At 48.6% G+C, this 58,114-nt stretch overlaps 2 long non-coding RNA genes across 2 annotated transcripts; one reads left to right on the top strand and one right to left on the bottom strand.

Annotated features, from left to right (window-relative positions):
* Window positions 1-1,027: 1,027 nt before the first annotated feature.
* Window positions 1,028-14,684, bottom strand: LOC123376930. Its single transcript, XR_006581996.1, has 3 exons — window positions 14,663-14,684; window positions 8,974-9,129; window positions 1,028-1,132 (listed from the first exon to the last, which is right to left on the bottom strand). It is a non-coding gene; the product is annotated as an uncharacterized LOC123376930 (long non-coding RNA).
* Window positions 10,110-34,813, top strand: LOC123376931. Its single transcript, XR_006581997.1, has 3 exons — window positions 10,110-10,230; window positions 33,779-33,856; window positions 34,745-34,813. It is a non-coding gene; the product is annotated as an uncharacterized LOC123376931 (long non-coding RNA).
* Window positions 34,814-58,114: the final 23,301 nt, after the last annotated feature.

Raw genomic sequence — 58,114 nt, 5'->3', positions numbered from 1 at the left:
TCCAGAAGATTGTCTTGTTTGCTCCACTCAGTTCTCACCTAAATATCCATTACCCTTTCAATTTGTACCAATAGTTTATAATTTTTCTTCATTTAATATATCTAGTGTAAATTGTTCTTCCCCCTATGTGCAGTGGGCTGCTTTTACTGTTTGTTAATAATTGTTCTTCACAATTTAATTCTTATGTGTTTCCAGTTCTTAATGCTTCAGGTCGAAGTGATCATAGCTTTCCTTTAATTGAGAGTATTAAAGTTCCAGCATCTCATTGTTGGGTTTTTGTTGGTAATAGTTTAACCCCAGCCCCTACTTGGGTTGGTACTTATTCTAATTGTTCTATGTGGAGTTTCTCTTATGCTAATACCTCCCTAACTTAACCCACTCTTTTTGGACTCGTTTGCAAACAGCAGCTTCCTTCCTCGCCTCCTCTATTGTTAGTTTTAACCCTGTTGGTTATATGATGTTACGTGATCAAGTGCTGTTTCAATCCCTTGCTATTGAAATGCTTGCTAATACTACAGGCAAGGGCCTCTTCTTAACCACCCTGGGAAGTTTGCCTTTGTGATAGATGGTCTGTTACCTCCCAATCACAAAAACATCAAGGTTACTCTCAGTCCCAAAGGACCGGGCACTTACCCCAGGACAATAGCCCCTTAGATCTCACACCAAAGACAATGCTTGTAGCCAAACCTACAATAAACTAACAAGAACTAGAAAAAGGAAATAAGTGTTATTTACAAGATTAAAGCAGGCAATCACACACACACACACACACACAGGGGCGAATGAATTACAGTCTTAAGTTTCAAAGGTAATAGAAGCTCCTATAATACACAAGATCTATATGTCCCTTAGGACTAGCACAGACTAAGTAGCTGGGGATCCCTTGCTTATGCCTAGAAATCTTGCCCCCCCCCCCCAGAGTCCAAGCTGAAAAGAGATACAGTTCCTCCTTGTTAGAGCTTTTTATTTCTTCCCCCTTCTGCTTTGAGTTGCGCATTTAGCTGATGGGAGGAATTTACTAGCAGGTCTCCTCTTCATGGCAGTCTCTGTTGATTGCTTCCCCCTACACACACACACAAAGTCATTTGTCCTCTGATGTTCCATAATAGTTTCTCTGGTGTCAATGGGCTATCTGTGTTGGGAAAGACAAAAAACCCCACCTCCTGTTGGAAATTAGCATTTCACACTAGCTCATGTCTCTTTGCTGTGTGGTGATTTACACAGATACAGCGGTTTACACTGCACACACACAAATATTACCTATAACATGGGATACCGATGTGATAAGTGAGATTAATGCATGCAGTAACTTGCAAGCAATCAATGCAGTCTAAACAGGAGGCACAATTTTATAATTCAAATGCCTATTTGAACAATACTAATACTCAGGTGAGCCAGACTAATTCCAGCTAAGTGTTTGCCACTTTCATTTGAGACATGGGGTCCTTGGCACGAGCTGGCCCCTATGTCAGAACTGGACCAGCTGGACCATGGATCTGATCCAGTCTGGCAATTCTTATGAGCTGCAGAAAGACCCACTGACGGGGTCAGATTCAGGCTGGGGTGGAGGGGGCTCAGTGATGAGGTCAGGCCTCTGCTGGAGGGGGAGGATGGATACCCAGTACAGTCATGTTTTATCTGCTAGTGAAAACTTCATCGTCTGGGTGCAGCAGATACCACTGTGCTCAGTGCCTTACAGCTATGTAATAATAACTCTTTATTCCCTGTGGTACCACCAGTGAGGCCAGACTCTTCCCATCCACGTGCTTTCAGTACGGAGCAGTGATAGAACACCCATCTAAGGCCCTGTGTATGAGATGGTGTCTCTGCTGTGGGTAATCCAGGGCAGAAGACATGGATTCACTATCCTTATCTTGCCAATGGCATTTCCACCAGCTGGGCACAGACAATGTGTAGGCAGAGGAGAGCTCTCCTGGTGCAAATCTCATAGCTGGTACTGATACCTCCTCAGGAGACACACACAGAGTCATCTTTCCTGGACTAGATAAACATAGCACTCCTAGCATCTCCCTCCCTCTCCATGTTGCTTTTTCTATATGTTCTCAAAGTTCTCCCTAAGACATGGGGACCAGATTCCCCACCCCACCTTCTACAACATCTGCTTTAAAATGTGCCCAGTAGCCCAGTGCAAACCTCTGCCTTATAAAACACAGTGCCTTGCACCTTGTGTCATCACTCATCTCTGTGCAAAGTAGATGTTAATTGCTGCCATTGTGTGGTGGGAGCAGTTTGCACCTAAGGTGCACAGGTGCCGATAACTCCATAAGGTGCCAGGCAGGTGAGAGTCAGACAGTCATGTCGTCAGCGCTCCAGATGGACCCTGGCACATCCAGTCAGTGACACATCACTTGCCAAATACCCTCTGTCAGTCTTCTACCAGAGTCCTTTATGTGAGTCTGAGTGATAGGGTACTTTCAGTTCCCAGCGGGCTGGAAAATGCCTTTTTTTGCTGGGAAGCTTAGCATATGCTTGTGTGAAGATGCTGATGCCCGTAGTCATCTGGTCCCAGCCCCACGGCAGGATGGAAAAGCTTGCTCAGCTCCCTTGCTATGTGAACTAGCAACTCTGCTGCCTTCACCACTATAGGCCCTGGGTTTGCAACTCAGTTCTGAACTGGCCTGGCCTCACCAGCAAAACAAAACCTGCCTAGCTCAGCAATAAGACACTTTTGCTGCTAGAGCACCCTTCACTGGTGGTATTGCTAATGCTCGATGCTTCCCAGGTAGCTGTAGTCTTCTCCCATGTTACCTGGGTGGGTCATTCCCTCTATTTCATAATTATTCATACTGAATCTCATCTCACTACTTGCTGGTTTATTCTGTCCAGATTACTTTGCCATTGGATCCGGTGCTCCTGTGTTTGTAACCCATCTGATTTGGCTGGTGTTGGCAAATCTGATCATGGTTGAATCTCCACCTTCCTCAACTCACTAATGAAAGCCCCTCCAGTTCCCTGCTTGACACTACGCCCCACCTGAGAACCTGCCCATTAATGATTACAAGCTAGTGTCTCTGCACCACTGGTTTCTAATGAAGTGAGTTTCTGTGCCTCAGTGTTGAGTGAATTGGCACTGGAGCTGGCTGCCCTGTCTCCTCAGCCCACGAAGGACTCACTGTTAACACTCAGAGTCATTTTCCAGGAGCAGTTTTATTCTCCAAACACGAAACCTCTAACACAAACCAGTTCCTCAGCCCACCCAGGGGCTTTCCCCCTTTGTCTCTCTGTTGGGACAACCAGATAGCAAGTGTGAAAAATCAGGATGGGAGTGGTGGGGGAGAATAAGTGCCAACAAAGTCCCATATATCGAGACTGACCCTATAAAATTGGGACATCTGGTCATCCTACTCTGTCCTTCCTTCCTGCTTCTGCGCCTACTGAAGGAGCCTGTCTCCCTCTTTCAATTCCTCCGTCTTCTGCCAGGCCACCTACCTGGGAGTGACCCTCCTCCAGGGCTTCCCAGTGGAGCCAGCTACGCTTCTGCAGTTTCCCTTGCTAACTGCACTCTCTCACCCTTTATAGGCACCCTGTGACCCCTTCCTTCCCAGCTGGGTCTAACATCTGTACAGGGCCATCTGATCCTTAGCCAGGTTCAGCTGGGAAGATGGCTGATTTGTCACCGGCGAGGCTGGGTCTGACCCTTCTCCAAGGGCCATCCTGCCTGTGACAGTCACTAATCAGTCTCTGATTGTCTTGCAGGGCTAAAGCTGTTTGTCCCCCCACTTTGTAAAACATCTGGGACCTTACACCATGATGAACTGGCAGGAGCAGGGGCTGTGCTCTGGGTAGATGTAAGCAGTTGGTGTTTTATAACCCCAGACCATTGGCATGGCACAGAAGAAGGAAAAGGCGCACAGCTTACTGAGAGCATCAGCCCTACTTACTGAGAAGTCTTGCTCTGTGTGTTATGCTAAGAGGCCCCCTCCCCATAGGTCCCCAACATCTTTCAACTGCAACTTTTCACTCATGACCTTTTCACTCATGTGAGCGTATTGGCTGGATTGGGGTATTGCTAGCAGTCTCCAGAGGGCCCATCTACTGCTCCAATCGGCTGCTCCTAGTGGTAGGAGGCTGCCAGCGCAGCTTTTGAATAGATCAGGCCACCGCCCCGGGAACTTTGGTTGGAACTGACCTGGCACGGCAAAACCTGGGACAGTGCCAGCCAAAATGGGACAGCTGGCAAACGTGCTCCTGAGGGACGGAGGGTTAAGATGCTGGTGAAGAGTCCTGCCCATGCAGGTTTCAGGCTGGATGACTCACACCGTCCCTTGATGTAGGATACTTTAGAACACGCATTAGCTACATTTCATCTACTTGGCTTGATTTCTCACTTTTGAAGGTGAACTTCCTGCTGAGTTTTCATGAGTCTTTTATGTACTGAATTTTGATTCAGTCATAGAATCATAGAATTGAGTATCAGGGTTGGAAGGGACCTCAGGAGGTCATCTAGTCCAACCCCCTGCTCAAAGCAGGACCAACCCCAACTAAATCATCCCAGCCAGGACTTTGTCAAGCCTGACCTTAAAAACCTCAAATGACTGGCTTCCCAGATCCCAGCACCGAAAGGCAGGACCCATCCCCACCTCATCCCCCCACGAGAAGAGGGTTTCATGACACTGATGGCCCATGGCAGGGGGTCAGAAACTAGCCTCTGAGGGAGCCATCCAGATACTCATATTAGCCTTGGCTGAACAAACTAATCTTGATTCAGTCCTGCAAAACAGGAGTGGTTCCTGGAAGAAGGACTGCTCATCCCAGGTGCCACAAAGACAAACTGAGGATTCATGCCTCTGGTGGATAAAATATATCAGCCTCCAGGAAAGACAAATTCAACTTACAAGAGATGGTTTTTGTCACATAACTCAGTAAGAAACTTGACGGGGATGCTGGGAATTATTGGCTAAATGCTGCTGCTCAGATATGCATCCCCGGTTGTCACTGGCTACTGGAGGACACACATACGCGTGTCTGAGGGCAGGATTTAGCTCTGTTTGTCTCAAATAAGATCTCAGCCCTAGTCAGGGGATTTTCCAGAGACAACAGATGCAGGCTGATACTCTGAAGCACACCTGGACTTCCACACGTTTTTACATGTTACAGGATCTACTGTAACTCTCCAGCTTTTCGTGGCTGGAACAAACACTTATTTTCAAATTCAGCCTCTATTTCAAAGAGCCCTTTGGTTCCATTTATGTTCCATTATGCTCCCGGTTTTCTTTCTTGATGTCCATCCCTTGTCATTTACGCAGAGCTTGGTTCACTGAAATTTACCAACTGTTAAAAATATTTGATGTGGCTCTGTAAAAATCACACACATTTAAGGCCATTTAGCACCTGAATTATGTTTTAAAATGTGGCCCAATTCGTAAGCATCATAAAAAATCTGAAATAAGTCATCTTGGAAATAACAGCAGGGAAATTACAATGCTGGCTTCCAGCTGAGGGGCCGTGCCCTGCGTACTAGTTCGGCAGCTCCGTGACTAATGCAAGTACAGAGCTGCAGGGCCTTCCAGGGACTGTATTTTAGTCATCGAGTTGGCCATAACTGGGGGCTGTTTCAAGACTGATATTTACTTAGCTCACCTCTTGTCACGAGAGTGTGTGGTTGTTTCAAGAGCCTGTGTATGTGACATTTGTAATGACCGGTTTCGATACAGACCCATCACACTGAAACCAAAGACAGTGATGGGAACCAGGCAATGGTGCAGCCATAGGGAAGCTGTATAGGATGATGGGGACTCTATGGATGCGGGGGTAGGGGGGAATAGGTGAGAGAGGAGATGTGTAGGTTGTGAGCCTGAGTAATAGAGAGGATGGTGATGGTTGAGATTGGACCCTTCACTCCTCAGTAGATCAGGATGCAGCTACCCTGGCTGAACCAGGACCTGTCAGCCGGTGACAGTGCTATGGTAGACAGAGCTCAGGCATTTTACCTGAGATGGGTTTGTCTGAGCTGGGTTAGACATACCCGCAAAAACATGAGTCTTCCCTGCGTTAGTACTCACACCCGTGATTGCCACCAATAGAGCTGCAGAGGCTGGACTGAGAGGTTAGGGGCAGACAAGCCATTGCTGTCTGAACTCTGCTGTCAGTTTTAGCACCGTAAGCTCCTGGGGACCAGGACCTGTCTCTATCATCCAGCAGCAAACACAGCAAGAAAAATACCCTTTCCAACAAGCTCCAGTTGCCTAGACAGGGCAATAGCCCAGCCCCAGCTCGGTCTGTTGTATTAGCGTTCTCTGCCGGCTCCGGTGCGAGATGACTCTACAACTGAGTTCTATAGACTTCAGTGTAACTCAAGAACTTCACTGCATTTCATTACTCTGCATTATACCACCATATCCACACTCGATAATTCTTGCCCTCCTAGGTGTCTGCAGATACTTGTTGTGTCTCCCTTAGTCATTATTTAGCAAAAACAAGATGTACCCAAACCCTGACTTTCAGGTCAGACCCTCCAACCCCCTATATATTTGTTTCTCTCTTCTGAGCTCCCTCTGTTTTGCCAATATCTTCCGGGTAGGGAGATCTCTAGAATTAAACACAACGTGCCAGATTCTCACAGGCATAACGGGAGTGGAAAGTCACTAGCTCTCCCCAGCGTGGGGAAGACATCTGTGAACACAGAGCCACCATAGCTGGCTCCTATGCCACCCTCCGCATCCCCCTAGCATAGGTGCACATCTACAGGAGGCTCTAATCTACATCGGAGCCAGGACTGGTATAGAAATGGTTCCAAATTCAGCAAAGGCAGCCGGCTCCCCTTGCAATCCCCCTTCATCTGTTTCACACGTGTAAGCTAACGTAATGCCATTGATTTCAAAAGAGCGGCACATGTTTACACTTGCAGGGAATCTGGCCCATGTCCCACGTGCATTTGCCCCACAGCTATGGGGAGAGGAAAGATTATTACCTCGGTCCCATGAAGCAACACCTCCATGCATGCAGCCTCAAACTGACCTGGCCTTTTTGGAAGCCATGATCTATGCAGACTCGGATCTAATTTGCTATCCACTGGAAGGGGAGGGATGCAGGAGGAAAGGAAGATGAGATGGGGTGATTGGAAGGTCATGCAAATCATCTGCAGGGGAATTCTCCACACAGATCCCTAGATCCTGATTGCAGACAAGGCCCTCAGCCTTGAATGCATCCCTGAGGCCAGCCTAGATAGTGTCACCAAGCTAGCATTGGCATAGGCTGCTCTGGCAGGCTGCCATGTGCAGCACAATGCAAGAGTTTGCACGAACTACGTGTCGTAAAATTAAACGACACGACGAGCAACATAAAGATCCGCAGCAGAGGAAAAGCTGCAGGCAGCCGCTGGGAGGAAATCCAGCCCATTTATCTGTGTTTCCATTCCCAATCTGTCTCCAATGTAGAAGTGGTTTCCCAGCTCACTGACCTGCTGATTCTTTCCAGAGCTTTTCCATCCCAAGGACTCAGGCTGTTCGGCGCTTTGCCCTCCTGCTTTCCTAAACTCCTAACAGATTTCTCGCCGCGTCTTCAAAGGGAACAAACCAGCAGTGATGGCCACAGCATGAGTTTTTTTGCAAAAAGCTGTACAGTTATAGCAACCTGCTGCAGCCAACGAAAACAGGGATCGGAGGTGTGTTTTAAAGCCGCCCATCCTTACCCCAGAGCTAGCAGGTTTGGGGAGTGGGTGCCATTGGAGGAAGGTGCTAATAAAGACCAACCGAACAGGCTTCAATTAGGCTTCTGGCAGGGAATCAGCTAGCCAAGTTCTGTTGTGCTGCCAGGTCATCAATGGATCCATCAAGCAGTGCCTGCAAGGCGCCAAATCTATCAGCTTCCCCATACGGATGCCATCTACAGAGAGCCATTTCCTGCCTAATCGGTATCAGCCCCGCTCCTCCCTCCCCGACAGTGTTCTTTACAGCCGGCTGTAACTGTGTACACGGTGTTTTACAGTAGGTAAATGACACCCCCCCCCCCCGCCACACGCACGCACGATACGATACCCAAAGACTTTGCAATGCAGGGAGGTTGTACTGCCTGGGCTCTACCAAGTGTGTGCAGCGTCTCAGGGCCCGAGTTTGCAGGCCAGCCACAGGGCAGGGCTGGCCCCTGTTTTTTGGCCCCTTGGAGCTCAATGCCAATTTGTATTCCAGTTTTCACTGAGGTTTTGAAGATGCCACACTGGGAGCCCTGCAGCCCTCAGCTGCTGCCCCACAAGAGAGAGGTGGTTAGTAACACATGGAGTATGCTTGGTATTCCCCAGGGGAGAGCCTGCGCTTGCAGGATGAAGGGGCTGCACCACACAGAGCGAAGGGCAGAGGGAGCTGTATCTCGTTCTCCACGCAGGGCGATGGGAGGGGGGCTGTCCCTCGCTCCCCATGCAGGGCAATGGGGGGGGTGTACCTCATTCCCCACGCAGGGCGAAGGGGCTGTATCTTGTTCTCCACACAGAGCGAAGGGCAGGGGGGCTGTACCTCATTCCCCACGCAGGGCAATGGGAGGGGGGGGCGTACCTTGTACTCCACACAGAGCGAAGGGCAGGGGGGCTGTACCTCATTCCCCACGCAGGGCAAAGGGCGGGGGGGGCTGTACCTTGTTCTCCACACAGAGCGAAGGGCAGGTGGATGCTGTATCTCGTTCCCCACACGGGAGAAGGGAAGGGGGGCTGTACCTCGCTCCCCACGCAGGGCAATGGGAGGGGGGGCCATATCTTGTTCTCCACACAGAGCCAAGGGCAGGTGGATGCAGTATCTCGTTCCCCACGCAGGGCAATGGGGGGGGGCTGTACCTCATTCCCCACATAGGGCAAAGGGCGGGGGGGGGGCTGTACCTTGTTCCCCATGCAGGGTAAAGGTTAGAGCGTGCTATATTTTTCCCCACACAGGGAAATGAGAGGGGGTGCTGTACCTAGTTCCCCACGCAGGATGAATGGGGGGGGGCTGTACCTGGGTCCCCACACAGGATGGGGAGGGGTTGTACCTGATTCCCCAGGGAGGGCGAAGGGTGGGGTGCACTGTTCCTCATTCCCATGCAGGGCTTGAGCACGCAGGGCATTCAATAGAGTCAGTGGAAGTTTTCTGTGCATGACAGACAGGGATTGTTTTGGCTTTCATGTGGTCTCTGATGAAAGGGAGCCTGAAACAGAAGCAGATTTAAAAAAAAAAAAGGAAATTTTGCAGCGTGAGGCTTCAGCTCCCCTTCCCTATAAACAGTGTTGACAGCAGGAGATGGCAGTGATGGGCACCAATATAAGAGCCTAGACAGACAGGTAATTTGAGGTAAAGTGTTTCTCTGGTGATGTTCAGGTAAAAGTCGCCGCGTTTTGTTACAAACCAAAGCCCAGCCTCCTTCCAGAATAGTAAAATGGGCAGTGGGCTCATTCTTAAAAATCCCTGGACCGCTCTGGCTCCGTGCTATCTGAACACAAGAGGATTTTCTCTCTCTCATTAAACCCAGCTGATTTGCAGCTTGGCTGCATACCCAGGAGGGTCTATTTGGTCAGATTCACCCCAGGCCGGCTGTTCCTCCCTTTCTGAGCAGGGAGAGCCGTTTAGCATTCTCTGCACCTCCAGCAAAACATTTCACTTCTTCATTTGATGAGCTGTCACATATTCTTAAAGTTAAACCTCTTCACAAACATTTGCTATTCTGGGAAATAATTTCTCCTGTTTAAAGATTCATTGATCCTGGGTGTTTGAGAGAAAACAGCTTCCCCACCCAACCCCCCTTCCTCTGGTACGAAATCACTGTGGGGTAAGATCACTTCTGATAACAATAAACACTAGCTCGGCCCCCGGACCAGCAGTACAATTTCCTGAGCCATGGGCAAAGGGGGTATAAATCCTAAAGCATCCAATAAAGAGTGTAAATGTTTTAACATGGGAGTGTGGATATAAATTGTGCAGAGCTTTATACCTGTAGCAGAAATACAACCCTGCTGTTCAAATGGTGTAAAACATACACCATACTGGAAGTGATTCATTAGAGTAAAGTGGCATTAATCATACAGCATTGGGTAGAGCAGGTTTTTAATCCTATACCCTCAGGTAAAGACCTACCAGCCTGGGCTGTGATCTTATCAAACCAATTCTCCTCTCTTCTAATTTCCACATCAGTGGGTCTGCTGACCAGGAGAAAAGGGAGCAATGGAGAAGGATAAGGAAAGAGAAACTGAGTGACTTCTCTGCCTCAATCTTCACTACAAGGGACAGTGAGGGGGCATCTGCTTTTTTCCAGGTAATAAAGATGAGATGCTGTAAGAAACTGTGTCAAAAGAGGAAATGCTCCTGGAGCAAACTTGTAAATTAAAGAATGAGTGTGACAGCCCAGATGGTTATACCCAAGACCTTTGAAGGGTCTTATGTTTGAAAGCCCAGATTCTTGGGTATTTAAGCACATAACTCCCATTGATGTAGGTGCCTAAATACCTTTGAGGAACCGGGCCAAAGGGCTGTTAATAAAAATATGCAAATCATACATCATTTGAATCAGCTACTCGTTAAAATAAGTAAATCAGCTACTCTTCTAGGGGATGGAGGGTGAGAATTTTAAAAGGATGTTAGAGGTGACCCTGGAGATTACAGACAAGTAAGCCTTACTTCATACTAGAGAATTGGGCTGAAATGATAATTTAAAAATAGAATTTTAAAATACATAGATTAATGAGATATGGTTCCAAAGAGGATGGATCTAGACTGTTCTCAGTGGTACCAGATGACGGAACAAGGAGTAATGGTCTCAAGTTGCAGTGGGGGAGGTTTAGGTTGGATATTAGGAAAAACTTTTTCACTAGGAGGGTGGTGAAACACTGGAATGGGTTACCTAGGGAGGTGGTGGAATCTCCTTCCTTAGAGGTTTTTAAGGTCAGGCTTGACAAAGCCCTGGCTGGGATGATTTAGTTGGGGATTGGTCCTGCTTTGAGCAGGCAGTTGGACTAGATGACCTCCTAGGTCCCTTCCAACCCTGATATTCTATGATTCTATGATAAGGGAAAGCCAGCCTGGCATCCTTAAAGGAAAATCATGCTTCTCTAATCTACTATGATTCTTTAAACCAGAGCCTTTGGCAAGATTCCTCACAAGAGGTTACTAAAGAAATTAAATAGCCTTGGGGTGAAAAGCAAAGTATCATCATGGATTAGAAATCAACTAAGAGACAGAAAACAAAGAATAGCAATAAATGGTCGTTTTCCAGCATGGCCCAAGGTTAACAATGGGCTGCCCCAAGGTTCTGTATTAGGCCCAATGGTTAAATATTTCTATTAATGATCTAGAAAAAGGGGTGCGTGGTAAGATAACCAAATCTGAAAAGGCCCCACAATTATTTTTGTTAATCAAGGTTAGACAAGTTTGTGAGGAACTTCAGAGGGACCTAACAGAAGTAGGTGAACGGGCAGCAACATGGCAGATGAAATTCGATGTGGACAAATGCATGTTACAAAGAACAATTTGACCAAAATGCAAACAAAATGTTAGGATGCATAAGGAATGTGATAGGTATAACACTGGAACTATTTGTAATGTCAGTATATAAATCAAGGATACACCCTCCCCTTTGGAACAGTGTGTTCATTTCTGGTCACCTTATCTCAAACAGATGCTCAGATAATGCTTCTAAGATACATGTGAGAGGTACATGTTATCTCTAGCTTGCTTCTTGCTTTCCTATATAAACCTGCCCCTGGAAATTTCCACTACTTGCATCCGAAGAAGTGGGTATTCACCCACAAAAGCTCATGCTGCAAAACGTCTGTTAGTCTATAAGGTGCCACAGGATTCTTTGCTGCTTCTACAGAACCAGACTAACATGGCTACCCCTCTGATATGTGAGAGGAGGTTATTCCTATTGCATTACTGCACAGAGGCCCCAAAATCGGGGCTGCGTAGTGCTTGGTGTTGTACAAACACCAGCAAGAGACGTTCCCTGCCCCGAAGGGCTGACAGTATAAATAGACTAAGAAATATTATCATCATCATCTTCTTTCTTCTGCTGGGGAACCAAGCCACCGAAAGAGTAAGCATCTGCCCAAGGTCACACCAGAAATCTGTGGCCAACCAGGTATTGAACCTAAATCTGCTGCCTCCCAGTCTGTCCCTTAACCCCCAGGTCATCCTTTCCTCTAAGGATGGGTAAGGCTGCTATGGGGGCGGGGGGCTAACTGACTGTCTGAATAGTTTTTGTTTAAAAAGTGATCTCATTGGGGCAGAGCCTGTGCCTTCCTCCCCCTCCCCGTGCGTACTGCACCCTGCATGGCATGGGCACCACTGGAAATAATACCGATCCAATGATAATGACAGGATGGCAGCAGAATCCATAGAGCTCTTCAGCGTTCGGCTGAAAATGACAAACCTCTGTGGTGGTTTTGCAGTGGGTGCAGATATTGAAAGAAATGAGCTGGAATTGTGGGAACAGTGTGCATGTAGCTGGGATGGGATGGACGTGAGAGTCAGATTGCGGGGGAGACAGGACAACATGGCAGTTTACTAGGGGGCGGGAAAAGAGGGGCTGGCATTCAGCCTGGTGCAGGCCTCTGGAACACAGAGGGAAATGCGGTGCAGTAAGGTATCCCTGACACGGCATTAGCAGCTTGTCACGTTGCAGCACTGCATCCTGGGAAGAAGGTTCATTTGGCAAGGCTCTTCGCAGACTTGACACATGAGAGATACCAGGCTCAGATCAGGGGCCTCGCCTTGAAATCTGGACAAAGCGGCCCACGAAGATGGCTTTGGGGAATTCTCCATTACAAACAGGGAGGGGAATAACCGTAAAGCCAAACCAAATACCACAGGCCGATCCAGGGTAAACAGAGGCCGTTCAGAGCGGCTCACTCAGAGCAGATGGGGAAAATGCAGTGGAAATGATACCAAGGAGAAAATATGTAAACAGTGCTGAGCAATCCACATATGGGGGGGGCAGCAGAAGGGCGGGGGGTGTGCCTGAGGGCTCTGCCTTCCCTCATGGAGTCCCCGAAGACCTTGGCTCTCGCATACACATACACAGAAAGCGGCGCTGAGGCCTGGGCCTCTGACACAGGCCTGGATTCACAGACATTAGCCAGTGCAGCCAGCCTGCTTTCCATAACGCTGTCGGCTGCAGTTCTGAGAACTTGGCACTGCGGAGAAGCTCGGCAGTAAAAGCGTCTCATTTTTCTTTTGAAGGTCCAGCCTGCTCTGCTCTCCCTAGCCCAACCCACAGCTGCACGGGGGCTGGGCTGTTTGGCTCTGCCTTCCTCCGGGGGTCACTGCGGGGCCCTTCTGGCTTCCGTCCCCCCCCACAAATGTCATCACGATCGCTGCCCCCTGCTTCCTCGGTGCCATGGCAGGGCTCCCGCTGATCAGCTCCGCACCACCTGGTGCCATGACGAGCCAATGCTGTTGGGCTGCCCCCCCGCTTGCCACCCCTCCATGGACTTCATCTACTACCATCATCCTGCCCCTTTGCCACAGTGAGGGAGAGGCTGCATTAATTCCTCAGCAACTGGAGGACTGAAGCTGGCATCAGCCTGCAAAGCCAAAGGAGAGCTCCCCAAGAGGCACGTGTGTGAGGCCTGGAGCATGAGCCGTGGTGAAGGAGAAGTGGCCTGTGCCCTCTTGAGCCCTCTGCTGCTCGGTAACATCTCTGGGATCATTAGCTCTTTTAATGGCATTAGGCAGATAGCTCAGGAAGCACACTGACGTCTCTGATTAATCTGCAGATCAGGAACATCCGTAACCCATTTCCTGGGCCTGTCGGGGCAAGAATTCTGGCTGAGCTGTGGGAGGGACTCTCCCTCCTGCCTCAGTGAAGCACAAACCAGCATGAGCTTATCTGGAGCAGAGGGAGGTGAGAATAGACATGGGGTGGCCCAACTTACTGACCCTCTGAGCTGCAAACAACAGTCTTCAGAAGTTTGAGAGATGCGGGAAGTGCCTACTGGGGCTCAGGGCTTCAGCCCTGATCCTGCTGAAGCTCTGAGCCCTGGTAGGGCAGAAGCCTCTTGCTCCTCCACCCCACCATGAAGCAGAAGCTTCAAGCTCTCCCGTCCCCGCAGTCTGGTAGGCAGAAAATGGAGGGGCCAGGGCGGGGGGCTCTGTGAGCTGCACTTTAACTGTAAAAGAGTTTGGTAAAAGTGGTTTGGCCACCCCTGGAACAGACAGCACTGGCATCAACTTCAGGGACTACACTGCCCTTGAAGGTATGACTGCAGCTCAGCTTGGCTGACCCGCCTAGCTTCAATCTAGCTAGAGCGGTTAAAAGTAGCAGTGAAGACATGGTGGTGTGGGCTTCTGTGCAGGCTGGCCAAGGCCACCTGGAGCCCTAGGTACAAACGCGTGTTGCTAGCCTGCACTGGGGTCTTCACTGCTCTTTTTAGCCATGCTAGCATGGTTATGGCTAGCAGGGATAAGCTGCCGTCACTCCTTGCAGTATAGGCAGACCCTAAGAGGACGGACACCGGAAACCCGAGGCACGGCCCCATTTCCCCAGCAGTTTAGAGCTACTTGGGAGTAACAAGAGAAGAGCGGAGAGTGCCCAGAGGGGGGATGTTTTGGGAGAAGCAGACTCCTGTCACCCACTCTCCGGAACAGGTTTAAGTGGCCAGCAGGTTCCTCTGGAAATAAGTGCTTAGAAACCCTAGGAGGAGTCATATAGACGACTTCAGCATCTAGTGACAACCAAAGCTATTCCTCACCTTCTGCTGCGAACTGTAACCCAGGCTCAGCTGGACTAGAAGAAACCTGCCCTATATCGTCGTGGAGGGACGATATATAAAATATACTTGCATCAGGTCCTCTTTCTGCCACATCTTACATGCTTCATCTCAAAACAAATTACCATTAATACGATGAGATAATGGATCAGATTATCATTTTCTGGCAAAGAGCGAAGCTAGCTTCCAGTAGGCCCTCACTGGGCTATCAGGCCCAGGAGCACTGGGCTGTCAATCCAGATTCTGTTTGGAAAGGCACTGTTTGTAGGCACAGAGGCATCCAGAAGAAAGTGAGTAAAGACTCCTGACGGGCCAATCCTGGATTTATATTGGACATTCAACTTCTTCAATAGCTAGTTTTCTACAAATAAATCCAATATTTATTTCCAACAAGTTGCTGGCGGGAGGGATAGGAAGGAAGGACACTTCTTGAATAATCGTACAACCTTCAAGAAAAGCCATACATTACCCAGCTCTATCTGTCACTATAATTTCCAGCCAAAGTCCTAATGAATCTTTCCAAACAATAGTGTGAGCACAGGGCTGAAAATGTATTGGACCTTACAAGTACTAGGGTAAGCAATGCAGAGGTATTAATAATAACCAGGAGACATCTGGAGCCAAAGTCGTGCTGTGGGGGCTGGGACTGTACATGTAGCAAACTCCCCTTCTGTTTGTGACCGCTGCCTAAACTCTCCAGTGATACCAGTGAGCTGAGTAGCTGGGAACTGGGGCAGTGCTAGGGCAGGCGGTGGGATGGATGTGTGGATTCTAAATGAATGGCACAGGCAAGTGGGGTTTCCAAAGCAACGGGGGATAGAATGTGTTCTAGAGCAACAGGGATGGGAAGTGGGTTGCCAGGGGTGGGGAGATGGACTCTAGCACTACGGGGGTGGGGCAGGGGGAGGTGGGTTCTAGAACAGAATGATGGTCGGAATGCAGTGCGGGTTCTCGAAAAGAATGGAGAGAAGGAAAGTGGGGTTTTAAAGTAATGTGTTTGGCAGGGGAAGGGAGGGTTTCAGGGCAGCCGCCATAGCAGGGAGGAATTATTGGCTTATAGAGGAAGGAGGAGAGCGTTGCATCTACTCACCCATCACATGGTTCTGCGAAGACAGCCATGGTGTCTGAAGGGTAATATGGATATGAAGATGGGGATTAGTCCCCAGGAGTCCACCTTGGATACCAGAAAGATGTCTCAGCCTCCTGGGAAGAGAGCAGAACCTTGTGCTCTTAGGAGAGCATCCCTATGCTAGGCAATTGACTGATGAACCCTGTAATAGCCCTGTGCAAGAAAGAGGACGGGCTGGAGTGGCCCCTGCTCCTTATAGCTACTACCTTTAGGGGGAGGAGGTCTAACCACAGGGTAGGAAAAATCTACAGGCTAGGAAGGGAGCTCAAGTTCTATCTTGCTCCGAGGATCCACCACATCCCTCTCCATATGGAAGAGCCTTTAACAGACAGGGCCTTTTGTGATAATACCCTTGATTCGGGAGGTTCAATAGATTAAATTGCCCTGACATAAATATAGGTTCACACAGGATGGAAACCATTATACCCAAGGACGGTTGGGAAAAAAAATCTCTTCTACCTGAAACAGCATTCAGAGACTGCCAGAGATCGCAAATCCAATTTCTCTAATGGGTGGAAAGAGTCCTTATCAGAGGGCTCCCCAACAGAAACATGAACTTGAAACAGGTTTTACAGGCTGTACAATCAGAAGATACACAATAATTCAGCCAATTTTGGCCCTGGAATGTCGGTACATTGAACAAGAGTGAGACAGATTTGTGCTCCTACTCTAGCACAGAGAGTGCATCCAAGTTAACATGCTGGAATGAAAAGCACAGCTCTGATTGGCAGTAATGAAACAGGGGAAACAGCTTCAATAAACCACTAATCTAGGAATCACTTCTCTACATAGCTAATTCAAACTCACCTTTGTCCCTTTTCTCCTAAGCCTTTTTCGGTGACAAGCAAGTGAGAAGATTACTTCAATTCAGAGAGCACAGGGCAGGGTAGGAGTAAGGGGGAACTTAACTTTGCTTTCCATGGATACATGTGTCTTCTTCCATTATTCAACCTGTTGGCAGCAATGTATTCAGCCTGGAATTTCTTCTTTATGGTGCCCTTCTGGGGCAGACCCCTTAGCATTCAGATAGAAGAGCACATCCATTTAAATTTCTCTACTCCACTAACAAAGCCCAGCCGAAGGCTGCAAATCAGCTTGTAATAGAGAAAATGCTTTAATTAGAGCCCTATTGTTCCTTGTGTGGGGCTCCCACTAAAGTCAATAGGTGCATGGAGCACTGATTTCCATCAGGATCAAGGTAGCTGAATCATTGCTTTCCGAAGAAACAATAATAGAGCTGCCAAGACTCTTAACTAAGAGTCCAATTATACTCTGAAGTCATCAATACTGTCAATCCCCCTGCCCCCCGAGAATATCTTGCACTTCACGGGCTATTCTTAGACTAAGGACATACTTCTAGATTTGCAGCAGGCTTCCATTGCATAGCAGGATCACGTATTGTCACCTGCAAACAGCTCCAGAGACTATCTGCTCTCCCCACATTGCCGTCATCTCTGAAAACCTTCAATCTTTAATGCATTTATGCTCACAACAGCCCTCTGAGAAAGGGCAAAGCTATTCCTTCCATTTTATAGATGGGGAACTGAGAAACAGAGAGACTCAGACACATCCAAGGACAAACAAGAAGCCTCCGATGGAGCAGGGAATAAATCCAGGTCTCTTGGATCTCAGGGTAGCTTCCTAAATATCAGACCATCCTTCCTCTCCCACACCTGTGAAGAACCTGCCTCTGGAGAGGCTCTAGCTGCTATTGCCAGCATCCTCCACGTCAGAACATTATTTACTGAGCCCTCAAATACGGCGGGAAACACCCCATTCTCTCATCTGCTTGAATCACTATCATGCAAGTCACATGGCCATGGTGCATCATGGGAGATGCAGTCCAGCTAATGAGCTCAGCCCATAGAGGAGAAAGAGGATATGAGGAACTCAAACTACAACTCTCATGAAGTTCCCGTGGAACAGAAATTCCAATTTTCGACTAGTCCTAGAAATTATAAACATTAGGACTCAGTTTTTAATTACATGACACAAGACCTGTGTCACTCAGTGCACTGGATAGACAGGGAATGAGGCAGCAGGTTGCAGGAGGAGAAAGGAGGTTCTCTTGCAACTGAGACTCTGGACTGGAACTAAGGAGAGTTAGGCTGTATTCCGGTTCTGCCAGAGATTTCTTATATGATCTTGGGCTAGACACTATCCTAATGCATACAGCATGAAGGGGGTGAATTAAAAGCACTTCGCCAATCTTAATTCTGGCATTTCCTAACCTTTGAGTGCTTCACTGTGCAACCTTAATATTCTTTTAAACATATTTTTTATGTAACATCAGCTAAGTTCACCCTATGTCTTCATTAGATCTGAAGAATCCCCCATGTGAGAGGATCAGAACTGAAAGACCAGCAGTCATCTTGCCTTCAGGTAACTGGCAACCTAACAGCATCTTGTAAGGATGAGGATAGAAAGAAGACGTACAGTTCTAGTCTGAGATTTTTTAAAAATGTGTGTTGAAAGTTAGGACCCTACATCCGTATCTAGGCACCTAAACAAACAGCCTGATTTTCCAAAGGTGCTGAGAACCCAGCAGCTCCTATTACCTTCATTGCTAATGAGAGGTGGAGTTAAGCCAGGTAAGCAGCTGTGGCTCCCTGAACCCAGCTGAACAGTGAGCAGAAAGCAGCTAACAGTGAGGCTCTTAAGAGAAGTCTTAGAAAGGAGAGTACGTGTGTAGATTGTAACAGAGCAGGAGCTAATTGCTTAGATACTCACAGGCTCCAACAGCTGAAAGGAGATCACTTGAGGTATGAAGTGTCAACTGAGATACAAATGGCAACCAATGGAGCCAAGACAGTTTGATGCAGTCCGCAGAAGATGTGCAAAGCCTCTATTTCTGAACAGAGACCAAGGCACGCAGCACCAGCTGCTTTCCATTCCAGAGGAGAAGATGGAGGGACTTGAACAGCCGCTCTGTGTTTTTGAGACACACCACCGAAGCCAAATTGGGTAGGTCACAAAAGGGGGCGCGGTGACTCGGCAGAAGTATGTGTCAGGGTGAGACTCCAGCGGAGGAGATGTAAAGGACAATAAAGGAAGAGAAGAAGGGAAACACATCTGGAGTCATTTAACAGCCACCCGCATTAGTTGCTTTGATATTGATAAGAGGATGATCAGACTGAGAAGAGGCTAAGGACTGAAGCAGCCCAGGTGGTGATCACAAGACAAACGCTGAAAGGAAGTGCTGGGGCATCTGCACTGGAACCAGTGACCCCAGAGGAGAGAGACTGGGTAGATTCAGGCTGACTTCAGTGGCCTGGGGAGAGAACGGAAGGATGGGTCTATGCAAGGATCTTTTGGAGACCCAGTGCCAAGTGCAAATGAATGGCCTGGTCTACACTAGTGTAACTTTAGCGCCCTCGTGGCCAAGATGGAGTCTGCTCTGCAGGCGGCTCTGGCCAAGAGACAGCGCGCGCACGAATGCAGCAGGAGAAATCCCTTCCACCCGAGGGGCACCTGTTCCAAACCCCCCAGAGTGAACACACCCACCCACAGGAAAAGTACAATGGATATAACAAAGGGAGATATTTATTTACAGAGGGATGAGAGGAGAAAAACAACAAGGGGAAATATAAGGGGAGCAGTAAAACAAGGCTGCATCCAAACCAAGGCCCCACGGGCCCGGTGGTAGCACAGTCTGGAAGGGCAGACACTGAGCAATGTGTCTGCACACACAGTTCAGGAGTCCTGAGCAAAGTTCCAGTCCAGTGGTGAGTCTTGGGGGCTCCTGGTCGGCTTCGGCGCCAGTGAACTTTCCCACAGCAAACCCCTCCGGTGCCCTCTTCTGCCGCTCTCTGCAAAGCCCCACGGAGCGACCCCCTCCCCACTTAACTGGCTACAGCCTCCCTCCTTGTTTCCAGTACAGAGTCACAAGCCCCAGTACTCACAGCCCCACGCAGCTCTGGGCAGGCGTGATACTGGGTCCGGTTCCGGCCTGTCCTTCTCGGGCGATTCCTCCCTGGCACAGGGCTCCTCCTGGCTCCCGTCCTGGGCTGTCCCCAGTCGGCCGCCCCGTCCTTCCCAGGCTTCAGGCAGGTTCTCTCTGCTTCCTTTGCAAGGGCCTGCAGGCTGCTGCCTCTCTCTCCCTCCAAGCTCCAGAGCCACCCCCGCCACCCCCAAGTTTCCCTCCTTTCTTCCCCTCACTCTCTCTCTCCCGCCAGGAAAAAGATTTAAAGGGGCCATGCTCTCTAAACCCCAAAGGGGTTACACTGGGGATGGGGGAGAGGAGGGGGAAATCGATCCAAGATACGCAACTTCAGCTATGAGAATAGCATAGCTGAAGTCAACGCATCTTAGATCAACTTAGATTGACTTACTTCCCGTCCTCGCGGCACGGGATCGATGGCCGCCACTCCCCCGTCGACTCCGCTTCCGCCTCTTGCCCTGGTGGAGTTCTGGAGTTGACGGGGAGCACGTTCGAGGATCGATGTATCGCGTCTAGACAAGATGCAATACATCGATCCCCAATAGCTCGATCACTACCCGCCAATCCGGCGGGTAGTGTAGACATACCCACAGACACTTGAGTCCAACTGACGTAGGTGCTGATGATGTTGCTGGGAAGTGATGAGAGGTGAGCAGCTGGATTAGACAGTCTCCACTTAGGGCTAGTCTACACTTACGAGCCGGGTCGACGCGGTGAGTTCGACTTCTCGGAGTTCGAACTATCGCGTCTAATCTGGACGCGATAGTTCGAACTCCGGAAGCGCCGCGGTCGACTCCGGTACTCCACCACTGCAAAAGGCGGTGGTGGAGTCGACCTTGGAGCCGCGGACTTCGATTCCGCGGCGTCTGGACGGGTGAGTAGTTCGAACTAGGGTACTTCGAGTTCAGCTACGCTATTCACGTAGCTGAATTTGCGTACCCTAGTTCGACCCCGCTTCTTAGTGTGGACCAGCCCTTAGAGAGAGGACCAGCACGCTGGCTCGAGAACTGGCAGAATTGTTAGATGGGCTTTAAACTGAATAGGTAGGGAGGAAGGGGAGTTGTTTTTGGTTTAGGAGGAAAAGTCTAACATAAAAACAAGACAGAAGAGGGAGACGTTCTGCAAAAGAAGATGCATAATAAAAGTAAGATGAGTAGAAATGTCCTTACATGCTTTGTGCAGAGAAGAGGCAGATGGGAAACAGGCCTGGTGAGTGAGACTGACTGATGGGGATTAGCTCCATAGCTAAAACCTGGTGGTGCAATTTTCATAGGCTCATAGACTTTAAGGCCAGAAGGGACCATCATGATCATCTAATCTGACCTCCTGCACATCGCAGGCCACAGAATCTCCTCCAGATGTTCTCCTGTGCAGGAGGGCGAGAAAGGAAAGTGAGGCAGCGCTGCGGCACAGCAGTACATGTCAAATGTATTTGCAAAGCCAACGTGGGTCAATCTTTTAATGATCAAGTTGGCAGCAAATACTTTGGGTGAAGATATAAGAAATGAACAAACAACAACAAAGTACAAAGGGCATTGGCTTCCAAGCATGGCAAGAAAGTAAGTAAGGAATACTCCTCGGTGGAAGCTTAACTAGCAGACATCTATTTCATAACTGATATAATAACCAAGGATCAAAGAGTCACCATTTATTGTCTGTGCACATGCAGACAGCCAGTAGGTATTTGTGAGTATACTAATAAATCCTCAACATTTTACTTATTTTATCAAGTATATATTCATGGGAAAATTCATATGCCTTTCATTAGTATCATGGTTTAAAAGTTTCAGGCAGCATCTACTCTGGGAGTGGAAACAATACCACGTGACTGAGATGATCAATCATATACCGTGAATATAATGAGCAGATGAAGTGAACAGATTGCAAATACTCCATAGGAGGAAATTTGTTTGCATCAACCATTCAGAGAAGAGTTATTATTTCTGTGATAGTAGCACCGAAGAGCTTCATCATTCTAGGTTCTGTACATACACGTAGCAAAAGACATTTTCTGGCCCAAAGGACTTACAATCGAAACAAACATGAGAGACGAAGGACAGGAGAAAGGAAGTATTGTGCCTGCATTTTACAGATGGGGAACTAAGGAGCAGAGAGATTAAGTGACTTGCCCAAGGTCACAAGGAGTCAGGGGTAGAGCTGGGAATTGACTCCAAAGCTCCTGAATCCCAGCCCCGTTCCTTCGCCAAACCACAAAACCATCCTTCCTCACTTCAAAGTACCTTTGCAGAAATCGGGATTGCATCAGAAAGGATTCAGGAAATGAAAAGTGATACGCTTGTAACAAATATTATTTGTCACCATCTAACTCCACACAGTGGAGCACTCTCCGATGCAGAAAGCTCAGGAGAAACCATCTGGTGTCATGTCATGGAACGGAAGCCACAGAAAACAATGAGTAGGAATAAATGGTCAATTATCAACATGACAAAAAAACAACAGTGGGGCTCCCAAGGTTCTGTACTAGAACCAATGTTTATTACCGATCTGGCGAGAGACACGAGCGATGAGGTGGCAAAGCTTGCAAACTTATTTTGCAGTGAGTTAGTCAAGGCTAGTGAACACAGTGCGGGACTACAAAAGAACCCGAGACAGTTAAGCCACTGGGCAGCACAACAGCTGACGTCGACCACTGCAGGACAATGGCCATTGGTAGGAACCTTTTGAATTACTCCTGCACATTGACTGGTTCCAGATTAACTGCGACCACTAAGGAAAAAGACGTGGGTATCGCTGATGAGATATCAGTGAAAACGTCTATACAGCATGTAGACGTGCTCAGAAAGCAAATGAAATGTTATAGGCTGTATAAAGGATGCGATAGAAAATAATACTGAAAATACTGTAGTGCCGTTATATAAATCTGTCTTCAAATCAAGACTGGATGTCCTTCTGGAAGATGTGCTTTAGCCAAACAAGTTATTCGGCTCAGTACAGGGGTCACTGGGTGAAATGTAATGGCCTGTGATTTAAGGGAGTTCAGACTAGATGATCTAGATCTAGCCTTCTGGCCTTAAACTCTATGAATATATAGTACATTCTCACCTGGAATAGTGTGTTCAGTTCCAGTCACCCCATCTCAAAAAAGATACAGCAGAAATAGAGGGAAATCTGTGATGGGCAATGAAGATGATTAGTGGCATGGAAAGATGGAAAAGATGGAAATTGTTTTGACTAGATAAGCAGAGAACAAGTGAGGATATGGCAAGGATATATATACAAAGCAATGCACAGTATGGAGAAGGTGACCCAGGTACTCCTATTTATCCTTTGACACAATATAAGAACAACGTAATAATCATTGAAACCAAAAAGCCACACATTTAAATTATGTTTTTTGCATAGCACACAATTAACCTGTGGAACTCACTGCCACAAGATATGATTGAAGCCAAGACTATTCCAAAAAGGATCCAAGATTTATATGGATAAGACAAATATCCAGTCATGTGAGATGGGCTGAGGACTGGTACATTTCAAGAAAGCAAATTTTGGGAACTTAAACCTGAAAGTCATGGTGCAAAGGGATGAAGTGCTAAATCTATGGCCGTAGAAGAGGGCTGGGGCATCCTAAAAGATAACATAGTTACAACTTCTTCTCAGAAAGAAAGATACAAGGGACAAAAAAAACCCACCACGTTTGATACAAGGGACTGGCTTGAAGATCTGAGGGCAAACAAGGACTGGAAATGAGGAAGGTGCGAAAGCTGGGGAAGAACCAAAACCAAGGATACAGAGTCTGTTAAAGCTTCAGGGAAAAGATCATGCAACTAAAGAGCAGAATGAGTTAGTGCTAATGAAAAGGTTACAAGGAATATATGATGGGCTTTTACAGGTACCGAGGGAAAAGAAATGCTAGAGACAGTAAGAGGATAATAAACAAGACAGGGGCTGGAATGAATGAATGGCGTTCAAATGGCTGTTACTGAATTGCTTTTTTTAAATTACTCTTTAAGAAGATAACTAAAGAGGCACGCTCAATTAGGAAGTAATGAAGACTTTGTAAATACAGTTACGGATAAAACGCTTGTAAGGGAAGTCTTGACAAACCAAACATATATAAATCAGCTGGTCCAGATAATGCACATCCTGAATTATTAAGGGAATTTGCTAATGAACGTACTGAACCACTGCCATAAAATAAAAATAAAAAGTGTTGGGGCAAATTTTCTGCTGATGGAAATGGGCACAGTGCTACTGACTTTGACCCAGCTATGCCCATTTAGCCAGCAGAGAATTTGGCCCTGGGAGTGCTGACGGAGCATGCAGAGGATTTGTGCATGGGGAAGGAAATATGAATTCAAACTCTCAAAAAATAAACTAAAAGGAAGAGAGAACCTGACAATTAATAACCTGCAAATTAGTTTCAAACACCCGGAACAGAACACAACAGAGATCTGAGATTAAGAAAAAGAAATGTCAGCCCCCAGGAGATAATGGAGCCAGGAACAATATAAAAACGGGGGATTTATAAAGCAGAAACTGTGCCAGTCAAACTTGATTGCTGTTTTACATAGCATTTGCACCCCGAGTGGAGGAAGGGAACTGGCAGATTAGAGCTCGCTGGACTTCACCAAGGCATTCATGGTTCAGGATCTCTCAAAAACCTTGCTCGAAAAAATTAATTGGCTTGGAAAAAATTAATTGACACTGTCAGTGTGGAAGGATCAATGGCAATGTCACCATAATGAGCTGGAGAAGTCCAGTGGCTGTTACGGGGACCAGGATCGGGCCTGGTCATAGTTACCACCATGAATGTTGATAACGAGGAAAAGGGTAACCGGCATATTAATTGCATTTGAAGATGATGTGTTGCAAAAGCCGCTGAGAACAGAAATAATACAAAGGGAGCTAGGAAGGTTAGCAATAGGAGAAGGAATCAGGATGGTAACTAAGCTGGAAAAATGCAAGCGTCTTGGGGGGGGGAAAGACATCCCAAAAACAGATACCCAGTGGGCAGAGAAACCTAGGGAGTATGAAAGACTTAGGAGACCTAAGGGTGGCTGTAGGCAGCAAATTAGATAGGAGCTTGCAATGCATCTAGTCCCTCCCTCCCAGCCATCGGATACTGTATAAGCTTCCTGAGTATTAGGTCATTCTCTGAGCATTAGTGGCACTGTGCAGTGCTGGGACGGTCTGGGCCATGCTGATTGTTAGTGCAGAGGACGTACTGTATGGAATTCTCGCACACTAGTGACTGGACATTCTCTTCTAGGTCAAGGCAACAGCTGCCGCTTTTGGATCTGAGGGGTTTGAGTTCAAATCCTAGCAAGGAACAGGTTCCCCCCTGTGGGTGCTGAGGCACACTGGCTGCACTCAGAGGGCTAGGGGGGTGCACAACAGGGAGAGAAGGTTTAAGTTTAAGCCTGTGAGGCTGCAAAGAGAAAGCAGTTTGTCCTGGAGCAGCCCCCTGGCATGGCCTCTTCACCATGCTTTAGGGAAGTGCACACAGATTTGTTTAGCACACGAGGAAACAACCTCCCATCAAACAACAAACCGGGAATGGAGAATGGAAATAAAAGCAGAGTGCTCCATCAGAGGGGGTGTTATTTGGGAGAACTGTCAGAGCTCTCACTCCCCAGACACCTCTGCTTCTCATCGGCCTGATGGAGGCTGACGTCGTGTGAACCTTGCTGAGCAAACCCAAATTATTTTAATTTCTAAATCCAAACAGCTCCAATTATATCATTTCCCTTGTGTAGAGCCTGGTAATTCCCTCCCTCTGCTCCCCTTCTAGGGCTATTGGGACCAGCGTCTGCTAAAGCTGAAAGGGATAAGAACGTCACCAATCAGAAAGTCCTTTCAGGATTAACTCACAAGCTTCCTCGGGATAGTTCATCTCTTCCAGAGCTACTCTTTTCCTGCTTCATGGAACATGCTGATGCCAGCCCCACAGCAAGAGGAATTTCAGGAAGAGGCGAAATAAAAAAAGGACAATGCTACAGATTAAATGGAACCTAACGTCAGCAGTAGGACAAGCCTCCAGAACCACATTCAGCAATTACTCCAGAGTCAAGGAGAGGCGAAATAGACAGGAAAAAATGTCCCTATCATACCGAATATCTCAGGCCTGCCATCCTATATCATCCCTCCCATGAACTACCATACAGAGAGACCCATGTATCCTAGAACTTCAGACAGCTGCAGGCTGCATCTGGCCCACTGGACTCCATAGCAATCATCCGGATGTTGATATCATGGTGAGAGGAACTTTACAAATACTTTAGATTAGATTCAGATTTAAAGAGAGAGCAAGAAATTTGTAAGTTTCGGGGGTTTTGGAAAACCAGAAAATTAAAAAAAAAAACCAACTATTTTCTGTGCAAATTTTCATTTCCAAAAAAGGCCATGTTTCTCACCAAAAGCAAGCTCCCCTCCACCCCCCCTGAAGTAGCCTATGCCTAAGTTTTGAATGCATTTTAACTCTATGGAAAGTTCACAGGGTTAGCAACAAGCTGGCTATTAACTAGAGAAACAAGAAAAAGTGAAATTCAGAAAAATTCCCTAAGGGCCCATTTTAATTAATTAACAGGTTTACTAGCAAATCCAGTGTTTGTTCACACCTTACATGGGGAGGGTGCATTGTAGTCATACAAAACATTTCATAGTGGGGTCCTGATCCACAAGTAGGGTTCCTAGGCACTACGATAATACAAATAAAATAATCATCTTAACCATGGAGCCATGAGCAGTGCCTCCATAGGACAGTCCATTGGGCATTTTTTCTCCTATAATTACCACTTCCTCCTTTTGTCACCCATTAACATTTTACCCTTCTTCCTGGTATTACCCCAGTATGTAATGGACTGGAACACCTAACGTTTAGGGAACGTGTATAAGACAAACAATTTATGCAGTTCTCCCCTCTCATTTTACAATCTCCCAGCCTGGCATCTTCATGTCCTTGCAGCCTCCTGGGTTGGGTGACATATCCTCTTCCTGGATCCAGTTTCTCCCAGTGTCAGGGTTTCTCTGGTTCTGTTTCACTTCCCTTTGCTGTCTGCTCCTTGCCTTCTCATTGGGTTTTTTTTCCCCCCCATTTCAGCCAAGGCCTCTGGGCCTCTGCCTCCAGGAATTCACCAAGTCCCCGTCCAATTCCCCCATCTTTTATTCCAAGCTATAGTCCCTCTGATGGTTCCCCTTTCCACATGGCTCTCCAGGCAAACACACTGCTTCTGCTAAACTGTGGCTTTAACCCCTCATTCGCCTTCTCAGTGCAAAGCTCGTGCTTCCACCTCCTGAACTGACAGCTGTGCTGTTAATTTAGGCCTGGGCTGACAGATAGGGTGCCCTGGATGTGTCAGATTGGCAGCTTTGAGTCTAGGCCAACTCCCTTCATCTCATGGTAGCCCGTCCTCTCGTCTTCTCCTGCCTCCAGCTTCTTCTATTCAACACTAACCTCTCTGCCCAAACAGGAGCCCTCCTTGCCTAATTTCCACCCAGCACATTTATCAGCCTCCCTCTCTCCAGCTCTGAACGAGCTCCATGTCACCTGGCTTGCGGCTATATCTGCCCTTTTTATGACCTGGCCGGGCTTCCAGCAGCTTCGCGGGTGATTAACTTGCCAGCTCCTCCTTTCTGCTGCTTATCTGGACATGTCCAGAGGCAAGCTGGGCATTTCTACCATGCACTTTATTCCTGGGGTGACCTCAGGTGCTGTCCCTTTAGGCGTCATACAGCAACTGCACTGAGCAACGGTTTCTGAGTTTTAGTTCTGGTTTAAATTCTTTGCCCCTGCTCACGTTACAAAGGAACCGGGGTGTCACAGGGGATCCCGGCATGTCTCTACCAAATTAAAACACCTTTTATTCTCATTAAGGGGGGGAGAGGGAGTCTCCCTCTTCTCTATCTCCAAGTTTGAAGCTAATTAATTACTATTGACTTTCCCAGCAGACGTTCTGGCTTCGGCATTGGTAGAAAGATCAGTGATTTGTGAACCAAAGGCCTCCTGGTTTGGGCCAATGGAAGAACACGGAGCACAGCACGTGGCCCTGTGGAGAAAGAGGAGACCATTTCCCAGCTGCTCTCGCTTTAGAAATGGGAGAGAAAGTGGCTGTTTATAAGAAAGAGGGTTGTTGTTTTTCTTGGAAAGAAGCGAAATCCTCAGATAGGGGTAAAATCCTGATTCCACAGAAAATTAAGCAGTATAGATTTCAGTCGGGTCTGGTCGAAGGTTTATTTCCCTCGAACAAGAGACTTCACATAAATCACTGCCCTCTCCAAGGACGTTTGAAACCTGTGATACAAAACAGAACCTCCACTGTCCATGGAGCAGGCTCTGTCTACATAAAGCCTGACAGGATGGGTCGGCCATCCCTGCAGCCTGAACCCCGCACCCCCTTCACTTTTCTGCATTGTTTTCCCTCTGTCTGGTTAAACTGTCACTGTGCCTCATAAAACTCTGGCAAAGAGAGAAAATGGAGATGAAGAAGTGACTTGGCCTGGGGCCGGAAGGCACCAGGAGGAGAAAATCAGCCAGGCTTGGATCCCAGTGACAAACAGGGTCTGGCCCATCTGACCCAGCATCCAGATAAGCCTCACCAGCACTTAGTACAGCACCTGTCGTTTCTGAGCTCTGGGAGTCCCACTGGCCAGAGGAAGAAGCGGCAGTTTCAAGGTCTTGGACTTGCTTTAGAAGAACCAAAGATCCTGTTCTTGCAGATGATGAGTACGGAGGGGTTCAGCGTGCCCAGCCCTGTACACAACACAGGGTAGGACCTGCTCCCTGTCAGGGAAACCGAGGGAGACCTCTCCCACACCTGCCAAATGCACAGGAGACAGCAGTGGCAGCAGGGGAATATTTGTGTTTCGGGCCTGAAAGTGACAGGCCTCACGCAGGAGAAGGGGGATGGGACTGTGGAGAAGGGAGGGATTTGCAAGACGAGGCCTGATCTGGAGGAAGGGGAAGGAAAGGACAGTGGAAGAAAGCAAAATGGGGCATCGTGAAAGGGGGATTTGGGACAGGAGACACAGGCGGCAGCAGCACTGTGCAATACCCTGAAGGGGAGGAGGACGTGGCTGGTTCTGCTGTGGAAGTTGAAGGGAAGTGGTGGAAAGGACTGGATCTTTCCACCATATTCTGGTGAACTGGGAAGCTAGAAGACTGCGGGGGAGGAGACTCACACATCAGCTATCAGCGACTGAACTGCCCTGAGAACCCCCTTCTTCACAGGCCTGTATCTAGCAATCCGAATTGCTGAGTTGTCAGCCATCCGGAGGTTCCTGCAAGGTCCCCAGAGGGATCGCCGAACACAACGCATGAGCTTGTTGGGGGGGGGGGGGCCGAGGGCGCTCAGAGCCAACGGCTGGCACATTTCTCATGGGAGGGCTGTGGAAAGGCCCAGAAAAACCCAACGAGTAACAAGCCGCCCAGCCTAACAACCATACAAATCACTTTGGCGATAACAGAGACTGACTAATAGCGATGGAAACCTCAGCGCTAATGAAATGCAGTGAAGTTAAGCAACCGTGGAAATGCCGGCGTAAAGGAGAAGGGCTACCAAACAGACACTAATGGAAACTTAAATCCCCAGAACTAAAGTGGCATGTTTGGACGGGGGGCGGGGGGGGGGCTTCTGTGTGGTCTCGGGATGGTGCTAGGACTTTTGATTTCCCAGCTGCTGCTTTCCCAGAGGTGCCCCTGATGAAAGGGGAAGTATGTGTCTGGTCCAGAGGCACTGGAATTGGATGCTGCCAATAGAAAGCAGGAGGAAATCAGTGGGTTTCTTTCACAGGCCTTGACCCCTTTGCTTTTTCTTTCCAGAAGAGCATTCAGCACCAGCAGAAAGTGCTGACTCTGAAGTGTGCTTCCTAATGAATTCAGCCATTGCGCTGAGAGTCCTGCCTGGCACTGACAGACCATTTCCCAGCAAGCAGTGGGTAGAAAAAGGGATTTCAGCTCTTCCTTTTCATGGTAAACGTTTCTGATTCCGCCGGCTGATGTGTTCGCCTCTCGAGTTAATAGACAATAAGCAGTGCAGCGTCGGTCCTATTAAGGAGATAGAAAGGACTCCATTTACATGCAGCGTGGAGAGCAGCACAGGGAGGGCTAGAAAAGAATACCCCACAAGTGTCCGCGTTGCATTTAGGGGACTCAGGGAACAGTGCAAGGGGGGGAGGGATGCTTGCTCTCTCTCCCACAATGGAGATGGTCTGGGAGGATGGATAAATTATACCAGTAAAGGCCCTTTTTGGTGATATTTCCTTTGCTTTCCAAGCAATTTGAATCAAAATGACTTATGTAAAAGCAACCTCAGCAAACGGTCCCTGCGGCCTTTCCTTTGTTATTGGGACAGAGCTCTCTTCCTCCCACACCCCTGCTTTCTTCATCTCTCTACCCCCTCTGCTGCTTTTGGAGAGCAGCAAACTAGTCTTGTGCCTGCACGATAAATTGTGCCTTGCTGGAGAGAGACAAGTAATAGGGACCAAACCCATTCAGACACCATCCATCTTCGCTACAGTCTGCAAGGTGCCAGTGGAACAGACTGACCAGGAGTAAGTTGGGAGAGAGCACATTTGCTGTAGGATACTTATTCATTGCATTAAAACGCCCCCCCACATTAAGAGAATGATAAAGGCACACTGACTGTCAGCTTAAATGGTCTGAAAGTGACAAATTACAAAAAATCAGTTTCTGATCAAGCCTCTTTTAAATAGCAAGGCTTGAATTTTCTTTTTTAAAATGGCTTTGAATGAAAAATTACAATGGCTTTTCACTCTCCTGATGATGTCCATAATGATCTTTTTCAGCAAGGGAGAGACTAAGCCCCTGATTCAGGACAGGACTTTAATCTGTACTTAACCTTAAGAACGTGCTTAACAGCCCTTCCTGGACAGGGCCTAACTGACGAGACAGGGGCAACGGTGAACAGACTATACACAAAGTGCAGTCAAATGGACAAATTGGGATTTTCAAAGGACAGGCTTCTAACTCCTCTCAAAGTCCCAGCCAAAAGGTGACAAGAGGGTAAGAGAGAAAAAAAAAGCATTTTTTTTTGCTAACTTCTTTCAGTTAAAGTGATCTTAGGTGTTACCTGTGATTATGGTAGGTGTGCAGTTTTCAGGGCACAATCCAAGCTCTCAAAAGTCAGGAAAGGATCAAATTAAGGTTATGTCCCTAACCTTAACTCTGCCCCGGCATGTGTCGGCATTATAGAATTTACAATTTCTCAATTAACATAGCATGTGATTTTTTCCCCCCACAACCATACATCCGTCCATGTAACTTCATTAAGTACTATGTACAAAGTACTCTGTGTAGGCCAGGAAATAGAGTCCATAAACTTAGTCTATATGACGAGTACATGGTAAGTGGTCCTTATGAAAGATAATACAGCTCAAGTAGAACAATAAAGAAGGCTGTATAGGACATGAGAACAGGCAAAAGAAACACCATGGAGGCTGGCGATGCTATTGTACAAGTCTAAAACAGAGTTGGCATAGGGGCAGAATGGAAACTGGAAGGGGACCTTCCCTCTCCTACCACACACCTATTCACCTGCAGCACACGTGTGACTGAAGAGAAGTGTTTGCCTCCCTGCAGCCTCGGATGGCTAAACGGTTCTAGACAAGAGCGACAGGGAATGGGACGGCAAAGGGGGCAGGTTTTGGAGACGGTCCAAGCAAGCAGGAGGCATTTGCTCCATTGCGCCGAGCTGTTCCTGAGTGTATAGAGTCCCTCCGTGCTCTCCCCTGCTGAGATTATGGACCCCACTCCCTTAAAGCCCAGCTGGGAGCCTTGCCTGCCTTTATTCTCCTGGAAATCTCTGTGCTCGTGTGCAGCAGCAACCCCATACCCACTATGCTGAGGGCCTTTGTGGAGCATAGTCTATAGACACAGTAACAGAGTCACTGCCTGTAAGTCACTGCCTTCTTCTAGCTCTCTAGACCCCAGCCCTAGCCCTAGCCTTTGCCTTCTGAGCCTTGCTGCAAACCTAGTGATCTCCTGGTCCCGTTCCTCACTGGGCCTGGCTAATGTTCTCTCCCTTTGTTAGCCCAGGGTCTCCTTTAGGGCTCAGCCTCCCTGATCTGACTGGCTGCTTTTCCTCCTCCTCCAACCCTGCTTTTCGCTCCCTGGTGAGCCAGGTGCTCTAGCCTACCTCCATGAGAGATCTTTAAAACCATTGCTTCACATGGCTGGCTAAGAGCCACGGTCATGGAACTCCCAGGGGAAGGGGGCTCCATTCCACAGCCCTGCAAACTGGACTAACATCCCTTCCCTCCATGGGAGGCAGGCGGGAGGGAGAGGCTGTGCTTTCGCTCTGTGTAATCAACCAGACGGAGGGTTAGAGATCACATACATAGGCCCCCTTCTAATCACTCCCATCTCAAGGCCGCCTGAACCACCCCTCCTGGTTACCCATTTGTAAAGCACAAGCCCAGCATGGAGAGTGTCTGCGTCTCTGCTTTCCAGGCCAGTGCTGGAGAAAACACGGTATGTGGCCGTAGACGTGCGGGACTCACCCGGCAGCGCCTCCTGCTGGTTGTCTTGGGGAATTAGCTCATCCAGCCTCCGGAGTGCCCTCTGCTGGCCGGTGATCCGCCTTACCTCATTCTGGCCCCCTGTCCCACCCAGGACCTGGTGCCCCTTTAACTGGGTGCTGCCCCCTGGCAGTACCCCCACAGTTCTGGGTCTCCCCCTCCCAGGGGAACCCCCACCCACTATCCCCACTTCAGCTCAGTCTTGGCTACTGCCCAGTCTCCACCTCGCCCCCGTTCACTGGGGCAGGCTGCAGTATCAGCCGCTCATCACAGGCAAAGGGGTCTGGACTGGCTGCCTTTACCCACCCTCAGGCTGCCCCTCTGCAACCCAATGCCTATGTGGGCCTAGCACCAGGCCCTGCAGCCTGGGGAGTTACTGGTCTAGGGCTTCCCAGCCCCTCAGGCCTTTCCCCAGCCCTGCCTCACGCTAGGTCCCCGGGTGAGTTCCCCAGCAGCCAGGCCTGTCTCTCTCTCCAGTCAGAGTGAGACTCCTGAGCGTCTGGCTGCCCAGGCCTTCTTATAAGGCCTAGTTGCTCAGTTTGGGGCATGGCCCAGCTGCAGCCACTTCCGCCAATCAGCCGGGGTTTTGTTCCCTTCCGTAGCCCCAGCCCTCTGCAGGGCTTTTCCAACCCCTTCCGGGCTGGAGCGGGTGTTCAGCCCGCTACAGTGGCACACAAGGCTGTCACCCCCTCCTCCACTGTGCATGCAAGGGGCAAAAATAGGCCTGAAGTCAGCTGAAGCCAGGATCCAGCCCCATAATGCCAGCTGCCTGCAACGCGCACATGGCCCCCGCTTCTCCGAGTCAGCAGGAGATGCAGCGCCGATTAGCTTTATTTTTATATAGCTCGGAAAGGGCCTTACAAACTGATTCCAATCCCAGAGATCACTCACCCAGCACTGAAATGCAGCCACCTCTGGGGAGGAACCTGGCAGCTGTGTAAGAGCCACGCCACTGTTTAGGGTAGGAAGTGAAGACTTGTGTTTCCAGTTTAAACTTCAAGAGGAATTCAGAGAGGCAGGAGGTCATTATTCACACTGGACACCTGTGCTAACATCGCCTCTTGCTAAACGGACGTTTAATGACCACAAACAGGCAGGGTCCCGGTTTCAGGTCCCTGAAAGAGGATCCTAGCACCACTGCAAAACTGACACTGTACGAAAGTACTAGGGTAAGGACTGAGTTAGAGAGAAAAAGGCTCCCTACTGAGTCTCCAGCACCAGGTCCACAGCACCTGGGATTTCCTTGGAGTCTCCCACATTTCTAAGCCGCCTCAAACCTGTATAGCTTGCGAGGGCATAAGATCATAGTCTATGGCACTATGGCCACTGGTACCCCTAACATGCCAGCTGCCCTCCAACCCACCCACCCACCCACCCACCCGTGGCTTTTGGTTTATGGAGATCAAATCATGCCAGACAAAGCTGGTTGCTTTTTGGGGAGGGAACAAACCTAGTAGATTGGGAGACTAATGTATCATCATAAACCCTGATTTCTAGTGAAGCCTTTAATGGTGTCTCTGTTTCATGACAGCTTACTTGAAAAAAATGGATTCAAACTGGTTCGGGTAGGAGCCGTATCACCCGGGTGGAAAACAAGCCGAAGCAAAAGGTAACAATAACACGCTGAATGGGAAAGAGCTGCTTGGAGCCGCAAGGGTCTGTGTGAGGTTTGGCTTTATCTCACACCTTCAAGTAATTATCTAGAATAGGGTACAAACAGCACATTAATTAAATGTTCAGATGACATTACACGGAGAGGTGTTACAGACACCAGCAGACAGACAGAGGAGTAATGCAAAGGGGCCTAGTGAGGGGAGAAGCATTGAAAAAATGAAACTCAACCTGGCCAACTGCAGCTAATCCATCTGCAGGGTAAAATAACCCGAAACTCAGACGCTCCACGGGAGGGTGAGGCCTGGGGAGCCGGCAGCGGATCCAACAAGACCTCGTAGGTAATGTGAGGGTGAAAAGCCCGACTGCAATTCTGGGCTGTGAATCTCTGATATACCGGGGCACGATACGGACTAGAAGGGGGCTGTGTCACCCCTGCCTTGCAACCCTGGGTGCCTTACAATGCCTTGCTGGAGTAGCTCTCACCTGGGTCACTCACAAACAGCCTTCCAGCATGTCCTGTACTTTCTCCTGGGCAGTACAAATATATTAAGTCCATTATATGTTTAGTCCATTATTCCAGCTTATTACCTCAAATAGAGTTAACCAGAAACTTCAATTTAAACACACTGGATTAGATAAAACAATAAAACAATTTTATTAACAACAAAGAGAGAGATTTGAAGTGAGTACAAGTAATGAGGCATACAAGTCAGAAACGGTTACAAGAAAACCAAAGATAAAATGCCTACTAGTGTCTTCTTAAGAAACAATCTTAGTTGCAAAGCAAACTTTCTCACCGCATGCTCCAGCAGATTACTGACCAAAGTTTCAGGTCAAGACTCCTCCCCTAGAGTCCAACTGTTGTTTCCTTTTGTCTTTTCAGGTACATTGGTATGTTTGTCCTGCCTTTTTATAGTTTCAGTTTCCCTCTTGAAAAACATTTCCAGCTGAGAACCAGGAGACAGAGTCTATGTGGAAGGATGTTCCCTGCTGTCTTTTTTCACCTGTTTGAGCTTCCTTTGTTTCCCTTCCTGCTAGATGACTCTATTTACTGCTTAAATGCAACTTAAGGCAAGCACACATTCCTTTGTTTAGGACTTCTGTTGTTTGCCGACTTCTGTTTAGACAGGGCAGTGGGGTTTGGAACATGTGTTAATAACATCATACAGGGGATTTTATAACTTCGCATACAGTGTTGCCACACATATTTGATCAGGAGAATGCTGACCAGCAAATTCACTAGTTTTTAAATGATGCCTCACAAGCAGGGCCGGCTCCAGACCCCAGCGCGCCAAGCGCACGCGTGGGGCGGCATTTTAACTGGAGGGCGGCAGGCGGGTCCGGTGGACCTTCCGCAGTCATGCCTGCGGGAGGTCCAACGGAGCCGCAGGACGACCGGACCTCCCGCAGGCATGACTGCGGCGGGTGCGCTGGTCCCGCGGCTCCTGTGGACCTCCCGCAGGCGTGCCTGTGGAAGCTCCACCGTAGGCAGGGGGCCAGCGGCACGTCTGCGGGAGGTCCCGCGGAGGCGCGGGACCGGCGCCCGGCAGCGCGAGTGGTGCAGCGCACCGCCCTGCTTGGGGCGGCGGAATTCGTAGAGCCGCCCCTGCTCACAAGGCATGCCTTGGACAAAGATTATTACAAGGGTGTGCAGGGTGTGAATACAGGGGTGTATTCTGTCACAGGATCTCAGTACCGAGCACGGAGGGGCTGCCCCTCTTTGTACAGCTCCGTGGAGAACCCTTCCCCCACAGGTATTCAGTTCTGGCCCCTCAATCACAGAGCAGGGAGGAGATTGTCCTGGGGAGACCCCATCTGGGATGTAATGCTCGGTTCTGGGCTCCTCAGCCAACTTTCCAAGTGCTCCCATTATCCCTGTACACGTGCTCACACCCAATCCAAGTCCCAGCTTCTGGACACGCTCCCGCAACCCGCACTCTGTCCTGCATCTTCCCCCGGACAGCTCCCAGCCCCTAGGAGGCTCTGGCTTCAGGGGTCAGCCGGATGACCTTGGTGTCCAGCGCAGGATCTGCTGGCACACCCTACAGCACTGTGCAATCAGTCCCAGGAGCCAGGCAGCAGCTCGCAGCCTCAGCACTGACCTCCGAGCTCTGCTGAGCAGGGAGCTAGGGAAAGAATCCTTCCCACCCCGGCCTCCAAAGTCACTTCGTGGCTGCTATTGCAGAGCTAAGACTGCAGAATATCCTCTATGTCCCAGTGCACCCCCTCTGCTGTGGGGCAGGGAAGTTCCTCCCACCCCACTGACACCGTGACCTGGCCCCAGCCCCCTCTGCAGGGGCCTTCGGGAGCTGACTTCCACAGTGAAGCGTCCCTCCACGAGTGCCTCTTACAAACAGGGCACTTCACCAGAGAAGCACGCATTGTATTGAACAGAGGCAGTTCTATCCTTGCTCCAAGCGCCCTTCAGCCGCCCAGAAAGAAACAAGTCCGGGGTCCCTAGTCCACACACGCCTTTCAGCTGACTTAGGCAGAGCCTCGTGGACATGTATGGAGCATGGCTATCGTGGCAGATCCAGCCCATGCAGTGCTTCTAAGATCAGTGTCAGTCCAGGATGAGCTTTCAAACACTCATGGACTCCAGCTGCTGGCAGGCAGAACGGCCCCAGAATCTCACATTTGCTTTGGCTTGCGATGTGCCAGCTGGAAGGAGAGATGGGCAGGCACCACTCAGCTGTTCCCATCATTCAGTGCTTCATGCACACAAATCCTTCTCTGCTAAAAGCGATTCAGCACACACCGTGTTACCTCCATAAGACTGTATGAGCTGAAAAAACCATACGTGCCCAAACCATCATGAACAAAATGCAGCTCCCTCTTCTCTCCCTCCCTCCCACCAGCCACTGACTTCTCCAGCTGAAATGAAGTGGAGGGTGCTGGTTCTGCATCTCCTACCAACAGCTGGGACTGATGAGTTCCCAAGCTCTATTCTAGTCTCTAAAAAAAAGAACAGGAGTACTTGTGGCACCTTAGCGACTAACAAATTTATTTCACCATGAGCTTTCTTGAGTTACAGCTCACTAGTCTCTGTGAACCTTAGAAGCCACAGCTGGGCTGGGTATGTGGAGAGGGATTGCACACAAGAGACACCCAACTTCATCTGGGAAGTGGAGAAGGATCTTGGAGCCGGAGGAGAACTTGGATCCTTCAGAGCAAAATGCTAGAGCCCATGCTGACCTGCACAAGCCTAATTTATGTGCTTAATATACCTTAAATTTATATTGTATTTAAAAAAAAACAAGGAAATTCATAGACAAAAACTTAATTAATTTAAGGGCAAGGCTGCTACAGGAAGTTACATAAACAGAAAGAATAAATATAAAGAACGTTTCCAAGAGAAGAAAAAAAAAGACCCCCAACCATTTAAACCTGGAAACGAAAAGTTAATATAATGAACATAAAGATTCTAATTTCCTTATAGTTCAGACATTTTCCAGCACAAAGCTAGACATCGGAAAATCAGAATTACCAATTACAATCTTAACTCTCACTCCCCCTTGTTCTTTTTTCCTGGTATAGTAATACAGTTGCTCAACAATGTGTCTAATAATTCTGACATGGTGCAGGAAGTTACTTACATAAGTACAATAATTAATGCAAGTCTAATGTGTTATTTTAGGAATTATATACTTAGTATAATAGAGGAAGTACTGTAAGAAGATGTATCTTGGTTATGTACTAGGATCACTATTAAATACAAAAAATGTTTTGCTGTAATTCAATAGTTAAAACGGTAACATTTTGCAGTTAGAAGATGCATGTGTAATGCACCTTGAAGGGTATTTTTTATAGTCTGACGCAAGGCATAGTTACTGTAGATGTATTATATGTTATGTTTTGAAACAGGTGTTTGAAGTCTTTTAAAACTGTCCTTAACTCACAATTAACTACTATATTTCTTGGTGGCTATGTTTCTGGGAGGGTCAGAATGAAGGTGTTTTTGGAATATATACAGTTAATTCTCACATGCATGGATTTGTGTATATGAAAAGAAAGAAGATTCAAATCTTTACATATGTTACCTCCCTCTGGGTTTCCTAGCAGGTAGGCATTGTATTTTGTGCCTTTTCAAGCATCCAGGGCATTTTTGGTGCTTCATGGATATAATCAAATAACCATCTGTACATCTCATTTCTCAACAATTAGGGGTTGTCCTATTTAATATTCTCTGGATTATTTTTTCTAATATTCATTAGACTTACTGCAGCAACTTTAATCGTAGTGTGACTATTTTGGCTAAGAATAAAGCAATCCCAAAGCAAACTACGGTTAGGATAACTGCGAGCACCTCTTAACATTTCATTACAAGGGACTGTTAAGGTGAGTATGAGTATGGGGGCACATGGTCAAGCCTAACACATATACACAATGCACACACACACACACAGAGCACATGCACAAGCAATTGTGTATGTGTGCACTGCAAACATACCCAAAGTGTATCATTAAGAGAAACACTAGACCAGGGCTGTAAACCCAGATTCACCAGCACTCAGGAAGGAGCACAATGCAAGGAGAAACTCTGAGTTCCATTAATCAAGAGCAAAGGCCCAGTGCAGCCAAAGAGCGTTTAGATTTATCTCCCAACTGCCTGACTTGGCTCCTCTCCCCAAACTATTTGGCAGATGCAGCAGCTGAGAAGCAGCAGCTGACGGAAACCCAGGACTTTGTGAGATGCTCCATCAGGTTTGGAGTGATTTCAGAAAACCTGTTGGTGATCTTTGTGGTGGGACAAGTTCTCCATCCAGAGAACCTCCCGAGATCTCTGTGGCACATGGCCAGTGACTCCAAAAGCATCCACCAGAGATCTGTGTAGTGCATGGAAAGTGCCTCCAGAGAACCCATCAGAGACCGCTGCAGCGCATGGCACGTGCCTCCAGATGAAATGTGGATTCTATTCCCAGCTTTGCTGCTAACCTGCTGTGTGACAGTGGGCAAGTCACATCCCCTCTCTGTGACTCTCCTTCCCCTCCCACCCATTATCCGCCTTTTCTAGGTGGATTGTAAGACCTTCAGCACAGGGTCTGTCTCTGACTAGGTGTATGTAGTACAGCCCCTACCACAATGGGACCACAGTCTTGACTGGAGCCTGTAGATGTTGCTATAATACAATTAAATAAGAATCAGAATAATCCCTGCAGCCTGTGGCGAGCGCCTCGGGAATACCTGCCACGAGTGCAGAGTCCTTCAAGGAACTTTCACAGAGGGGAAGTCTGCCTGGCCTGGCAAACCTCCTGGTTGTATCTGCACAGATGTGGCTTCTGGGAGGGGAGCTGGGCAAGTCATTTAAACTGTGTGAATAACATGACACTTTTCAAATAAATGATCTGATGAATATTATCTGACCAAATCTGTTTTGGGGCCAGGGGCTAAGAAGGCCCCTAATTTTCAGGACAGTGAGGTCTAAACGCATGGACAGAAACGCCTGCTAGCTGGGCCTAGTCTGAAAGAGAGAGAAGCTCTGGGTGTCCCGTGCTGTCCTGAGTTGGGACATGTCCTGTCTGCTGGGCCTCCTTCCAACACACCCGTGTAGGGAGAAGGGAAGGCAAGGCCTGATGCGCACATAAGCCATGCAAAGGACAGGGGCAGAGATGGAAAGGAAAGGGGACAGGCTAGGACAGTGGAGACATTGATCGTATTTGGTGGGGGAGAAAGGAGATTAGGATTTGTGGGGGGAAAGAAGTAGAGGGGGACGGCACCCCAAAAATAGCCTCACTGTGGAATGCCCTTATCCCAAAGCCAACTGCAGTCTGAGATGTTCCAGCTGGCTCTGAATAGAGCATACACACAGCAGACCGTATACAAACCAAATCTACTCCCTTCCTGGAATGTGGCTTTACTGGTAACTTCAATAACACCAACAAAATATATCCATTGGCCTCTGCTTTCTCCCCACATTTGTCTGCTCCTAGAGTTTCTCTGAAGATTTCCCTCAGCCTAAGGGCAGCTCCAACCCGTTATGTCCTGGTTTGAGCCAGCTGGTAGCATGAGTCATTGGTAATTGCGCGGCATCTTGACGCAAGCTCCTAGCACCTGAGCTTGGAGTGGCTCGGCACAGGAGCCCCGGGTTCCTGTCCCACTGCCATGCTGACCTTGTAACTGTAGCATGTGACCAATGGCTCATGTCCCTGTTCCTGGAAGTCATGAGACGTTGCAGTCCTCGTCTGTGGTCACATGTGCTTCTCCCAGGGCACGGTGCAGCTATGCTCTGAGATCTGGCTCTGGCCTCCAATCAATTTCCAGCTGGAATGTAAGGTGCTGGTTTCATCCTAGAAAAGCCTGGTATGTGGTTTGGGACCCGGCTCCCTGCCTCTCGACGCCTGGGATGCTGTGGCAGTAGCAGTTGTCGTGGCCCTTCAGCTCACCGTCCCCTGATTGAGATGGGAAGGGGCAACGTGCAGCGAGGGGTCCATAGCTCTGGAATCAGCTCTTTCCTTTCAGTCCAACAGGGCTCTGATTTGTTGGCATCCCAGGCTCAGGCTTCCCCGGCAGGCTGGAAGGTAGCATGCAGGGGGAGGCTGTGGGAATGGGACCATGGATTTTGAAGACATGCTGGCCCATTGGTAATGGGTGTAGCATGCCCCAAGTTCAGGCTGGGCATTTACAAATCGAGTACATCAGATCAATGAGTGAAGAGTCCATGTCTCGCAGCTCTGCCTCTGCTGCTCTATAAGATGGTCTCCAATGTCCAGCTCTTCACTGGGACTTCAGCACACAAATCCCTGTGGATCTGGGCCACAATCCCTTCTAGGAGTGACAACCAGAGCCGGAGTGAGCTGCCCGGTGTCACTGGTTCCCCCTGGGGTGCCACCTGGAACTGGGGAACCACTGAGCCCTCTGACCCACCAGCCTGGGCTCCCTCTCACACTGTGCTGCTGTGACAAGCTGCAAAGCCTCCAGCCTGCACTTTCACCAGCATTCACACAGGTAGGGACACACCCAGCTGCAGTTACACGCAGGATATCTAACCACCGGCTTCCCAGCCTAGGACCCCAGAGCAGTGCCACCCTGCCCTGGTCAAATCTGGCCAGTATATGGGTTTAATACCCTGTCCGCCTCTCCCTCCGTGTGACGAGAACAATGCACACTTGTGGTAACCAAGTACAGATTTCCCCCAAGCACTCCAGTCAAAGCTCACTGGTTTGGATTAAAACATAAAATACGTTTAACAACTACAAAAGATAGATTTTAAGTGATGGTAATCTGCTTTGATCTGTTTGCTAAGTAAATAAAATGCAGACTAACTCCAAGATACTAGAAAGATAGGGTATGAACTAGCAGATTCTCACCCTGAGCGATGATACAAGCAGGCTGCAGATTCTTAAGGGGCGAGCTGTGTTTGCTTTACAGCTTGGAATCCCCAGGTCTTTCATACACAGGCTAGAAATCCTTTTAGCCTGGGTCCAGCACTTTCCCCAGGTCGGTGTTTGCTGCTCGGGTCTTTCCAGGAGTCTTCTTGTGTGGGAAGAGAAGACCCACAGATGATGTCACTCCCCGCCTTATATAGTTTTAGCATATGTCAGGAACCCTTTGTTTCGAAACTTGGTTCCCAGACCAGTTTGTGGAAAAATACTGATGTCCCAAGATGGAGTCCAGAGACATGTGGTCTGGTCACATGACCTTGCAGTGTTATAGCAGCCATTGCTTACAGGCTGGCCAGGATACCCACAGGAAGGTTAAGCTATTCCACAGTCCATTGTCTTTGCTGATGGGAAATCAGCCCCATCTGGCTTCTTCATTGTTATACCTGAAAGGCTGGCTGTGGGAGTAAGCCCATTTGAATTACAGATCCCTAGTCAATATTCATAATTTCAGATACAAAAATGATACATGCATACAAATAGGAAAATCATATTCAGCAAATCATCACTTTTCCAATGACACCTCCTATGACTTATCTTGTACAAAATGCATCATAATTATGCCATAATCCTACATAATAATATCGCTGTGAAGACTATGGGGTGCAGTGTCACACCTGGCACCACCCCTCCTCTGGCTCTTGTGTGATGACAGCATTGGGAAAAGCTCTCCAGAATAAGGACTTGGGCTAAGACTAGACTCAGGCTATCCTGCCACATCAAGCCTATCCCGTAAACTCTCTTTCCATAGTCTCCACCCAGGCAGGCGGGAGCCGCCAAAGGGTGGAAGTGCTGCTGGAACGGTTCTACTTCAAAGCTGTTGAGAGAACACAAATGATGTGCGAGAGGCTGAGCTGCCGGGCCTCAGCGTCCGGCACAAGAGTTCCTTTTAAGTAAATAATAGCATCTAATGAGATGGTTTAATTGTGTCACAGGAATTCCATGTGAAAGGAGACAAGATTGAGCATGTGCACTGTCATCCAGGGCCCAGCTCCGGAGTCTGCCGCGCAGCTCCTGCCAAGCACTGGCCCCATCACTGGTGCTCTGCCACATGATTTTTCAAACTACTGCAAGCAGCAGAGGCTGCTCCGGAGATAACGTGGAGCTGTTTTGTGTACACATCAGACAGCTCTACGGGACATCACTGTGTGTGTGTGTGTGTGTGTGTGAGAATGTGAGTGTGTGTGTGTGTGTGAGAATGTGAGTGTGTGTGTGTGAGAGAGACACAGAGAGAGAAAGATCCCAAACACAGTGTGTGTGTACCTGTGTCTCTGTGCGAGATCTCAGTCACAGTTTGTATATGACCCTGGACCCAGTGTGTCTCTATGTGTGGGAGATCCCAGATAGTGTACACGTGTGAGAGCAAGAACCCAATCACAGGATATGTGTGCATAGGTGTCTGGGTAAGTGAGATCCTAGACACAGTCTGTATGTGTAAGAGAGAAGGAGCCAGACAGTGCATGCATGTGAGATCCTGGACACAGTGTATATGTGCATGTGTGTCTGGGTAAGCGAGACTCTGGACAGTGTGTGTGTGTGTGTGTGTGTGTGTGTGTGTGTGTGAGAAATATCCCAAACATGGAGTATATGTGGCTGGGTCAGAGAGAACCTGGACACAGAGTGTGCGTGTATATGTACATACATCTGCCTATGTGTACCTCTGTTTGATCATCTGCCTACACACACAGGCCTAAACCCACAATGTGAGACTGCAGGAGTGGCTGAGTGACTTGGTCTGTGTGTAATTAACCACCACAGCGCTGCTAAATGGAACGTACCGAGTACGCGCAGCAAACTTGTCCCTGTTGAAGCGGTAATGTTCCAGGGGGACACTGGCACTTAAAGACGTACGGCACCATACAGGAGTGCGCCCTCTGGCGTTCCCCTGCCCCTCCCCCCCCCCCGGCAAATTAACGAAGGGGTTAAAAATAGGCCAGTCTGTAAAGTGTAGTCCCTGAACAGCAGCTATTTCTGGCAAAGACTTTTCCTGCTTCAGCCACTGTACAAGGAATGCAACAGAAAACCAGATTGCGGAGGAATTTCCAACAGCAGTAGGCTGGGCTAAGGGGGAGTGGGGAGATGGCCTGGGCTGAGGTTAAGGACAGTGGGAGGAGGCCAGGCCTGTGCATTCAGCTGGCAGCACATGCTGGGACTAACAAGGGGGACGCATCTCCTGCTGCACTGGGGGGATAAGTGGGTGCAGACGTGGCTCATCCGCTGCTGGAGGGGTAGGGGTGGGGCCAGGCTCCTTTGGGGACTCCAGAAGAATTTCTAGTGCAGCAGAGCTCAAAAGTTTGCAACCTCGCTAGTTTGGAGACACAACATCACAGAGAATCCCAGTATTTTTAAAGCTGCCGGACAGCCACTGGGGAAGACAGGGCCTGATTCTCCCTTCGCATCACTCCACTGCAATAACTGGGCCATCGAGTGGACAGAGCTGGTGCTCTAGGGTAGGGGGATTCCCGACTGGAAACAGAGCCTGGAGAATGGACCTTTCACATAGAATCACAGAAGATTAGGGTTGGAAAGGGCCTCAGGAGGTTCTATGCCAACCCCCTGCTCAAAGCAGGACCAACCCCAACTAAATCATCCCAGCCAGGGCTTTGTCAAGCTGGGCCTTAAAAACCTCTAAGGATGGAGATCCCACCACCTCCCTAGGTAACCCATTCCAGTGCTTCACCACCCTCTTAGTGAAAAAGTTTTTCCTAATATCCAACCTAGAGCTGTAGGTCACACTACATGGCATGGTGGCATAATGGGATCGAAGTCTACAGTAACAACGCTTACATTCTACAGCAACATCCGTTTATTCTTCTCCCATCTGCATCTGCCCCACCGGGCCACACTCGCTCCCTTCTACTCACACCGCACTGTGCCCCAGACTCACACCTCTGCAACCCCAAAGCCATGGGACTCAGGGACCACTTCGGCCTTCCCCTCCGTACCCCCACTCCTGCACCGAGCCCAGAGATGGAGGAAAGAAGAATCGGGACCGTGGGGTTTCCCTGCTCACGTTCCTGCCTTCACACTCCATGCTAGCAGGCCTGTGTTGAGCTTTGTATTAAGAGTTAATATCAGGGCTGGTTTCATGCAATTATGTCTCTTTAACTGGATGAAAGAGAAAGCAAGCACGAAGAACAGAAATGAATTCTTGGAAATTGCTCTCCAAGGAGCTGGGGTGGTTTCCTTGCTCAGATGAAATTCTGGGTAAGCAGGGAAAAAGGAAAACTTATTAGCAGCTTCCTCTGCAGTCCAGTTCCTGCCAGCTGTGCACAATTTCTACCTGAACTTTATTATCTCTGTAATAAAACTTTCAGCAGGCTGCTGGGTGCCAGCGACATGCCGTTCAGCCACCTCTCTCTCTTCCCGCCCACTTTCTAGTCCTCCCCAGTCACGGGGATGTAGCAAAAGCAGGAGGGAGGATTCAGCGTGAACTATGGGCACCTTCCCCACTCAGAATCCTGTTCTGCCACCTTTACCTGCCAAGTAATACCCTGCTGCACAGGGAGCCCACTTGCAATCATCCAAATGCCCGGCTGATGCCCTAGCCAAGATCCCAGCATTGCCAGCTTCCTCAAGCCGGTGCCAAGCAAGATACCAGCTAGCTGAGCGTTCTCTATCAATGCAATTTGATTCCATTTACTGTAAGCTCTTTGGGGGCAGGACCCATCTGTTTGTTCTGTGTCTGTAGCATAATAGGGCCCCGGTCCATGCCTGGAGCTCCAGATCCTACTGAAATGCAAGTAAAAACAAATGTGAGACAATGACGCTAATCCCATCACGGCAGAAGTCAGGAAGGAAATTTTCCCTGATCAGCCCCGGGTCCCACATAGTCCGTGGCATAATGGGGTCAAACTCTACAGTAACACCCCCTAAATTCTACGGCAACGTCAGTTTATTCTACCACTGGGATATGCCCCACCCACCCATAGACATGCACAACTATGGCTCATACTTGAAAATCCTCATGGATATACGAGTCATTGGTGATTGTCAGCAATTAGTATTTTGAGGCTGAGCTTTTTGCTATGCACTCCGCAGCCTGGCTCGATGCCCCTTTCCTCTGCTCCAACACACACCTCTCACCTACAAACCATCCAGTGCACGACTCCAGCCACAAGCAGGTGTGACACACGAACAAAAAGTGGAACCCCTGGGCTTTGCTGCCTGGCTTGCCATGATCAACAGATTATGTTTTTAGATAACAACAACAACCTGGTTTTATGGAAATGTTCTCATTCCGTGAATTAAATACACCAGTGATTAAAGAGAAATGTAGGAACATCAGCTGCAACCATAAGGAAACGCTGAATGGGTTGTCAGTAGAGTTTGGACCTTGGATGGTCAAGAACCCCAGTGCAACTTGTCTATCTAGCTCCTGGAAGGCTCTTGACATACACTCGGTGACAAACTATCTGCTAGATAGCAGTAGACTATTGGAGACAAGGAATTTCGGGGCCTATTCCTAGCTCTGGAAGGGGAGTGTGGACTAGTGGTTAGATAGGCATGACACTCAGATCTACGTCTCCTTTTTGTTGAGCTGTGCTCTCCCTGTGCCTGCCAGCGATGTGGACGTGATCAGGTCAGTGCAGGCTCAACAGAGATAACGAACATACATTTGTATTGCGACAGCAGCACCCAGCGGCCCCAGTCGAGATCAGGGCCCCATTGCACTGGGCACGGTACAGGTACATTGCAAGACACGGTCCCTGCTCCAAGTACCTTACAAACTAATTTCAGACCAGAGACAACAGTTGGGTTTAACAAGCACCTGGAAAGCACATGATGGACATGCAGCTGGTACATGATGGGGAGGGGCCAGAGCAGAAAGCGTGCTATGGCGTCTGGGTTCTAAGGTGGCACCGCAGCACGACACAGGGCTGCCTTTTCCCATCTGCGGTTGGCCACGAGGCTGCACCGGTTCCCTTCTAATCACTCTGCACCTTGCCCCAGACTCACGCCTCTGCAGCCCCAAGGCTACGGGTCTGGAGCCTGGCGGGTGCTCGGAAAGCAGGGGGTTCTGTCTAAAGGCTTCTGTTCCGTTAACCTATCAGCATCTGCTTTCGCTGACGTTAGGTGCCTCTTCAAAACTCACTTCGTTCTTCTGTTCATTGAGATACTGTCTAATTTAGCTATAAAGCCCTTGGAGCAGGAGGCATAGCTACATGTCTATAAAGTGCCAGGCATGTCAGGGCTACCATACAAATACTCCAGAGTAGTAATAATGAGCACCGGGCCTGATGAGCCATTCACGCTGGCACTGGTGTAGCATTTCTTTTGGCACTCTGTTGCTGTGGCGTTAGCATTAGCACTGTCCCGGTGCTGCTGTGTCATAGGAAATAGTCCTGAGATTAGCGCATTAGATTCCCTCAGGTAATATTTTTTTCCGACGAGTTTTGTGTGTTTGGTGAAATCGACATTTACTGACATTTACTGATAAAAATCGAATCCTTCCAACTATACAAAAGAAATCCAGGAACGTCCCTCTGAAGCCTAAAATGGCTTTGAGCCAGTGTGACGCGACGGAAGCTGTTGTAGGATCACCAGTCATCTGTATAACCTGTAGGCTCAAAAGGTCTGTTACACTCCCCGCCACCTCCCCTTTTGTCTCCTCTCCCTCCCTGAATACCTGTGACGTGGCTTTCCCCCTCCCCCTCCCCCCTGGAATGCTTGTGGGATGAATGGGCTGGTTGAACAGCTGGAAGATCAGAAGAGCTCCCAGGTAGACAAGGTATCTGGGATTCTAATTAGGCAGCACTCACACACCCCGTGCATGGACGCTGCATGGACACTGCCCAGGTGGAGTGTGACCAACCAGATGCAGCCAAGTCATCTCTAGTCACAGGCCATGAGGAGCAGGTCCTTAAAAGGGGAAGGGGCCATGTGCTCAGGAGTGCACTCGCAAGCTTGTACCGCCCGGGAAGGCCCTTTGCCCGGACCGCCTGGCCAGTGGTTCATTGTGTTACATTCCATCGTGCCTCGGGAAGACTTACCTTCATCACACCATCCATCGCTGCGCTGTGGGACACTTACCTTGAAGGATCCTGACATCTCCAGTGCCATGCCTGTCCTTGGAGTGTGAGTATGCAAGTGTGAGTGTGACACCCTCCCCTGCTTCTTTTGAGCTTAGCTATCAGAATAATAAACGTGCTGCTTTCTGCCAAACTCTGGTGGATCATTAGTCCTCCCTAAGCTTATTAGCTGACCCAATTTCGGGTAACAGAAACAACTATGAGCACGGTTGGGAGCTCTTTTTGTTTAGAATATCACCAGGTTCAGTCATCAGGGGGATTCACTCTCTGTGGTCTGTCTTCACGCCCCGCCAATCTGCTTTCCCTCCGCTGGGTCCCAGCCCAAGAGTTGGGTCAAGAGCTGGTACCTGAGAAGCCAGGCACTGAGGAGGCAGGGCAGGTTGGGATTTACTCCAGAGAAGAGTCCAAATTTGCCCCACTCTCCTGCTAGAAACCTTCCCTGACCTCCTGCACTATTGCCCCCTCTGTGACCCTCGCAGCCCCCGCAAACCAGTCTGCTCACAGGTGTTATCCACCTGGGAGCGAGGCCGTTTCCTAAGAGTTAAATCATGTAACTGCAATGTGCCCCTCGCTAATTAGAAAAGCTCCCCCTAAGAGGAGTCTCTGATTTGCTGCCAACGTTTCAGTTCAGTCACTTTTCAGCTATGCAATCTGACTGGAGTGAATGGCTCGCTGGGGTTTCTCTAGGAGGCTGGAAGGAAGGAACTAGGGCCTGGAGCAATCCTGTGCACATGTCATCCTGCAGAGGAGGCGACTTGGGTTTTGCTCAGGGTTGTCAGCCTCCTGGGGTGAGCTCCCTCCGGACAGTGCGAGAGAGTGGGGAACTGAAAGGTGCTGTGAGCTTACTCAGACTTCTCACTGGCGGAGGGTAGTTTATTGGAAAACACCTGGAATCTATTAGACTTGGACGATAGAGTCAAGTTTTTGCCGCCTGGAGGCAGCTAAAATATAAATAGCGGCAAAGGGTTTGTTTTGACTACTTTAAATTGTGCAGGTTTCATGCCCTGAGAATTGGGAGTTCGGAGCCGCTCTTAACGTAATAATCTTCTCTCCCTAACAGTCAGGAATCTGCACTTCATTCTCTTCTCATTCCTCACTTGGTTTGACTCTTTCCCCTGTTTCCCATCTGTTTATCACAAGCCTCCCCTTTTCCTGTGCCTTCCGGGAGCTCCAAGCAGAGGGGCTGAGATGTTACTGCGCGTTTGGAAACGGAGGGGAAAGTTGGAGCTTTCAGTGAAATCTGGAAAGCAGAGAGGCGAAAATGGTTTGTAAGCGCCCAGGGTCGACCCACGGATGCCAGAGGGCTAATCCCATTTGTAATGCCCAAAACCATGCCAGTGCAGATCCATCAGAAATATCACCGATGGTGTACCCACACTTTGAGTACTGTGTCCAGTTCTGGTCGCCCCACCTTGAAAAGGATAGAGTGGAATGGGGAAAAGTTCAGAGAAGGGAAAACAAGGACGATCAAGGGTATGGAATGGCTCCCATACAAGGAGAGTCTGAAATGATCAGGATGGTTCATCTGAGAAAAGAGACTAAGGGGGAGATATGATAGAAGTCCATAAAATCATGAATGGTGTGGGAAAAGTGAATAGGGAAATGTTATTTATCCTTTCACACACTACAAAGACTAGGGGTCCCCTGGTGAAATTAATAGGCAGCAGGTTTAATACAAACAAGAGGAAGTACTTTATCACCTAACACACAACTAACCTGTGGAACTCACTGCCAGGGGATGTTGCAATGCCCAAAAGTATAACTGGGCTCAAAAAAGATTTAGATAAGTCTATAAGGATAGGCCCATCAATGGTTATTAGCCAAGGTGGCCAGGGATGCAAACCCATGCTCTGTGTGTCCGTAAACCAGAAGCTACCAGAAGATGGGAGTGGAGGATGGGATGGATCACTACATAATTGTCCTGTTCTGTGCATTCCCCCTGAAGCTCTGGTACAGGCAACTGTCGGAGACCGAGCAGTGGGCAAGATGGATCATGGTCTGACCCAGTGCGGCAGCTCTTATGTATGTCACTGCCATGCTGGTACCATGCCTATAATACAGTTTGGAGATAATTCCAGTTGTAATGCCCTCTGCCATGCCAATGATACAATATGGAGTAACCCTATTTATAATGTCCAATACCATGCCAATGCCAGTACATAGTTGCCAGGCTGGTACCATGCTCAGATAAAATCCCCTCGACTTCAATGGGAGCAGAGTTGGGCCAACTTTGCATGCTTTTGAAGCCCAAGCAGCTAGGCTTTGGGGTGTCCTAGGACTTAACACCACCGCTTCTTTCTCTCCGGAGAGGAGGAGGCATAGGCCGAGTGGCACGGGCCCTGTTCGGGAAAGGCTGGTGCAAACAGACACATCTAGTGTTGTGTTCTCAGAGGCAGGACTCTGACAGGACATCTTTCTCTCCTCCATGAGGGTGCCCCACAGCCAGCAGCCCTTACCTGGAAGGCTTTCTTTCCACATCCAGCCAGCTTTATCCTGGGTACTAACAGCTACTGAGCATAGGATCCTGGGAGGTGATTCAGAGAGACAGACTGTCCTTTAGTCTGGGTCAGGGGTCGGCAACCTTTCAGAAATGCTGTGCCGAGTCTTCATTTATTCACTCTAATTTAAGGTGTCGCATGCCAGTCATACATTTTAACATTTTTAGAAGGTCTCTTTCTAAGTCTATAATATAGAACTAAACTGTTGTTGTATGTAAAGTAAATAAGGTTTTTTAAATGTTTAAGAAGCTTCATTTAAAATTAAATTAAAATGCAGAGCCCCCCGGACCGGTGGCCAGGACCCAGGCAGTGTGAGTGCCACCAAAAATCAGCTCGCGTGCCGCCTTCGGCACCCGTGCCATAGGTTGCCTACCCTGGTCTGGGTAATTCCCCGCCACAGAATCACCTACGGCGCAAAGCCTCTGAAGGGGCCAGCTGTGATTTGACTTTGTTGATAACATGTTTTACAGATTTGCTGCTATTTCCTGTGAGCTGAGACGGGTTTGCTTGCGGCTCCCAAGGACAGGGAACAGGTCTGGCTTCAAACAAGGCGTACTTCAGAAATTCCATGTGTGGGGCTAACTTTGACCCTTATCAGATTTGCCCTCCTCCGTGGCAGGAAGGTACAGGAGCAGGATCACAAGGAGGCAGAACACTGGTCAGACGCATGCCTTAAACTCCGCTCCTTCAACAGGAGCGATCTCTAAATGATCCATGTGAAACTGCTCTGAATTTCTCTCATTTGATTGATGCAGTTTAAGGCCAGGAGGGGCTAGTATGATTACCTGACTAGTCTGACCTGCACAATGCAGGCTAGAGAATTCCACCTAGTGAGTCCTACATCTAGCCAAGTTACTTGTGGCTTTCCAGAGCAAATCTTTTAGAAAGACACCCAGTTTTGATTGAGAACTACAAGCAATGGAGAATCCACCACATCCCTCAGTATTCTGTTCCAATGGTTAATTACCTTCACTGTTAAACATTTATGCCCCATTCCCAATCTGGTTTTTTTGAGCTTCAACTTCCAGCCACTGCGTCCTGTTAGACCTTTGTCTGCCAGGCTAGCAAACTTGATATCAGACATCTTCTCCCAGTGCAGCCTGTGATCAGGTCGCCTCTTAACTTCCTCTTTGATAAATTAAATTGATTGAGCTCCTTAAATTTCTCACTGTAAGGCATGTTTTCCATACCACAAATCATTCTCAGAGCCCTTTTCTGAACCCTCTCCAATTTTTTAATATCCTTTTCAGAAGTGTGGACACTAAAATTGGACACAGTATTTCAGAGGTTCTCTCACCATTCCCCCAGTGCTATAGAGAGAGGTAATATTACCTCCTTACTCCTACCTAATATTCCCCTTCCCAAGGATTGTGTTAGCCCTTTTAGCCAAAACACTGCACAAGACGCTCGTGCACAAGACGCTGCACTGCACAAGACGCTGGTTATCTAGCATGACACCAGCACTTTTCAGAGTCACCGTTCCCCAGCCTGTATGTATGGCTGATGTTCTTTATTCCTAGATGGAGGACCTCACGTTTGGCTAGATTAGCATGCATGTTGGATTTGCAGAGGCCTGGAAGAATTTCCTGAGCCTCCCCTCCAGCCTAAACCAGGAACTCTTTGGCTGGTCTTCAGAGATGGGAACAGAGGAGTCACAGAATCTGTCCCTGATCTCTTTGGCATGGAGATCTCGCCTTTCTCCTGCTAAAGAGAAAGAAGGAGAACAGAGACATTTAAAATGAGACAAATAAAAAGTCAGAGCAGTACTGATGACAAGTTGTTTCCTGGTAACGTGCTGGTATTCTGGCCTAATGACCAATTAATCTGAAGCAGAGCCTCATTACAGATTCATGGGTGTCCACTGCATCACACCATTCATTCCGGCATTCAGGATCTGTGATTAGCAATCTACAGTGGAGGAGTCTGCAGGGATGGATTAGCAACTTGTTTCTAATGAAGGGAGAATGGTAATGGGCCAAAGAAGGGGGAAAGGGATGATGGAAGGATAGGAGTAAGTAGGAGTGGGTGACGGAGTGCTCAGATTCACACACTGAGTCTGGGTCACAGCCAGCACTTGCGATAAAGGCAGACCTGGGCTCAGTTCCTGGATGTGACGTAGACTGACACCTTGGTCATTTAATTTCCTGGTGCCTCAGTTCCCAATCTGCTAAATGAATGGCAAAAGACCATGAAGTAAGCGCCAAAGCAGTTCAGTTGCTGTGTCTCATGCTGCAGCATCACAAGTGGCTAAAAAGTCCATTTGTGAAGCAACAGTCCCAGCCACAGATAATGCAGGGATAAGGCACAGGGCCAGAAGCCAGCACATTACTAGCACTTGATGCCTGCTGGGCTTGTCTACACTTGTAGATCGATGCTGCGGCGATCAATCCACCGGGGGTCGATTTAGTGGGTCTAGTGAAGACTCGCTAAATTGACCACAGATCGCTCTTCCGTTGACTCCGGTATTCCAACGGAACGAGAAGAGTAAGGGGAGTCAACGGGAGAGTGTCTCCCATTGACATAGCATAATGTGGACCCTGCAGTAAAAAGATTTAAGCTAGGTCGACTTGAGTTAAACTACTAATGTAACTCAAATTGCGTAACGTAGATCGACTTTTCCCCAGAGTGTAGACCTGCCCTTCCCTTAGCTTTCCTCTCTCTCAACCCCTTCTCTTCAGCCTCTGACTCCCTGGTGCAGTCCAGCCCTCCAGTGTAGCACATTGCTAGCTGCATCTTCCCAGTTTGTGGTGTTGATGTTAAACGTTTTCAAGTCCATTTTTGAATGTCCTTGAACCTGAGCCCACGTCAGACCAGTGGCCTTGGAACATCCACAAGTTCTCCATACAAGAGAGCCTATGGAATGTGCTCATCACCCACCCGGTGCAGGTGACCAAGCCAAGAGAGTTGTCTGAGTTTGAGAACAGTGACTAGTGATTAGCAGTGACTAGTGATTGCCTTCTTAGGTACTTCAGTGGCAGGAACTTTGGCTTCACACTCAATATTTAGAATATGACAAAGACAGCAAGAGCAGAAGGTGTTTAGCCTTCTCTCATGGTCATGCTGCTGTAGGTAGTCCAGGTCTCATCACCATACAGCAGTGTGCACCAAATGCACGTCTGGTAGACCTCTATCTTGGTGTTCAATGTCAGCATTTTCTATTACCTCACATGTGCTTGGTCACTTGGCCAAATGTGGTGGTTGCCTTTCTGAGGAGGGAATTAAGCCCATCATCTAGAGATAAGTTATCTGAGACAGTTGACCCTAGATAGCAGACACTGCACAACTTGTGGTGCAGTCAGCACACCTTGTACTGTAATCATTGTCTTCTTTAGACTGATGGTTAGTCCAAATCATCACAGGCTAGTGCAAAGCTACCGCAAAGTTGCCAGAGCACCTCTTCCCTATGTGTGACAAGCACGCCGTCGGAGGTGAAAAGAAGTTCTCTTCTCAGCAGGTGTTTGACATTTCTTTGTGCTCTTAGATGTTGCCAGGCCATCTTGCACTGACTCAAGAGCAAGACTACCAAGCTCAGGGCAGACTGTGATGAAGCAGGGCACAAACCCCACATTGGTTGTGAATCCTATACATTGATTTCACCAACCACTTATCAAATGTAAACTCCTCAGGAACTATAACATTATAAACATGGAGACACAGACAGTTCCCTTGGATACTCTGATCTGTCTCGCCACCCAGGTAAGCCTGCCTTTCTAATAGATGGCCCCTTACACCAAGAATCACAACAGTATTCAGGTTACTTTTACTGCTAAAGTACCAGTCATTTACTCCAGGTCAATCACACCTTAGATATCACACCAGAGACAAAACTTATAGCTAATCCTATAATAAACTATATACAGATGTATTAATAGGAAAAGGAAATGAGCATTATGTACACAGGTAAAGCAGGTAAACACACACCAGTGAGTTACAGTCTTAAGTTTAAAAGGTAATAGACGCTTCTATTGCAAGCAAGTTCTGTATGTCCTGTACCTGCCCCGCCAAGAGTTCAAACAGCACAAAGATATTGTTCCTTCTTGGTAGGGGTTGTTATTCCCTTCCCGCAATGTGCTCTGAGCTGCTAACTCAGCTGATGGGAGGAATCTATTTGCATGACTCCTCTTCCTTGGGGGGACGGGAGGGAGCTGAGCCACAAAGCAAAGATTCCTTTGTAGTTGTTGCTCTCACTCTGATCTCACGTGTTTTTATACAATGTAATGAGGTTGGTATCCTTCATGTCTTGTGGTAAACCTCCTTCCCTCCAGGAGGAAAACAAGACATTGTGCAGGCGTGTAAACACAACCTATCCTCCTTGGGTTAGTACTTCAGCTGAAATTCCCTCTTTTCCTGTAGCCTTTCCTGATGCTAGAGAGGAGATTACCTCTTCAAGCTCAGTGTCACCCATCGCTGTTTGCTTCTGTCAACGTTGCATATGAGTGGGGCAGTCTTCTTGGCTGAAGGATCTATCACTTTCTTGATTGCATCCTATGTACCTCATAGAGTTCCATTCTCAAAGGAGGTTTATGTCTTCTCGCACAGAGCAAACCAGCATGATTGAGCACCTTGCCTGGCTGTTCATTGCCATGCACCCTGAGCCATTCTGAGGTTAGAACCTGTCTCAGGAGAGGGGTTCATGTTGCATTGGAGATACGCTGTGTATTTTGCTGCAATAACTGGAGGCATTTCTTCAGAGCATGCTGCAAACCAGTCTTTGTCCTGTACAGTCTCTTTACCAAAAACTGCCCTATGGATATTCATTCTGTGTTCCATGATGCATCAGCATTCAGTGGAGGTGCTTGTTGTGACAGCTTCCCTGAGAGTCAGAGTGAATTGGAGACACCTTCCTTAGTCTCTTGTGTTGTTGACATTAATGCTCAGGCAACAGCTTTGGTTGGTGTGAAGGAATTTCCACAGTGAAAGCCTTATTTCACAGCATACAAGCACAGGGTTCATGTCACAGTCTGCACTGTGAACTGAGTGTGGAGATCATCCTGTAGGAGGTGTTTTCTACAGGTGACAATGAAATCCAGTTGGTGACAGTGTCCAGATTTGAGTTGTGTCCACGAGACCTTCCGGAGTAGGTGTTGGTAATGCACAGCCCTCAGTGGGTGCAGAGCTCCAGTAGTCTTTGCCCATTGCCATTCATTTTTCCCCACTCCATGATGACCAATGCATCGCAGCCACATTTTCTGATTGGAGCTGACTCTAGTGTTGAAGTCTCCAAGCAGATAGAGATGCTCACCAGCTGACAGCTTATTGATGATGCCAATGGAACAAGCCCTTCTCCTCAGAGACAGAATAAATTGTTGGGGCGTATGTACTAATGATGTTGGCAAAGCTAGCAGTGGTAGATATTCTTAGAGGTATGATCCTTACTGATGCTGCACTGGGACATTCGACCATGGGTGTTAATGAGTTTTTGACAGCAAAGCCTACTTTGTGTTCCCGGCAGTCTTGATTGAGTTTTCCATCCCAGAAAAAAGTGAGATGAATCTTGCACAGAGACCAAGTTTGGAAGCCAGCACAGGGGCAGGAGATGCCAGAGGGCAGGGCTGAGTTGCTATGCCAAGTGCCTTGACATTTTCTCCACCGTGGATTTGGTTCCGTTTTCTCCCCTTGCCTTTGATCAGCCAAGAACCAGCTGCAGCGCCAGATGGAGTGGATATGGTTTTTCATTCCAGTGGTATGTGGCATACCCCTCGCCTCCCACTCTGTGAGTGGTTCCCAGTTTAGTCACTGAGCACCCAACCCATGGCCAGTTGTACTGGGCTACGGTAGCAGGCTTGACATGCCCGACCTGACCCAGGTGTGAACTGGTGCAGGTTCTCCCAGCCAGCAGTTAGGACCCACAGCAGCAGTCGCACTCAGTGGTTCATCTCCAGTGACAGCCCTGTCCAGTGGGTACAGTCCTGGGGCACAGTAGGGGAACCAGGGCCTTTCCAATCCACCAGGTTCTGACCCAGCACCCTGGTAGGCTAGTTCGGCTTCGCTCACCCAGTGGTGTCTTGCGCCAGCCTCCAGTCAGCTTCCCAGGGTCACTTCCTAATCCATTCTGCATCCCAGTTGGTCACCAGCTATCCCTGGGGAGAGCTGTTTTCTGGGCTTCCAGCCCTGGTCCGAGTCTCCAGGTGCTGTGGCTCCCCCGTTCGCTGGCTTGGTGCAGGCTTGGCTCACGTCCTTCCCTGGAACTCCTGGAGCACGTCCTTCTCCCTCACCTGCCAGCCCCCGACTGAGCTGTCTGACTGCCTTTTAAACCCTGCCTCCAATCCGAGCATTCTCAGCATAGGCAGAGGGGCAGGGCCTCCTTAGCCCAGAGTGGCTCCTTGCCTGCCTCCTGTCCAGTTAGTGGGTTTATACATCCCATCGCAGGAGGTTAAAACTACTCCCCGCTGTATCACAAGTGGAGTGTGAGGATACATCCATAAACACTTGGGAGATGCTCAGATAGTCATAGAGGATACAGGAGTAATCAATCTCCCAAAACCCAGTCGTGCTTTTTCCACTGGACCCTGCTTCCTCATTAAAGATCAGAAACTGCACAGATGGTTCAAGGGAGAGTTAATTGTTAATAGCGGCTGTGTCCTGCCATCTTTCTCCAAACTGCAAGTGAGAGTGTCCGCCTTGTGCCAACAATCTCAGACCTGCTCTAAAAATCCTGCATGAACACGCCTTGATGCACTAACAATCCAAAGCGAGAGAGTGAGCAGCCCAGCTAACATACTGGATGCTCTGAATAGGAAGCTGGCTTGAAGTCATACCAGCAAGCCAAGGAATTTGAGACCTTTGGATCTGGCAATAACCCTCCTAATCTGCAGAGTGCTGCCCAGGTCATTCCATGTGCCCAAAATCTCCTTCTAGAAAACCTACCTAAACCATTGACCTCTCTGCTGACAGCCTCCTCGCTGAGGTCTGCCAGGGGTCCTATTTTGGGTCTAAAACCCACTGGATTATCTAGAATGATAGATAAATAACAAAGCAACATTGCTGTGCTACTTCCAGAGAACCCATACCATGAGAACCTGCTCTAGATTTTCACACAGCCCGTGGGAAATGACACTAAACTGGACTCTTGTGTCTCTTGCTCCAAGTGCAGCTCCCACCCTGGAGGGGAATTGGAACTGCATTTCTGTGCCCTCTGGTTCTAACTGCTGCATTTCTGTGAATGAGTGGAACAGCTTCGTCTCTAGAGCTGGGGCAGTTACGTGAATGTGACCTGCCTGTGACTCGCTGTTTGGAAGGAAGCAGAGGTGCAAAGGAAGACCTGTGTGGTGGCAAGACCTAGGTGGTTATTGGAGCTCAGTGGAATAGTTCGTTGAGCTTTAACCTCTAGAGATCTGGGTTAAAATCACATTTAGGTCACAAGTAAAGGAAGTGTCCTGGTCTCAGCTTAGTTGTCAGTGTTCAGAGACCACATGAATAACCACCCTCCAATCTGGTGTGATTTGGCATGCATGCCAGGCAGCACTGGGAACAGAGACGCAGTGAGGTGCTGGTTCTGATTAAGCTAAAGTCCATTCCTCTAGCTCAGAGGGTAGAACTGTTGGTTTCCTCTAGCCCTCTTGGACTCAGGCTCTGTCGATGGGTGTGGTGCAAGAGAATAGTCCATGTAGATGGACTGGCCAGGGATGTTGTGAACTTTGACTGGTGACCTGCGCAGAAGGACCAGCCCTCACATTTCTTTCAGGTCCCCGTCTGACCCCGCCACTGCTTTCTCCTCGCAAGTTTGAGGCCACGGAGGGCCGGCGTGGCTGGTGGTCCCCCAGCACTCCCGAGCGAGGCAGCAGGGAAAGGTATCAGTTACAGGGAAGCAGACATAAAGAGCAGCTCCGAGCTCGGCGCTGGAGCCGCACCACAGCAGCTTGGGGAAAAAAATTCCGTCAGGGAAGATTTGCTCAAACTCCCCAGCTGGGGCTTTATTACCACTCTTGCAACAAATCTGTGTCAGAGTCTTAAAAGAAAAACTATCAGGAGAAATACATAACCTTTTCTTAACATCAGCGGCTCAATTAACTAATGACAGCAAAGCATTCTCCAGTGTCACCGATCCCTCTCGCCAACTGGGAGCGGGAAGGGAACGTACACGTATTTATACAGCTGCGGGAGGAGTTTGGCTGGGGCCAGCTACTTGCAGCTTTATCTCTGACGGGATCTCCCACATGCACGTTACAGAGGAAAGCACCACTCTGTAAAAGAAGGATCTGAATACCAGCCAGGCTCTAAAAATACCTTCCCAGCCGATGCTGCGCCTAAGCCATCCCAGAGTGCACAAGCTGCAGCGATAGCCACTTGTTCCAGGCGAGTCTCCCGGTGTCCCAGCATTGGCTGGCACTGGGTGTCTTGAATT

This window comes from Mauremys mutica, chromosome 9 (genome assembly GCF_020497125.1).
Source record: "Mauremys mutica isolate MM-2020 ecotype Southern chromosome 9, ASM2049712v1, whole genome shotgun sequence".
NCBI classification, from domain to species: domain Eukaryota; kingdom Metazoa; phylum Chordata; order Testudines; family Geoemydidae; genus Mauremys; species Mauremys mutica.
This window is presented reverse-complemented; position numbering and strand designations above follow the sequence as displayed.